This window comes from Mercurialis annua, linkage group LG1-X, assembly GCF_937616625.2.
Source record: "Mercurialis annua linkage group LG1-X, ddMerAnnu1.2, whole genome shotgun sequence".
NCBI classification, from domain to species: Eukaryota; Viridiplantae; Streptophyta; class Magnoliopsida; order Malpighiales; family Euphorbiaceae; genus Mercurialis; species Mercurialis annua.
The window spans coordinates 823,759-893,886 of NC_065570.1; the positions used below are offsets into that span (position 1 = coordinate 823,759).

Genomic DNA, 70,128 nt, shown 5'->3' on the forward strand with positions numbered 1-70,128 from the left:
CAAAAGCTATTGAACTAATTAAACCACAGAATTAAAAATATAGTTCAACCGTATTAAACTAAAAATGTTAAATATTAAATGTAGACTTATTATATATATATATATATATATATATATATATTTGATGTATAGATATAATTATTTGTATTTAATGGATTGAATCTGTTAAATTATGAACCAAAAATTTGATTTTGAAGAGACTTAATAGATGCAATTATAGAGGTGGGTAGGATGAGAGGTCATCTCATCTCAAATCAATAACAATAACAATAACAATAGAGTTTCTGCCTGCTGAATAAATGAATGACCTTTGATAGGTTTGTGGGTCAACGCTTTTTTATGTGATCATCATCATCTTATCCCAACTCATCATAATCTTTAACCTCTTCAAAATTAATGTACAAAACCTTTAATTAATTACTTGCAATGTAATTGGAGAAATAGAACCAGTTCCGTTACAGTAATTAATATGATAACAATTTACTTCAAACGATAATTTGATAGTTTATAATTTTACGTGATAAATTAAATCTATTAAATTTTTTTGCATAATTTTAAAGTGAATTGATCAATTTTAGTTTTAATCTATGAGATATTCCAAAGTAAGACCTCAGCCTAATTTAAAATTGTGATGATCTATGGCTTGGTTGTGTTGCAAACAGATGTCATTGGTTAAGACAATTCCACATGCTCTCTCTACTAGGTATTTGCACACACTTACACTTTCTAGACTTCTGTTTCCTCTCATCTCACAACTTCAATCCAATCTCAAGGAAATCACAGCTTACAATTTACTGCCACGTGTAAAACTATAATAGGCTTTAAAAGTAAAGTAAAATTTATATGTAACTTCAAAATTGCATAAAAAAAATCGGATCAGACCGTCCAAAATCAAACGTGGATTAGAAGTTAAATCTGAGCTGATTTCTTTTTGAGAAAATTACGCATAAATTACAAAAGCGCTGTTAATTTTCTTAAATATCCACGATGCTTCAACTTTTCACGAGTACCAACAATCTTTTACTGTAATTAGCTGAGTTGAGCACTTTATTTCTTTTTCTACCCACTCATCCTCCTGCTTCCACGTGTTAAACTAAAAACAGAAGCAAATTGCTTCATCTTCTTCAATTTTCAACTCCTTTTCCTTCTTTATGCACCATATTCTCTACAATCTTTTGGTCAGGTGAATATCTATTTATTTTACTAAATTTTGTTTCTTGGTTTATGGGTTTGGAAGGACTATCATAGTATTTAAGTGGGTCCGAGTCTGATATTTGATTTGGATTCAATTTTATAATGAATGAATTAGTTATTGGGTTTTCAATTTATTCTTTAGGGTTTTTACAGTTGATTTTTATGTTGTAATTTGGCCATTAAAACTATAGCCATTAGAATTCAATAAATTTAAAATGAACATGTGTAATTGGTGTTTTTGAATTTAGAAGTTAGAGCTGAGTGCTCTGTAATACTTTCTTGCAATTCGATTTTGTAGTTTCAGGTAGCACTTTACATGTATAATTGGTGCCTTTAATTTCAAGCGCTTTAGCATCGTTATCATACTCATTTGAAGAACCATCATTGCTCAACAGCAAGATAAAATGTATTGTAGATACATCGCCGATATATCATGGATACACCACCGATACAGATCAGATACATCTTTGATACACCATCGATACATCTTAAATACATATATATTATAAATATATTTCGAATACATACATGTACACTGTAAAGATAGTCTAAATATGTTTTGAAGATGTATGTAAAATGTATCTTCAAATATATATTTTATATATATATATATAAATGTATATATATATATATATATATATATATATATATATTTCAGATACATTTAAAATTGAAATGTTTCGTATACAGTGCAAATACGTCATAGATACATCGCTCATACATTGTGAATACATCGCCGATACATTGCAAATAGATCACTGATACATCTTTATCACACGACTACCATCTATTCGCTTCGATCATGTGACTCCATTCTCTTTGTCCAGACATGTCCCTTCTATTCTATAATGTTACATCTAGCTGCAGATACATTGATGATACATGTTTAAATTTTTTGGATTATTTTAACGAAATAAATTTTGAAATGACCAATACATTATCGATAAATCGTAATATATTACCGATACATCATAAATAAACCATCGATACATCATAGATATATGTATAATATATTTTAAATATAGAGGAGAATAATTAATAATAAAATTTTAATACATTACCGATGTATCATCTATATCTTGCAATACACTGTAAATACATGGATGATACATCGTAAATACATTATAAATATAAAAAAAATTGAGCTAAAAGCAAAACCTAGTGCAACATGGGAAAAAAAGGACGGAGCAAACTTTCAAATATTTAATTGGAAGACGCATTTTTTAAATACATGTATCGAATACATATTAGAAGCAATTTATATATATATATATATATATATATATATATATATATATATTTGTAATGTAATTTATGCGTTTTTATAGGTGAGATTAAATTGAAAAAACGTATAAAGTTGATGAATTTTTATGACATCAACTCTAAATTTAATGAAGACATTGAATAGTTATTGGTTCAATTTTGTATGAATATATATGTCGGATATATCAACGATACATCGTATATACACCACTAATACATTGTAGATAAAACACCGATGTATTATAAATACATCGTTGATACATAGATACATATTCTTATCATTTTTTATTATTTTAACGAAATACTTTTTTTGAATACACCATTGATTATAATTTTTAAAATCCATCTCCAACTCAGAATGGTTATTTTGAACAAAATAAATTTCAAAATGAATGATATATTATATATACATTGTAATACATTGCTGATATGTTTTTAAAAATAAATTGTTTATGAATATATTACATTGTTATTCTTTTAGTTTGTTCATGTATATATCACATATATACATATTGGACGCATCATAGATACGACATCGATATATCGTAGATACATATTCTTATCTTTTTTAATTATTTTAACGAAATAAATATATCATTGATTATAATAATTTCTGGAATTAGTCTCCAACTCACAATTTTCAATAAAATAAATTTCAAAATGACTGATACATTGTCAATACATCGTAATACATTACTGATATATCATAAATACACCACTGATACACCATAGATATAGAGAAGCAAAATCAATAATAAAATTTTACAAACATATATAGTTGTTTTTGTTTTTAGAAATATGAGAAAATGTAGCTGTGATACATTCCAGATACATAACAGATACATATATGATACATGTTGATATTAAATTGACATGCTGACACGTGCTGACATGTGACAGCCGCGCGTGTCAGACGCGTTTCTGACGCGCGTCAGACGCATTTCTGACGCGCGTCAGACGCGTTTTTGACCAAAAATCACACGTTTTTGACCCTTTCTTTTGGCTTTGAGTGTGACACATGTCTCCTATTTAGTGGTTTGGTTAGAATATGTAAACTTTTACCTTTTTTTGGTATCAATGTAAATTATTAGGTTGATGTGTATTTTTGTTATTTTTTATTTAAATATGAATATTTTTGTGGTTTTCTCTTTCTTTTTTGAATTATGCCACTATATGAAATGTGATATCAACGAAGACTAGTTCATTACGATATCAACACCTACTGGCGTATCTATCACATGAAATAATCTATTTTGTAACCCATTAATATAATATCATTTTAATATATGAAATGATATTATATTAGTTAATATTAGTTTTATTATTCGGATTTCGTATAGAATTTGAGATTTAAGATATAGAAAGACATATTAACAATATAAAAATTAACTTATTTTTAATCATTATACCTTAAAGAAAACTATAATGAAATATAACTTAAAGAATTGTCATCAAATTATTGACCAAATGTACTTTATGTATTATCACACTAGTTTAAATTGAGTCATTTCACTATAAATTATACTTATGTATAATTTTTAAATTTTTAATTTTATAGACATTAGTCATCCTGCCACTAGAAAATGTTAACATTGTCAAGTGCCATCGAAAAAATCGATTAAAGGATTTGCACAAAAATAAAAATGTCAGGGTCTAATTTAAAAAAATGTAAAAAAACAAATTAAAATTTATCGGCTTGTGGACTACACATATTTTATTTCCACAAGAGAATGATTTACTGTCTATAAAATTAAAAGTTTAGGAACTTAATCTTGATAATGTCAAGTGCCATCGAAAAAATCGATTAAAGGATTTGCACAAAAATAAAAATGTCAGGGTCTAATTTAAAAAAATGTAAAAAAACAAATTAAAATTTATCGGCTTGTGGACTACACATATTTTATTTCCACAAGAGAATGATTTACTGTCTATAAAATTAAAAGTTTAGGAACTTAATCTTGATAAATAACAATGGAAGGATCCGCTTCAAAGAAAAGTGTATTTCTTTAACAAATGTTTAAAAATTTCATATCCCATAAAAATATTTAAGCAAATGGGTCCAGTATACATGCAATATTAATATAAAATTAATGTAACCAATCAATAATCAAATTTAGAAAGTTCAATTAAATATTCATAACATTAGTTCCCATTTTGCATTGCTCCCAATACTCTTAAATAACAATCGAATTTCACTAATTATAATCTCTTCGAAAATTTCAAAAGAGAGTACGTGTGGTGCATAGAAACTAAAATGGAATCCTTGTAAGAAACTTTAATGGCTAAAACAGATCAATTTATCATTGTTAATCATTAGATGGAAGAAGCAATAATGAGGGATTAAGCCCCACTTGAGATTAACTTTCTGATAAGATAAGCACAATTTTAAAGTTAATTTTGAGTATATTAGTGGACTTGGCCCCTACTTATTATGATTATTATACTATCATTATCTCACTCAGTAGCCAACATAATTAAAACTGATGATCCAATTTTAATGGCTAAGAGGATGAGCTTGGCCAACTAGGGACCTTCTCAAGAATGATTCCATGCATACTCAACCACAACTGCATTTTAATGCATCATATGATGTTTTACAAGACATTTTAAGTGAAAATAAGGGTGAAAAGCATTGTTTTCAAAAACCTAACCGACGTGACAATCGGTTTGTGGTTCAACCACTAATTCATAGTTCAATTGGTCAAGTCAGTGGTTCAAAAATCAACAAATTCAACCACCGACTCGACCAGTTAAATAAAAAATAAATCGATTAAATAATATACATGATATGTCTATATGACTTTTTTAATAAGTCTGCATATATAAAATATAAACTAATAAATAGACTGAAATATTAATAAATGAATCACAATTGAATTAATATACAAAGAACTGGCGGTTTTTATGATTTAACTGGTTCAATGGTTCTTGATTTTTTCAATTTTTCCCGGTTTAAAGAAGTTGAACCGTACTTTTAATTTTCAAAGAAATACCCAAACTGAACTGACCTCTGGTTCACGGTCGAACCGATATGCCTTTTTTCTGAAGACTTGACAAACTAGCAAAAATGTTCTACTATGGTGCATACTTATTTACAACCGCACAGCCATCAAAACCAGATCTTCTTTTAATAGATTCAAAATTTTCTCTACTCTTTACATTTTCTACACTAAACGCAAAAATGGATGAGCAATTTCCAGCTCTAGAAGTTGATTTCACCTCCCTTTTATTTTGAATGAACAATCTATGTGCAAATAACAAAACTATTGAATGGAAGGAAAAAAAAAGGTTGATTTAGGCGCATAACCTGTACAAATTGTGGTGCAGGATTACGCAGTATGCAGAATTGATTACTTCTTTTCACTTGCGAGCCGCATGATAAAGCTCCATGTAATCAAGAGCAGGTTTGTTCCAGGACCAGTCTTGCTCCATTACAGTTTTGCATAATGAGTTAAACCACTCTCGACCGTCGTACCATGCAGAAATTGCCCTGTAATTTTTCATTACAGTTTGGACAGTGAAACAACAAACCATAATTTGAAAGCAGATATTGAATTGCATATGACCCAAATTAACCAATCTAGTCAAGCTCACCTATTTAGAGCATAATCAATGCCAGAAGCATCAGCTCCATCAAAACTGAATCCATTTGGTTCAATACCTTGAGCTTCTGCTCTTTCTTTATCATGGTCAACATCAAACACAGTGTCATAAAGTCCTACAGAACAAAACATCCAATTGAACAGTTAAATGTCTTTTTTTATCTCTTTTAAGGATGAACAGGTAAATATCTTGGAGCTGCTAGTTACTACCAAAGATTGCATTAAAATCCATCAATATGCTATAGGACTGCAGAAGTGCATGTTTTTGCATGCCGAATGCAGATTAAAACACTTGCCGACTTTAAAAGAAGATTGAGAGTGAACATCTACAGAGGAAACCAATGCAAACGGAAAACAACAAGCAATGAATACTGTAATTTGGATTTGAAGAAAAAAGCTACAAGGATGTTGTTTCACAAATCTCTAACTTCGTACCCATACTGCAGGCTATGCGAGTTTTTGAATGGTACATTTTTTAGAAAATAGGTTAAGGAGTGAATGAAAATAGCCAGGACTAAAAATTTGATTGTTAGATAAGTATCAGCACCAAAGGATGAACTATTAATTAACATACCTCCAGTTTTCCGAACAACAGGTATTGAACCATATCTCATAGCTGTAAGTTGAGTCAGTCCACATGGCTCAAAAATTGATGGAACTAGAATGAAATCTGCACCTGCATATATCTAACAAAAAGGAAGCGAGTCGGTAATAGAGAAAAGCCAGATGTCAGGGCGAAATTCTAAATGTGAGATTTAAATCTGATCAAGAGAGCATACCAAGTGTGAGAGTGGCTCATCATATGTCAAACAAAGACGAGCACGGTCAGAATGAGAGGAATGCAATTGATTGGCCAAATTCACAAAATCATTCTGAATCCGAGGATCTGGAGCTGAACCAAGCAGTACAACCTGAGAAAACAAATTTCACATTTAGCCACAAGAATGCTAAAGATGATATTCCCTTCATTTTATGCTCCCAATAGAACCTTGCAAGCGATTGGATCTAATGGACTTTATCATTCTCGCATACATATGCAACTCACGGTCTCACAAATGCATAGGTGCAGGAACATTGAGATAAGTTGCAGATAACATTGGCCGACCAATAGTACCACATCAGGTATTCAGCTGTTAGGACTTGTGATACATCATTTTAGTTCTATCAAAATCTAAATGACAACTAAAATATCTGAAATGAGGCATCATGGGTTCTTGGATATCTGAAACACGCAAACACAGCTAAGGGCCGAAATTCAGGTCTAACTATGAAAAGTCTGCACTCACAAACAGAAGATTATCCAACTCTCAATTAGGGCCCACTATGTAGGTTAAGATTTAAGCAGTTTTTGTGAAATTTGAAAAGCTTACGTTCATGCATTCTGGATTGAAATGTTATTTTGATTTAATGGTATCCATACCCAGAAAAAAATTAGAAGAAAAGGTCATTCCCTTGATACACCTAAATCTGTGTATTGGAACACTACCTAAGCAACTAGTGTTGCATTGAGATGATCTGAAGAGAAACATGGTTTCATTTTTTGGTATTTTACATGTCCATATAGAACAATTTAAAACAAGAAAAGACTAAACATAGAAGGAAAAACTGACCTGTCCATTTCTTTCCAAAGTGCGCCAAATTGCATGTTTAATAAGATGGATTCCTTTCTGATGTGTTAGACGGGTAATAATTCCTACTAAAGGCAGATCAGCTTTTTCCATGCCAAGCCTCTGCTGCAAGGCTTCCTTTGCAGCTCTCTTGCCCTCGAAAACATTCTCAGATGTGTACGCTACCTGTCATAGCACATGTATAATTAGATACAGTTAAAGTGGTATATTACTTTATCACCACATATATGCTTTTCCATTAAGCTACTTCGGGTTGGTCCCTAGTGTGCGCCTTACACTCTCTAAACACCCCAAATAAAAGAATTTAGAATTATCATTGCAATCAAAGAAAAGTGATCAAGAGAAATCTATAACATGCATGATCATGCAGTTAGCACTTAGCACACGATTACTTTATTTGCCTTTTTCTCACAGACGTATGCAACAAGAATCGAGTATGCTAATTCATTGTTCCACAACATGTAAGCAGAACATGTATGATAAAACAAAAGGCTCAAAGGTCAAGAAACACTAGCAGCAACCCACTTACAGGAATGAACTTATCATTATATGGATCCCATATATCCGGGTCAATTCCATTCAGTATACCATGGAATTTGTGAAGATGAGAAGCAATTAAGGGATTTCCAGCAATTTCTCTCGAATACGTCGGGGACACCTGCATAAAAATATTGAATATTTAGATGCTAGTGCTACAGCAGCATATGGTTAAAACTCTAATGATATGACAGAAAATAACATGCAAGCTTCCCCAATATCACCACAGATTTGTTATCCTATATCACAGAGGACATTGAGACTATGGAAGACATAAGTCTGTTTGATACAACTTTGAAGAGGTTGCTCCAATCTACTGGAAAAATAATCTCATTTATAATTTTCATCCACCTACTACTACAAACTTAATGCTAATTTTCAATGAAAAGCGGCAGAATTTTAGTCCTTTTAAGATATTGCTTCTAGAGAGAGTAATGCAATTACCTAAGTGTCTCAATGAAAAGATAAGAAAGTTTAAATTAAGTTTCATGCACGAAATCAAAAGGAAAGCATATAACTTAAGGCAACAATAATAAAGAATTTATACTTTAGTAACTGAACAAAAAAAATGTATGGTAGGATCAGGAGAAACTTAATGCAAAAAAGACATGTCAGTTTATTTGACCAAGACTATGCACCAGAAAAGGGAACTGTCAAAGCATGAACAAATGCAGGTGTAAAATCATGTAAACAAAGCATAGCTACTCACAGTTGTAGCCTTGTCAGAATATGTCATAGCTTTTCCGATGTTGTTTGCCCCAAATTCAAGGTTATGAATAGTAAAGACAACTCGAGCTTTGCTAAGACCATAATGCATGTAATGTTCCTTAAACAGCCATGCAACTGGAGCACTAGACCAATCATGACAATGGATAATATCCTGCAAGTAAGAGAACCCCGTTTAACATAGATGTCTTAGGAAGGAATAATTGGATTGATATTTTCAATTGCTGATAGGATTAAGTTCGGCTATGAATCAAGGAAACAGATTGCAAATTTGAATGTATTATTAGATTGCAGTAACACCACAAAAGCAGAAACAGCATAAATTGATTGAAATTTGGACGCATAGATCACTTGATAAAAAAAATTTACATGTAACAAATTGTTTTGCACCTATCAGTTTGCTTAAAGCTTGGAATGAGTCGACATCATACTGGGATAAAAACAAAGGCAATTATTTGTCAACTGTGTTAACAGTCATAGAGAAACAAGGTCATAATAAAGATGCAACAATTGTTTCAGTATTTGCTAATCCATAGAATGAGAAATCAAAGTGATACTTTCTGTTATACTCACAGTAAAACAAATTGTAACCGATACTTTGCACCATAACTTCATTACAAATGCCTGTTTGTCCATGTTTATTGTTGAAACACTGACAGAGTTTATGATAACATTAACCACGTTTTACTAATTACTCGAGCAATCTTGGCAATAGTTCAAAATCATTTTATCAAACTGAGATATAGAAAATGATGTGGATAAAGTCATACAACTTACAGGATGAAATCCACTTTGTTGTAAAAACTCAAGAGCTGCATGACAAAAAAAACCAAACCTATCTCCATCATTCCGGGCACCATATATACAACCAGTCCAGAACATCCTGCAATGAGAAAAGGGATCACGAAACATTGTTGTCAGTGATTCTAGGTACAAGATAACAGTGAAGAGATAAGATATATATAAACATATAATTTGAGATTTGTGCCCTCCACTGAAAGTTAAACTTTGGAACAGACAAATAAAAAGCAGCCATAGTGCTGACACTCAGCAAGATGTCAAACTGTCAACAAGTACTATAAGAGGCCTTTTGGACCCATTTAGCAAATGGACAATACAAATATTCAAGACTTTGAATCAGCAGTTGCAGCCACTTTAATCAGATGACCCCCGTCTTTTCAAAGAAAGTAAATTGTAAGCAAGCAGTTATTTGCACCACAAAATACTTGAGGAACTATGTAAAATTTATCTTCAATTTGCAGTGCAACTTTAGAGGAATTATAGTTTTGCCTACTTATTTGAAGGAATATCTAGCATTCAAACAAATTATAAGGCAGATTACAAGGAATTTTAGAAAATATGCCATTGTTCCTAATCCTACCATGAAATGAATCAATTTAATCACCAAGTGTTTTCACCATTACTTAAAGATTATCCATGCAATTTATATATAGGAATGCCCCATGCTGAAGAGGAAAGTGCACGAATTCAATAAAGTCTACGTAAAAAATACAACAAATAATCAAAAACAAGAGAAAAAAATATAAGGTGCAGCAAAGCATAGAATACCCATTTTGAGGCTCCAAAAAATAGACGGAAAGGCCTTCCACCTTCCCAAACCATACTTTTATTTCGGTACCACCCCAGGAATAGCTTTTCTGATAGTGAAAGTCTTTCACCTATTTCAGAACATACATCTTCCATAAATTAGAATACAGACACTCAGTTCCAGTAAGTATAATAAAATTTTAAGTGAAAGATTATATTAAACTACTTTTTTCCCAAATGATGCCCCAACCAATACTGCTCCTATAATTTCAAATTAATAAAAGTTAGCTATTACTACAGAAAATGCCAAATTACACAAAATAGACTTATACAGCTTAATCATGCTAAAAGAAGGTGAAATCATTAAAACTGGTGCCATAGAGGAAATGATAATTAAATGATCAAAATAGCTCTTACTATTTCTTCAAAAATGCAAAATGGTATTTAGGAACTGAAAAAAATATGTAGTTCAATTAAGACGGGAAAGACAAGAAACAGCTATGAAACTTACATGGCTAAGGTTCATACAATCATACTTTGGAAAGATGATGTCAACATTGTGATTTAAATCTTGAACAGCACGTGAGAGACTAGTCACAACATCACCAAGCCCTCCAACCTGCAACGTTACATGATGGAGGTAAGTAAAGACATCCTCTTACATAAACGATAAAAAAGGTGTATTTACAAATAGCCTCACCCTAGTTAAGTTTCACAGACAGGCAATACCATTAAATGATTAATTAAAGTTACCTTTGCAATAGGGGCCATTTCAACAGCAACATGTACAATATGCATTGGTGACTCCTTTGCAATTCCTCCAAACACAGGTACATGGTAATCCATGCCATCTCTATTATCAAAAATTCCACCATCTTCTCTCTCCGAGAATACAAAATCCATCACATATGCATCTAATGGAACATTGACTGAGAGAAAAAAATAAAATAAAACATTTTCAAATTTATTTCCTGAACAACTAGATAAAATTATGTATCAGTTTCGGCTCATCTGTTTTGACAATAAACAGGTAGAAGGAAAGCAAGGGAAGGCTGCATATAAAAAAGAATATCTTTCTGATGAATTTGGATGCAATCACATAAAAAACAGATGATGTGCGAAACATAGGGCGCTACTCCCAGTGTCCATTATAAGAAAGCATAACAATTGTAAGCCATCAACTATCAATGTTGAAGTTCACACAAATCAGATAAATAGTCTCATATAGAGTGACTATATATTTGATGGTGTGTGGGAAAGAGAGAGAAAAAACACCAGCTTTAACAGACACTACAAGCACCAGAATAAATATGGTCTGTACAGGGTAGAAATCTTTTACCAGTTGTTTTGACATGGGAACCATGATCTGCAGGTACCATTTTCTGGGGAGGCATTGAGCCTTTACGATGGGTCCAACGATTAAATGAACCTCTGAACCAAACTTCAGATTTACCATTGAGAACTGTGTTAGCAGGATTATAGAAAATTGTCACTGCAGTTCCTGCCTGAACATCAAGAGGATCAGTATAAACTATATGTTTTTGAGACAGCAGAAACCTTTTCAAAGTTATCTCCTTTCTTTCAGCTTTCATGCGTGCTGTCTTTTCAGCCTGTAGCAAAAGAAAAACAAGGATGAAAAACTTAGTGTACTTGGCAATGAAACACTACATTGCACAAGGAGATATAGTTTTCACAAAATAGAAAACAGTTCAGATATGAGTGATGTAAACTCAATGCGACCTTTCTTTTGTAAGCGTCTAACATGATCTCCACATTTTATAAAGACAGTTTCCTGTTGCCTGTTGGAACAAATTTTGGAGGCTAAACAGCATTGCAAGCAACCTTTGAACTTCTATACAATTGAAAGATCCAAAATGATGCTTCCAGAGGAAGGAATATCATGAGTATAGTTATGCTTAGTATTTTAGATTTTAATCGAACTATAACTGACCTTTGCACGCATAGCCTCCTCTCTTAATCTTCTTTCTTCCAGCAGTTTCCTAAATATCTGATGTTCTTCCTCAGCCCAAAATAATTCTTCAGGTAAGGCTTTTGGAACAATTGCATGGAAATCTTGGCGATGATTGTTGTCATACAAAGTGGCATTTTTAGGTGGACCATCAGCAAAGACCCAATCCAAGACAAGGGCTCGATCAGGTACAACAACTGCAACAAAAAACAAAATACAGTTACAGAAATAAATATTATACAGCTCTTAACGTAATGCCAGCACAAATCATTAAAGTTTTAATAGCAATGGTTAACTCACATATAACAATCATTAGGTGCTACCACCAAAGGTGCAAGGAAAGGACCAGATGAAAATAAAAAAATTGTTTGTGCTAAGAAGAGAAGAATATCTGAAAGGGCTAATTTCACTTATGCATTGCAAACTATACAAGAAGACACAAAATATTAAGAGTGTCAGTTTCAGGTGCCAAAGACTGGCACCTTTAAATGCAATTCACATATTAGTTTTACTTTTCAAACATACATTAATACCAGATTGAAAGAAGATATGTATTCTACATACCATTAGCATACCACCAGTCACCAACCATTCTCTCAGACCTGACTAACTTTTCGCTGATGGATAACCCATCATTCCAGTTATTATGCCCCCCGTGAATCCAAAGGTCATTAGCATTAGCAAGAGGACCTGAACTTTTGTTATAATACAGTCGGACCAGGTCCTCACCTTTAAACTCACTTGGCTCAATATACCATACATTATCAACAGACCTTGCAGCTTTTTTCATCGCTTGGTTCAATAGTTCTCGCCTCTTATCAGTTTCTATCTTAGCCTGTGCTTTGTCAGCTTCAATAGCAGCCGTCTCTGCTTCTCTTCGCCTCTGCTCTTCTGCTTGTCTCTCCCTCTCAGCTTGCTCCTTTGCAAGTTGCTCTAGCTCTCGTTGTTTCTCCTCAAGCAAGAAATCATCAAAAACAATTGCATCCATTCCACCTTCCACAGCTATGCAGAAATCCTTCTTGTCATTATTGTCATAGACATTTTTCCCATTAAAGAGCACAAAGTCCATCTTATATGCTTCTTTTGGTATATGAACATGGCAAGACCACCAGTCACCTTTTAGATTTGCCTTGTTCAATCTTATTGTAAAAGATTTCCATCTCCAGTCATTGAAGGCTCCCATAATAAAGATGTCTTGCTCATTATTCAGAGTGGAGAGACTCTTATTGAGATAAACTTCTATATCTTGATCAGGTTCTACCACCTGTGGATAAACAAACAGCCTATTACCCCTCGAGAAATTATCCTCAGCGAGCACCTCAATATCTTGTTTCCGCAAATTTTCTTCCATTTTCAACTTTACTTTTAGTGGAGTCTCTTCAGTTTCTTTTTTGTCAGTGCCAACATTTTCTTCTTCCTCTATAATGCTGCCACTCTTTGCACCGTCAAACTGTTTCCGGGAATAAAATTCTTCCCTTTCAAACTCTAATCTAAGATTTCTGTCTTCAGTTTCTTTTTCATTGGTCTCAACACTTTCCTCTTTCAGAATAGAATCACTCTTTAAACTGCCAGACTGTTTGTGCATGTTTTTTTCTTTCATTTCCAATAAAGAAGTGTCATCAGTTTTTTCTCCACTTTCCTCTTTTACAATAGTATCACTTTTTACATTGTCAGGCTGTCTTTCGTCAAGAGTACTTTCATCAGCCAACACAGTCATGTTCTGAAGACTACCAGTACTTCTATTTTTCATAGCTCGATTCTTTTTAATAAGAGTCTCCGGTACATCTTCTGCTATCTTTTCTTTAATAACCTTCTTATCCCCTGTAAGTTCAATTTCTTGATCTTCATCGTTGATTCCATGTGCTTTCTTGTTGGTATTTACAATCTCACTAGAAGCAACAGCTTTTGAATCCTCTTTATCCCCATTATTTTTTAAGTTGCTCTTCTGATTGCTTGTTCCTACAGGAGCTTTTGGGGTGAACCCTTTTGGATCAGAACCTCTAGACTTTGCAATTGACGTTTTTCTCTGTCTCCTCTTAGAAAAATCTGTACACGCCAAAATTAGAAGTCCTTTGAAATGACCAAAAAGAATTACAGTTCCGATTACAAGATTTTTTTCTTTTAAGAATTTCATAGCAAGAAATGTTGAAAAAAATAACCTGCTGCAGCAACAATGAGTGAAGTTCCACTTGTTGGGTACTTGTTGCCCCACGAAGTAAGATGAAACTAAACACATGAAGTCAGATATTCAGTCATTACAGAGCAAGTAAAACTAAAACAATTTAGTATTAGTAGTCAGCTTGGAAAAAAATCAAGTCACAGATTCAAAATCTAAATCCATAACAACAGAGAGCAATTTGAATTTCCATAAACACCAAAATGAGACTCGATCAGTTGAAACCTAGGTAGTAGCAGGGACACTTCATTCAATCAACGTGTCCCGCTTCGGAAACGTTTTCGGATACTTGGACGGTTCGGAAATGAAACTTCATTTTTTACATAAGAAACCTTAAAATAACACCATTCCGCTGTGTTCGTGTCCAAGTGTCCCGTTTCCCGTGCTACCGTAAAAATATCAGTTGTTAATCTAATCAACATTTTGAAACAGAATGGCATATATACAATTACAATTGAAAAACAAACAAAACCAATAATGATTCAATCAAAACAAGCTCATCAAAGCACAGAGACCACAAAATGAACCAAAATGAATGAAAATTAAACTCAGAAGACAACACAACTTACACATGAAGAGTTCAATCGATTAGAATACGCTCCAAGAAACGGTTTGATCCCGGCAAAGCTTCTTCGGTGAAAAACAGTTTTCCGACTGAGCAGTGGTCTATTTACCGGCAACCCCACTTCCATTATCAATCAACACAAAATAAAAACAATATTTAATCGATACCCAGTACAGAATTTCACTTCATTTATTGACCCATTAATCAAAAATTCGATCTTGTATCTAGAACTTCGCGCCTATATTAAGTAATAGTACAAAATGAAAACACTGCTAAATTAAAGCTTTTTTAAATCAAAATTACTGTAGGCTTATAACAGCCAAGAAAATCTAGTAAAATTATCGTGTAATGTTAACCGTTTGATGGAAATTTTTTATTCAAAATTAGTCAGTGAAAAATTTGGTGATGCATGATTGAAGCTACAATTAATAATTCAAAATTTGAAAAGAATGATAAAGAATATTTATATATATTATGGCATGTTGTTATGAATATTGTATGAACAAAGTGTCAACGCGCCCCCTGAACTTGTGACACAGGGTCATTTAATCCAGTTTTAACTTGTTTGAGCAACTAACCCCAAAACTCTTTATTTTTTGGTCAGATAACTCTATAATTTATTTTTTTATTGCAAAAAATAAATTTAGAATAATTTTATCGCAACAATTAGAAAACATTTTAATTTCTATTTCGCATTACTCATTTCCGATTTGTTTTTACGCGTTTTAAATATACAATTATGGGGTTATTTGACCCAAGAATGAAGAGTTTTGGGGTTAGTTGCTCAAATAAGTTAAAATTGGGTTAAATGATCCTCTGTCATAAGTTTAGGGGGTGCGTTGACCTTTTGTTCAATATTGTATTGTAGAGGCTGTTAGTTACTGATAGGCTTAGATGAGTTAGAAATTGACACATCAAATAGGGACTTGCCACGTCATGTGGAATGTTATAATATTCTGTGGTGACGTTTTATCATATCAGAGCCTATTAAAGCCCATGGTCCATTGAGGCTTGAGTTGGGCCAAATTCTCACTTGAGCCACAAGCCCAATTGCTGATTTGTTTTGGTAAATTCAAAACATTGTCAAGCCCAAGCCGGCTCAACTCTAAACTCGAACTCAGTTGAATTTTATTTTAAGAAGTCGAGCTTGAATTTGATAAAATAATTAAAACTTAAATTTGATTTGTTTCGGTTTGATTCGGTTATCTCTCTATATTGAAAACTAAATTTTAATACAAATATAAAGATATTATTATTATAATCATAAATGGTAAGAAATTAATAAACTAAAACTCAATTAGACTCGTGAGTCTATCGAAACGAGTATTTTGATGTTCGAATTCGACTCTGTAATTAACTCAAGTAGCTTGAATGCAGATTAATCGTATCGATTTTGAATATTTTTCAAGACAATTCTGATAAGCTTGACTAGATTATACCTCTAATTACATACTCCATTGATTTACTTTCAAAAGAAACTCTCTCTTTTTAATGTCCTATTTTAGATTTTTAATTTCAATTTTTAGTAATATTCTAATTAATTTATCTATTTTTTCACAAATAAATTATTACTAATCTGAACATACTTTATAGTACATAATTATTAACAATATCATTATGTCGTTTCCACATTCTATTTTCTTACATACTTAAACGAGGAACGCCGAAATGATATTTTTTTGTTAAAAATATGTCAAAATTATGAGTTTTTAGAGTTATAGAAATGCTAAAATATAAGAGAGTAACAAATTTTCATGCAACATGAAATTTAGTTGAAGAAATATATGCATATAGTTCAAGGATCCTTAACTGCAAATTTCAGAGCAATTTTATTAGTGTCAATACAATGATATAAAACAAAATGAGATACAATTATAAGCAGGTTGGTTTTTTGTTCAAGATACACTGCAATTCTTGACATACACAGAGTAGTATTATCAGCAATTCAAGAATTGCAATTGAAAGATAAAATTAAAAGAAAAATGTCCTATCTCATAACTATTATTAAAACAAACATATACTTTTGAATGAATCTACCCCCACATAGAAGCAGATTTTATTTAGACTAATGCATTAGCACCAGCAACAATCTCCAATATCTCTCCGGTGATCTTTGCCTGACGCCGCCTATTGTAAACCATCGAAAGATCCTTCTTCAATTCCGAGGCGTTATCGGATGCATTGCTCATAGCACTCATCCTAGCAGCAAGCTCACTGGCTAATGCTTCCTGCAATGCCTTCAAAATTTGACTGTTCAAATATAAAGGTAACAAGGCATCAAGAATCTGAACTGGATCCTGCTCGAACTGCAAGATCGGTGAGAAATCTACGGTTTGAGTCCTGACCATATCTCTTTCAACAGTCAACTTCCCTTCTTTTGTTGTCAGCCTGAAAAACTCATCTTCTGCAGCATCAACACAATTTCCATTAATGTCACAGATTTCTCCCTTGGGCGAAAGTGGAAGCAGCGTGTGTATCACGGGATCGGACTTAACCAGCGACACGAATTTTGTGTACAGAAGCTCGACTTTATCGACTTCTTCACTGACGAAAAGAGAAAAAACATCATCTGCGATTTCCTGAGCCTCTTTGGCTGTAGGAATATTAACACCTTCAATGAACCTATCAACCGGAATATAAGGCCGTCTTTTAAAATACGAGTTACCCTTTTTTCCAACACTAATCACAGTAAAATCAACTCCAAGATCTTTCAATTGTGCAATTCTAGCTTCAGCTTTCTTGATAAGTAAATTGTTATAACCTCCACAGAGACCTCTGTTACCAGTAATAACAACTAAACCAACTTTCTTGACAGGCCTATTTTTTGTAAGAGGAGCATCGATATCCTCAGTTTGCAACTGTTCATTAATGTTATACAAAACCTCAACTAGAGTTTCGGAGAAAGGCCTACCGTTCACGACAGCTTCTTGTGCTCTCCTCACTTTAGCAGCAGCAACAAGCTTCATGGCCTCAGTGATCTTCTGTGTGTTCTTCACCGAATCTATCCGAGTCCGAAGGTCACGGAGACTAGCGCACTGAATGGTGGGGACAGAAGAGGATCTTGAAGGGTTGCTGCTGGTTGAACCGTGAGAAGGAAGCTGGAAAGGGTTGAGAGAAGATCGAAAAGACAGCGAGGAGGTGTCAGACCACATTGTCAGATTTGAGCAAGACATTTCTTGGTAATGAAGTTTCAGCAGCTCTGGCCAGAGATCAAAAGGGTAGAATTAGAGAGAGTTCTGGCTATCTGGATTTTAGCCTATGCAACTATTTTTGTGAATGTCTTATCTTTTTTTCTGTGTATGGCCAATGGGGTATGGATGAAAATAGAGAGCAAATGAGTGGAGGGAAAAGGAGGGTGTGGATGAGGTTTTGAGATAAGGATTTTGACCGTTTGAGATTGCTTCAGACATAAATTTCATGCATTATTGTACATTATAATCTGACGTGGCAAGATTTCAGTGGGGGTATAGCATCTCTGATTACCTGATATTTTCCACAGAATTTAGAGGTATATGCGGCTATGCGGCTAAGATACTTTTCTTGGAAATAAAAGTAAACTAGTTAATGTGTCATATAGGGGTTTGGTAAAAATTGAGCTGGATTGTAATATCGAAACGAACCGAATTTGAAATTGTAATTACGCTTCCGTTATTTAATGAATATGGTTTGATTCAGTTTGTATTTGTATGAAAGTTCAGTGTCCGGTTTTATTTTCGGTTTGGGCGTTTTGAAGACCGAAATAGCCAAAAAAAACGGAGCATAAAAATAAAAAAATATTTATTTAGAAAATTATTATAAATACATATATTTATACTTTTTTTAGTCTAATTCATTAATTATAGTTGACACATAAATTAATAAAAATACAAAACATATATGAAAAATCATTAGACAATAATTTTTTGATGTTTAAATTAATTATAAAATCAAAAAAAAAAAGTTTTGGTTTTTAACCAAACCGGACCGATTTTTTCGGTTCAGTTTGATGTAAGCTGAACTTATAGTTTGGTTCAGTTCGGTTTGAAAATTTAATAAACTTCGATTTGTCGGTTTCAGCTGAATCCAAACCAAACCGACCGATGCACAATGCTAGTTTCATATCAGTGAAAGTTAAAAACCAAAACCAGTAGATCTTTCTTTCATAATCTGTATTTCTTTGAAAATTGTAAGCGCATATTCAATGAGGAAAATGAAAACACCTGATTTAGCCTTCCAACTTTAGAGGAGTATTGTTTACAGACAATCCGCAGTAGAAGCTCATTCCGCAGCATTAATCTAGGCTTCCATGCTCTTTTCTTGAAGAAGTGGACTAACTATGGCCTGGTATGTCTGTTTATCAGGTACCACTCCCTTGAGGATCATATAGTCATGCAATTCAATCACTTCTTCAGGACTGCACATCTTGCTGAAGCTGGTAATAAGAATTGTGTATGTTACATTATCAGGAATCAAATCATGAAGGATCATCATCTGCATTAGTTCCTTTGCTTGTTGAACTTGACCGAGCTTGCACAAAGCGTTAATCAATATGTTGTATGTAACATTACTTGCCAACATTCCTGCATTTTTCATTTCTAAAAACAACGAAAATGCTCGATCAATCTTGCCGCTGCTGCAATACCCGTTTATTATGGTATTATAGGTTATGACATCAAATAGGCCAATGCTCCTCAATTCATCCATCAGAAGTCTTGCTGGGTTCAGTGAGCCTTCTTTGCAAAAACCATTTATAACAGTATTGTAGATCAACAGATTGGGTTTCTCCCTTGCCTTCATCATTCCCTCATAGAGCTCGAGAGCATTTTCGACGTTGCCCTCCTGACAGTGCCTATTAATCAAAGTACCATATGTAACAATATCAGGAACCAAGCCACAAACATACATATTAGCCAGCAGTTGCTTAGCTCCTGCTAAATTATTGCTTCTACATAAGTAATTAATAAGAATATTGTGTGAAAATACATCTCTAACAATGTTCAAATCAAGAATTTTCTTGTGAAAGTTAAAAGCTTTATGTATATAACCATTTCTGCAGAGACCGTCTATGACAGAAGAATATGTGACTTGATCTGGACATATCTGCTTATCAATCATGTCCGATAACATGAACAAAGCTCCTTCCACATCTCCTTCCTTCAAAAGCCAATGAATAATTGAATTATATACAAAAGTATTCGGTAGCACTCCCTTCTTTACCATTTCAGCACATAACCTGAAGGCCTCCTCTAAGCTCCCCACTCGTGAATAACCGTCGATCAGAGTTCCATAGGTCCTCACATTCAGTTCAATTTCTTTCTCCAACATTTCATTTTTGAGCTCTTCAGCCAAAACAACATTACCAAGTTTGCAAAAACCATTGAGAAGACTATTATAGCTCACGGAGTCGGGTTTCACAGAGCACCCCGACATGACTTCCATCTTGCTAACAAGCTTCTGAGCAATATTCATGGCACCCATCTTGGAAGCACCGTCTACAATCATGTTAAACCCAACAACATTAGGCCAAATACCCTGCTTCAAGGATTTATAGATTATCGACACTGCTTCTAATAGTTTACATTCCTTACAAAGAGCATAAATGATCAAGTTGTAAGTATTAACATTCTCCATATATCCATAAGAAATCATTTCCTTATACATTTTCCAAAACCAATCAACACAATTCAACTTCAATAGATGACTCAAAAAGTTATTCCAAGCATGAACTGTAACCCAAAAACCATGCACCTGCAACCTCTTGATAACCTCATATGCACTCCCAGTATCCCCGATTCGAGTACAAGCTCGAACCAAAGCATCAAAAACAGCCGGACTCGAATCACACATTCCATAACTATCAATCAATGCATCTAAAACCTCCAAAGGAGAGCTACCATTTACAGTCATCAAATTCCCCATAACAACCATGGCATCATCGTATCGTTTCGAATTGACAAGCACATGAATTACAGTACAAGAAGACTCTAGCGAATGCAAAACACTCCTTTTTTCTAAGACCCAGTTGTGAAACTCTAAAGCTAACTGGGGTGAGTTTTGGAACTTGCAGATTACATGACTCACTAAAGAACAAGTCATATTGGGTAACATTTTCTCCAAGATGCTCCATTTTTTCTGTTTAAGATTAACACAAACTGACTTAAGAACAATATCTTCAGTGTTAGGGTTCAAGAAAATTGGACCCAAGTGAATACAACGGTTAAAGACAGTTCTTTTAAATACCCAGAGGGATAAAAACATAGATAATAAAAATTCAATTCAAGAACAGTTTAAAGTTCTTGCCTTTTTCTTGCTGAGAGTAGTGTATTTCTAGTGGGATTTTAGTAACGGCAACTGTTGTCTGTGGCATGTCTTAATTTTTGTTTCCACGAGGACATTAAAGCTGAGAAAGAGTTGTCTTTAACAAAACTGAAATGGAAAGGCTTAAGGCACATTTGGTCTCTGTACTATTGTATTTTTAACGATTGAGTCCCTCTAATGCATTGTCCTTACACTTCCTTTCCGTCCATTTTCGTTCATGCAAATACATTAAGTTCATCTCTAATGGAAATAAACGGAAACGGATTGAACAACTCAATATATTTGCAGCTAATAGAATAGGGATCCAATGTGGACGTTTTTAAGTAGGAAACTCAATCATTAGAAGTGTTATTGGACCAAATTTTGGCGTTAGCATTAGACTTTAATAGGTTTATGATCCGATAGCTCTTTTGTTTGGGAGCATTTTATGATTGCACGGGTTGGGAAAAGATTTCTATTTGATATAATTACTTGAGCCGAGAGTAAATGACTCATATATATGTTATGCCAATTGAAAATTGCTGGAAGCACCACTAATTCATTTACTAACTGTTTAGTACTGAAGTGACAATTTTATATTTATATATATTATGTTTACTTTATTATTTTATCAGTAATCATAAAATAAAGGCCTAATGTCTTAAAACCCCCCGACCTTTTAGCCCCTTTTCAATCATACCCTGACGTTGAAAATTTGTCAATTTTACCCTATTTTGCATTTTTGTGTTTCAATTGTACCCTGGAAAATTAAATTAACGTCTTTTGCGTTTGGAAATTTGTTTAAAACATTCTCCATGTCTCGCATATATTAATTGTATATTTTTAAAATTTATTTAAATTTAGTTAAATTAATTAAGAATTTAAATTAGTGTTAATTTGATTAAGGTTTTTAGTTAGTTTTTAAAAATAAAGGACTTATTTGTACTTTTTTGAATAAAAAAGAATTTAATTTCATGTTTTGACTTAATTAATTGAATGATTTCATCATTTAAGTAAAAATATTAACAAAAATTAAAATATTGGGGTATAAGTGAAAACGGAAAATTCAAAAGTGGGTAAAATTGACAAATTTTCAACGTCGGGGTGGAATTGAAAAAAAGTTTAAAGGTGAGGGGTTTTTGAGTGATTAGGCCTAAAATAAACTATAGTTTCGTGTATTTTATATATAAATGACAATTTTAACTTTAATAATTTAAACTATAGACTTAAGAATTTTTTACAATTTATAATGACGAATGATTTTTTGATAAAACAATATTGATATAAACGTTCCGTAATATTTACAGGATGCTTTAACAGCATAATACAAAGCAAATGAGAATCAAAAAAAAGTTGCAGACTCCTGTTTTCTTTTTTTTCATTGTATCAATCTGCACTGCATTTCTCATTATATACTTTTACAGTTATGACTGTCCTCCCAAATTGGGAATAACAAAATCTACAATCAAAAAAGTTATTTATACATAAATACATGCCACTAATAACCTATTCACACTAAATCAGGACAACAAGAACTAAGAAAACAAAAATTCTGTCTCCTGATATCTTCGAGGGGGCATGGATCATCATTCTGCGGCAGCAAATTTCTCCACCCCTACAATGTCATTTGTTAATTGGACCGATCACATCCCAGCAAAACAATATAACTTAATTCCAACTATTTCTGATTACTAAAGAAGCAGCAATCAACCAATCTTGTCTAGTTCACAGCTGAAATTTTCATTTTTCCTTGCTGTGATCAAGTCTGTATTTGCTCGACCAACACGCTTTCTAGGTTTTTTCAATGTCGAAACAGCAAGAAATCCAAGGCTAAGCTGTTGTGCCATGTCCGCAACATCTTTCTCCGTTGCAACTTTTATTTTGCTCGGTGTCGTCTTCTTGCAGGATCTGTTTGGACGACACGCAGTTAGTTTTTTGGCAGCAGGAGAAACAGTGAGTGTACATTCTTCATGCTTCGCCTTCATGCTTGGAGGATCAATAGATGCACATGAATCTAAAGTTAACCAAGAGCTATTTGTAGCATCCTTTCCAAGGCTTGTCAGATTCAACTTTGAGAAAGAACTATCCTCCATTTGGTGAACGGGACTTGTAACTCCTCCAGTTTCAAAACTCGGGAACTCCTGTCGCAAAATAAAAGGAAATTAGATACAATGTCAAAAAAAAAGGCATGCATATACTTTTGACAAACACTATCCTATCCACCAGAAAAACTCTAGAAATGTTTACCGGAACTTCAAACCCAAAACATCATCGCACAAACAACATTCAACCAAAAAGGAAATGTAATAATGCCTACCGCCATACTATACTAACAAAACAACAAAGCACGGCTGCAAGACAAATGACAGCTTAGTGACGAAAAAATAGGAAGGAAAGATAGGGATAAATGTCTTTTCGCATGATAGTTCTCAAGCTCAATATTTAAAATTTATATGTACATGAAGTGGGACATAGAAGAAGCAGATAGTGCAAAGATTGGTATGGCTGACTGCCGAGGTAACAATATTCACCTCTATTCAGTTGCATGAATGGGGAGAGAATCATATATAGAGAAAATCTGTGAGAAAGTGAATCCCCATGAAATACACAGAGTTAAGTTTCACTATGAACAGCATAATCATATATAAGTATAACATATACCATTAAGCATAAGAAGTGCCATCAGTAAGCTAAAAACCATGTGTCTTTCAGCACTCAAATGTAGCTAACAGCTAATGAAAGAGAGCAAAGTCACCTTATGTTGCTCTTCGGCTGGTGATGCACAGCTCAATGACTCCTCTGCATCAGAATCAGCCATCTCCTCACACTCAAACTCTACATGTTCTTCAGTTTCTTCATCTGAGTCGCTCAACTCTTCCTGCTCCATCACAATCTCTGGGAGAGACTGGTCTTCTAAGTTATCATTAATTCTAGGGGCAGCTGATACATCAACACCTAAATTCAGGTTGCTCTGCACCGTGGGGCAATTACTTTTGCGCTTTTCAATTGTCTTTCCAGAATTCACTGCACTATTTGATAAGTTCAATTGGTTATTTGCACCAACATCTCCACTTCCTCTAATTTTCTCCGTAGTGGACATAGAAAGATGAATTTCCAAGTCCAGTTCATTAATTTTCTCAATAGGACAAGAGGGTTTGGTACCAGTAGCAGATGGGCCAATATGGACTGGTGATTTAGTCTGAACTGCTACTAAAGGATTCTGAAATTGAGCAGATTTGCTTCCCAAACAAACATATTGGCGCTCATTGGAGCATGGAGAGGCCGATTCACTATTTTCTTCTTCTGTTCTTTGCAGAAGGGGATGAAAGTCAATGCCTCTTGATGCTGAGGCGGAGTCCTTTGTCTTAGAATATTTAATTAAACAATCAACACTTTGATTTGCTGGCTGTGGACTATGAAAGAGACCCAGATTCAATTGCGGCTGATTTGCTGAAAAGAAAGTAAACGAAGTAGATGCTCCAGTGCTACAGCTCAGCGGATAATATGACAAGCGCCCATCTTCAGAAGACTGGAACAGTAAGGGATGCATCTGAAGATCTGATTCATTGCCTCTCTCTTCAGCACCATGAGTCGCAGACTCTTCTGGATGTGAATTTGTGAGCTCTTCTGGACATGAGTTTGTGATCTTACCTCCCACCTGATTGCCTTTATCCCTTTCAGTTGTTGCCAAATTGGTGATTCTCAAATTTGCATTTAGTGGAGCCCTATGAACTATATTATCCTTTCCAGCATCTTTAGTAATACCTCCTAGCGCATGTTGCTTTATAGGCACTCCACACTCATTGCTTTTCAGAGCTGCCTGAGAAATTATACGGACCGTCGCTGGAAGATTTACAGGGGGCAGGTCTGGTGCTAACTTCACCAAGTGTGCGCCCTCAGTTCTACGTGTCCAGTATGGCCACATAAATAACTGAGATTTAACAGCACTCTGTGTTCTATCAAAAACTTGATGGTTCAGTTGCATTGAATTAGGAGGACAATGCCTAACATTTGTATAGTTCGGCATACTATGAGGATATTGATAGTAGTGGGCATGTGCAAAACCATGCATATCAACAAAGTGAGATTGATTTCTAATGTGACTACCCTCTCTTGAAAGTGCACCAGGTGGAAGATTTTTATCCCGAAGGTTTGAGCAGAGACGTTCAGAGGATGTGAGGTTTGGAGCATCTGGTCTCCAATCTGCTAAAAATGCCTGATGGACATAAGCTTCATTTGGATTATCAACATAATCATCTCCACTATTGTTCTCTCCTCCAGTAGGATGAATCCGATTGTCCTGCAGCCAGTTAAAGAGCTTGACATAGTTAAAATACACAAGTTATTAAAAATGGCTTCCAAGTTATCATAACATGCGGTTTGATGTTAAACAAGAGAAATATGTTGTATGGCAAAACATAATTATGGGCCATAACTCATCTTAGTCAATACTTGTGCCAGATTTTGTTAATTGATCATTTACACACAAAAAATCTTATGTTCCACACAACATTACCTACTTCAACATTCTTTTTGACTAATCTATCACACTTTGAACCAAAGAATTTTATAACCCAAAATAAAACCTATAACAAGCCAAGCATAGGCCAGCTAATCCACAACCCAATCCCGTATTTAATGTTTAAGGAGAGAGGCTTCAGACAGTTTTTGCATTTTGAAAAGCCATTAGGCAGTCACAACACAGTTTGATCCGCAAAACTATTATTTAAGAATCAAGATGCTAAGATGTGAAAATTATGGATGATAACAAACCTCCTTGCCAGACACTTGATGCCAGTTTGCCAAATTTGCTGTTTTGCACCTTCGCCTGTTTGATTCATATACACGTCGTTTTTCCTTTTTAGCAGCATCTGATTTGTATGACCTCTGAGTTCCAATGGCAACCCGCCACTGTCGAGGAAGTAAGGATGGATCCCTATGTGGGACAATGAATCTCCATACTGATGTCCAATCATGTTTGAAAGCCCTGAGTCCCTGGAGTAAATCATTAAAAACTGAGAGCTAATTCTGCTAATTGAGAGGTTGAGTGGTTAGGTGCAAGGGAGAGAAAAAGAGGGTCCTGCATAATATTACCTCCTGAATGCATTCTACCTCTTCTGAAGTCAGTGGAGAGGTTTTCATCTTCCGAACTGCCTACACAAATTAGCAAGAAACTGAGCCAATATGAAACCCATAGTTATCTCACACAGAAAGCTTCTAAATAGCCTAGTTGGTTGAATTGAGACGTTTTCATCCTTTAAACTGCCTACAGAAATTAACAAGAAACTGAACCAGCATGAATAAATCCCATAATTATCACAAAGAGAGCTTCAAATTGGCCTAATTGATTCTGTCAACTGATTAACTTGGTAGCAGCAATCAAAAACATCTTTGAAAACCTATAATCCAAAACTTACAAGAACACCGTACCTTTCAGTCACATAAGTATGATAAACTAGAGTTGTTTTTAAGGCAGTTACGTATATCAAATGTGAGTCCAACACATTGCTGCCATGTCATGTTCTGTTTAGATTATCTTCAGCATAATATAAAGAAAGCAAGAGAGAGAGAGAGAAAGCATAGCCTATAACATCAGAAACAGAAAGGAAGACAAAAGGCATACTTCCAACAGGAAAATATACAGTAAGGAATTAGGCCTTAGTTTCAATTTATACCTTGATGGGATTTTCAGGTGCTTTTGATGAGCACCGATTTTTCTGCCGAACAAATATCTGTAACGCAAAGCAAATGTCGCTTAAGTATGAGTTTCGCACTGAATTTTTTAACCACCAAAACACAGTAAAGAGATACAGCAGTCACAGACCAATTCTATGCATACGGGAAAACAAAAGACATAATTATTTATATACATTTTGACATTTAGAACCACGATGGTTGCAGAATCAAGACATCTAACGATCAAACTAAACATAGATACCTGGATTTTAAAGCCAAAAAAGTTCAAAGACAAAAGGCTTGTAATGAAGAACATTGTACTTATCTTACTATTACTGGTCAAACATATGGTACCTTTATTCATCGTAGAAAGTACATAACAGCAGGCATGTGTACACATTGGCAACCTTAAATTTTACTCCCTCCGTCCCAATAGAGTTGTCCACTTTGCCTTTATCACACAGTTTAAGAAAAGCAATTATTGTTTATGGATTTTGTAAAAAAATTCTTACTTTTCTTATTATACCCCTATTTAATATAGGGTCCACTTGCAATTTACTTTCAATTTACTCATTAGTGGATTTTAAATAAGGGTAATATAAAAAAGTTGAGTGTAAAAGTTAATTACTTTTTGAAAGTGGACAAGAGTTTTGGGACAAAATAATTTCTCAAAGTGGACAACTCTATTGGGACGGAGGGAGTAATACATAACAAGATCACCTGAAGCTAAGGTATTTGCAAAATAGAATCTTTGACATTTAGAACCACGATGGTTGCAGAATCAAGACATCTAATGATCAAACTAAACATAGATAACCTGGATTTTGAAGCCAAAAAAGTTTAAAGACAAAAGGCTTGTAATGAAGAACATTGTACTTAACTTACTATTACTGGTCAAACATATGGTACCTTTATTCATCGTAGAAAGTACATGACAACAGGCATGTGTATACATTGGCAACCTTATATTTTAATTCATAACAAGATCACCTAAAGCTAACGTATGTGCAATATAGAACCTCCAAAATTAACTACCTGATGCTTAGATTTGCATGGAAGAAAACGCTGTTGAATTGCCTTCCAATCTGTATTATACTCCATCATCCCCAAAGCTAATAATCTGCATTTGGACGTCGTATAACATTATTAATTATGACTAAAGAACACTATTGACTGACGATACATATAAAAACATGATATGAGGAAAATGATCAATTAAGCCCATTGCATAAAAGCCTATTGAAAACAATTACTTAACACCAATCAGACTGAATGCATTTATTGAGATTTTACTTCTCTTAGAATCCTATCCATCACTTAATGATGTTTACGCTATCAAATTCTTCACTCTTTGTGGAAAGTTGAAGCCGGTCAGCAATAGAATCTGAAAAGAATGATGCTGAATAGTTCATTTATCCAAAATCCATGTTGTTTCTTCTCAAAATGTGAAAAAATATGAAAGTTAACGGGCCTCAAGACAAAAATAATGGAGCAGCCAAAATAAGAGACAGGTAGTAACCAGTAACCACCAGTTCATGACTTAGGCAGATTGGTGTTCAACATGTCATTTACATTTTTTTTAATTCTTTAGTCAACAATCAAACAACTAATTAGAATTTCATAATTAAATTGTTAAAATAGTTAATGACATAGGAATGAAGAAAGCATGCTACTCACTCATCTTCAGAATCAGTAAAAAGGACTCTATTGGCAACAGCAGCAGGGGGTAGCTTATGAGGAAATAGTGCTGGATTAAATAGAGGACGAAACCTCTGTGCTAACTTGCTAATATCTTTAGGGACTAAAGCAATCGATTGCTTCTTCACCTTCTCAACAATAGAAGCAGCCAATGTCTTTTTAGGTGGTTGTCGACCAGATGTAGATGGTACTGCACAGACAGCAAGGGCCAAGTTTCCATTCGAAACTTCACCAGTTTCCTCAGCGACTGATGGAAAATGAGGAAGATGAAAAAGTGATTCCCTCTCATTCCATGCATCACAACTAGAATCCAGATGCCGTTGTCGATACTCCCGAACAGCTATCAAAATAAATATAGATCAACAACAAAGCATTTCAAGTCTAAAGACAAAAAGGTCTGATTGGTTTTGAGGGGCATACCATTGGAAACGTCATCCATAAATGGTCTAACCAAACTAAGTGGAGCTACATTGAGGATGCAAGTTACTGGATGAGCCACGAAGGGTGCCCAGAATGAGCCAGCATTTGGTGAGGTACCAATAGGCTTGTTGGAATTATGATCCTTTCTTCCAGTAGTTGGGGACACGTCCTGAAAAACTACCATCTGCATGTTTGAATCAGAAGTTGTTTCTCTGTGCTGCGGTGGGATTAAATTGGGGAGGTCCTCTATCACTGATGGGCACATGTAAGAAGGTTGAAAGCAAATACTTGGATATGGCACACTTCTGCAGGCTATTGTTTCATCATGTTTATGAAGCAGCTCAAAAAGCATTCCCTGAACCTGGTTGGCAATCGTCTGCCGACAGGGATCGAGAATGCAAAGGGAAAAAACTTGAACAAGGAGTTGCACATGTTCATGTATCAAACAATGCAACTGGCCTATTTGCTGCGGAGTGAATCCATTTATTAACCCATGTTCAGCTCCAGAAGTTATGTGGCTTGGTGCAGTCTCAAGCGCCGAAACTTTTCCATCAGCAGTTGGAAAAGAACCAACTGGCCTATTAGGCAATATTGGTAAAAGAGGACGCAACGGCCTCTTTGTCTGTTCCAAAAGCTTCCTTTTATACTGATCAGAGGCTTTTTGGCGTCTATTCTGCCTAGTCTCTCGCCGTTGACAGCCTCTCTTATACTCAACTTTTTGGTCTGCATCCCTTTTATTATCATCAACATCACTCTCAAGCAACTCTTCAAGCTCAATCTCAAAATCCGCATCATTATCTTCATCATCATCAACATTTTCAATATCTTTCCCAGACTGACCATCACAATCACCATCTCCGCCACCAAGTAAAACAGCAGCAAGAAATTTCCTATACTCTTGTTCATCATCAACATTCTGAAGATCATCCTCGTCATCTGTTTCCTGAAGAAAGGTCTCTAGTTCATCAAGTGTAAAACTCGTAAGCGAATATCGCGCCCTTGTACGCTTCCATATAGCATCCATGTCCTCGTCCTCATTCTCATCCTTATCATTCAAGCTCTCATTCTTATTGTCAACATTCTCTTGAACACTTTTATTCCCCAGTTTATCAACAAATTCAGATTTCCTCTTCTTATTCGTAAATTTCTTTTCACTCTCGGATGAAAAAACATCTGCATTTTGCATCACAACCTCTTCACCATGCTCACAATCCCCAACATCGTAACTAACTATTTTCTTCGAAGAATTGCTAGTCAATTCTTCGACTTCTGAGCTTAAACTAGACGAAGCTTCCGGGGACGGTGTTCCCTTCAAAAAGGGATTAAAATCAACATCATCTTCTTCTTCTTCCTCACCTTCGTTATCACCATCATCCTCGTCGATAAAATTCGAAGAATTCACATTTTGTAGTTGTTGATCAGTATTTACTTGCTCGCTCATATGAGATGACATTTTAAAACACAATAGAATTTAAATCAATTGAACCACAACATTATCGGCCAGTTTAATTGTAACTTACAGAACGGTACTCTCCAGCGGGCAATGGCAGCGAACTCGCCGCGCAATTCACCACCACCGTCGAATAAGCGCTTCAAAATCCTAACGCCCGATTCAAAAAAAATCTTAAATCCTAAAACCTTGACCCAAGACGAAATTGCATAACCACTAAAACTATATAACACGAAATATAAAGCTTGGAGAAAATTAAATGAGTACCTTAATATATTTAGGGTTCTCTTCTGTTGAAAACATATGTTCATTCGTTACGAGGTTGACGATGACGATCAATGAAGGATCTAAACGCTTAGTCGTTTCGAATTGAGTCATGAAACTAGGTGAGCTTAGTTTGGTTCGGTTCGATTTAGTTTAGTAAAATCTAACACCAAAACCACATTTTAAAGGAAAAAATAAAACTCAAATCACACCAAATATTTATATAAAATTTCGGTTTTTTCTTTATCAAAATATAATATATTAAGACAATAAACGGATTACAACATAAATTGTTAAAATATATTGTAGATTAAAATTACAAAAAATTAAAAATTAAAATTCAATTTTTTTTAATTTTTGAGCTCCTCCGACGAAGAGTAGACATGCTCATCGCCTAAGGAACTGTTGCTCCTCAAGAGTAGTCCATCCGGGTCTGCTTTTTATCATGGAGGATGGGTCTGCTCCTCTATCGTGGAGAATATGTCTGCTCCTCCATCGTGGATGAGGGGTCTGCTCTCCATCATGGAGCAGACCCATATGAGTCTGCTCTCCATCGTGGAGCAAATCCATCTGGGTCAGCTCCGACGAAGAGCAGACCTATTAGGTTATGTACTGACGATTTAATCGAAAAAAATGTTTCGTTTCAAAAAACAATCTGGTGGAAAACAAAATTCAACGGCAGTTTTCAATAATATGGTGGTCGGCGGTGGAATGGAGCAGTTTTTGATGGAAAATGAGGGGTGAATTGATCCGGCTTTACAAAGTTTAGGGGGGGTGATATCCCTACTATTTTTGGATGTTTTTGATATTAAAACACAAATTGTGAGTTAGTTTGATCCAAAATTCTTTAAAATAACTTATTTGATATTTTGTACCAAGTTGAGGGGGTGAATTGACCCTTTGTTCTAGACAACAACCTTAAACCCCCTTGTTCTTCTTCTTTCTCTGCAAACAATAGGGTTTTTGAAAATGGAGTTCGAGAAGAGAAAATCAGCAACGTTATCTTCATTAGCCTCATCGGAAACTGACAAATCACCAAAAGGCACAGTCGACACACCCATTATCCCACTTCTCAACTCTCTCAATTCCCACCCCAATTACTTCACCACCAGTTCCTGCTCCGGTCGAATCTCAATCCTCGCCCAACCCAAACCCAAACCCAAACCCAAACCTCAAACCGACTCACCCACCATCAAAAAGAAGGCACGCGGAGGCTCCTGGCTCTTCATATCCCACGAACCGGCAAACCCCGACTCAATTCTCCCCCTCCTCTTCCCTGCCACCTCACTTACTGAGTCATCCGATTTGGTATTCCGATTCGAGCCGTTGATTATTGCGGTTGAATGCAGAGACATTGAATCTGCTCAGTTTTTAGTTTCATTAGCTATTTCTTGTGGGTTTAGAGAGTCGGGGATTACTAGTGCTAGTATTAAACGAGTTATTGTTGGTATTAGGTGTTCTATAAGAATGGAAGTACCTCTTGGTGATACTGAGAATGTTCTTGTATCCCCTGAGTATGTGAGGTTTCTTGTGGAGCTGGCTAATCAGAAAATGGAAGCTAATAGAATGAGAACTGAAGGGTTTTTTAGTGGTTTGATTGAACACGGGTTCGTGAGACCCGCACCGGCGGTTTCGGGGAATGGTGAGATTGATTGTGATAATTGCGGTGGCGATGAGGATGTTCAAGACGAGGATTTGGCGCTGGCCGGAGCAAATAAGGATGCTCGAAATGGTAATTATACTAGTAAATTAATGGTTGTTAAAATGTTGCATTGCTTTCATTAAGAGTTAGGTTGGCTAAAATATTAAACTAGCACAATTTTGTCTGATAAACATTTGCATATCATTCATTGATATATTTAGCTTTAGTATTTTTCTTGTAAATATACGAGCTAATACAAGTTCTTTTGAGAGTTTAGATACTAGAATTTGTAGGCATGGGAGTATAAGGTGCATTTGAGATCACTTTTGTGAGGTTCTTTGGTTTACTTAGTAATTAGGAGTTCTTGTTAATTGGTATGATACGGTTGCTTGCGGATGTTTTGAATGTTTGCTTTAGCACATTGTTTTCTTTAAGTGATGGCTAGTGTGAAAATGCCTATTTACAAACTAATATATGTTTGATTGCAGGAGACCTTTCCTTTTGATGTGACACACATTTTAGTATTTGAATCATTGGCAGGATGTGTAGGGGTTTCTGATTGCAGTTTATCTAATGTTCAAATGGTAATTGTTGGCGAACCTTTAGAGAAACTTTTTCTTTGGGGACATTCTAGTTGCGTATTGAATACTGAGAAAAGCAAGAAAATTATTGTATTTGGTGGTTTTGGAGGCATGGGAAGACATGCACGGAGAAATGACACTATGATGCTTGATCCATGTAATGGCACATTAAAGACGATTGATGCTGCTGGTGCACCATCTCCACGAGTGGGTCACACGGCTTCTTTAGTTGGTGACTTATTGTTTGTTATCGGTGGCAGATCTGATCCCTTAGACATTTTGGATGATGTTTGGATTCTTAATATTGCCAGTAAGGAGTGGAAGCTGTCAGAATGTACTGGCAGTTATATGCCTCCTAGGTAATGTGTTAAGAATAGTCATATCTAGCATGATCAACTTTTAATCTCTTTGTTTTGTGTATTTATAACACATATCTGAATTTTTAATTTTATGAAATTGTTTTAAATTATACGCCAAACATGGAACATCATATGGAAACTTTTTTTTTTTGCGCACTGAAAATTGTTTCAATGCCATTCCTCATCGCGCAATATCACTATTAAATCCCATTATAATGTTTGTTTTTCTTATTTCTTGAATACTAGTTAGCCTTATTTTAATTTTCTTTCTATTGTGCTACATAGGCATAGGCATGCAGCTGCCGTTGTTGACTCAAACATATATGTATATGGTGGACTTCACAAGGATACTATTTATTCATCCTTGTATATCCTGAACACTGAAAATCTGCAGTGGAAAGAGGTAATAGACGGTGGTGAGAAGCCATGTGCTCGCCATTCTCACTCAATGGTGGCATACGAGTCTAAGATATTCATGTTTGGAGGGTATAGTGGAGAGAAGGCTCTTGGAGATTTATACATTCTTGACGTTCAGACATGTATATGGAAGAAAGAAAAGACATCCGGTGGAAGTCCACATGCAAGATTCTCTCACTCAATGTTTGTTTACAATAATTTCATTGGAGTTATTGGGGGTTGTCCCTTCAGACAAAATTCTCAAGAGTTGGCATTATTTGATCTACAAAATCATAAGTGGAAGCACGTGACCGTTGATTATATTGGCAAGGAATTGCTTGTACGTTGTACAGCCAATATGGTGGGTGATGAACTTGTTATGATTGGTGGTGGGGCAGCTTGCTATGCTTTTGGAACAAAGTTCAGCGAGCCACTGAAAATCAGCTTGCTTCCTTTAATGTCTCCAGAAAACAAAATTTTTCCGTTAGAAATTGGAGAAAAACATGACTCTGAAGGAGGAAGAAGTAATGCAAGTCCTTTAGGTGTAAATGCAGAAACTGCAACTTATAACTGTAGCTCCAATTTGGAGGCTGAGCAGAGTCAGTTGGCTGCTTGGCATTGGGTTCTAAAACTTGAAAAGAAGTATGCAAAATTGGGGAAGGACATGTTGAAGAAATTTGGTTGGTTAGATCTCGCAAGGAAGGTTTACTCTCAGAAGGATGGATTACATATTTGTTTCCCTATCACTGAGAAATTCTATAATGTGTTTTCCAAAATGGAGCATCAGCATGGAGATATAGCTGAAGGGGTGATTAGAAATACAGGTGAGAAGGTTTTAGTAAACGAGGTCTCATGTTTAACAGCCTTGGATCTCGTAAAGAACTATGGTGCCACTTTGCTGGTTGATGAGGTTGTTGAAGCCAGAAGAACTTCCCAATCTCCGTTTATGGCTATGAAAGAAGCTGTAGCCTTGTTACTCAAGCATAAAGGCCTATCGACTGAATTGTTAGAACAGCTTCCCACTAGGTTGTTTCCTTGGAACTTACTTTCTTTGACGTTCAGTGAGCTCAAATTATGTCTTGAGGATAAAAATACTCTTTGCGTATGCAATGCCGCACAATGTGATATCTGATTGAAGCTTTTCTATGCTGTCAGATGGGAGCGGCTTGGGGATATTGTTGTACTTCCAGTAACATCCTTCAAGGATCCTTCTTGGGACTTCATTGGAGAGGAGCTCTGGCTTGCTATTGCTAGAGCACTTAATGCTCATCGTCTAGCTCGCAAAGTAAGCTATAGACCTGAACAATATCTAACTATAGCTTCTAATTTGCTTGCTTATTGTTTATTTAATGCTCATCGTCGAGCTTGCAAAGTAATAAACATGAACAATATCTAAACTATAGCTTCTCATTTGCTTGTTTATTGTTTATTCACTTTGTTTTTAATACTTTATTTATTATTTGCAAAATTTGTGTGCTAGATTTAATTGCAGAAGGAAATATATGACAAATTAGCAGCCTATCATTTTTTCGTAAAATTTGCACCTAGAGCTGAAACCGTTCATCCATGTTTGCGATCCATAGCCATTAGACAGATTGTTTCACTGTTTATCTTCCATGTCTTATTTCTTTCTTCCATTAGTTCTCACATCCTATCTGTAAAAGATGTGCATAGTGATGAATATTTCTCAACTGTTAATTTTCTTTGTGTGCATGCCAAAATGTTGTACTGTGTCAGAAATAGTTGCTGTGTCAATTTAAGGAGGTCCCAATGTTTCATACAATCTTCTTTTCGTCTATCTTATATCTACTTTGGCATGTCACTGATATATTGTATAGTAAATATTTAAGAAAGACAATTACAGTGTATGCCAATTGCATGGTAAATATCTTCAATTAAAGCTATGAAAAACATTACTCTGCTGATTGAAGATTGATTATATGCTTATTTATACATTCTGTTAAACTGTATTTCAGGGCCGTGTTGCACCAACTGGAACAAGGGACAGTACTTTAGAAATGCTGGTGGGAGATAATGGCTGGGTAGATCATCGAGAAAATGGGATTCTTTATTCTTTTGATGCTACCAAGTGCATGTTTTCCTGGGGTAATCTTTCAGAGAAGCTTCGAATGGCCCAATTGAAATGTGAAAACGAGGTCATTGTGGATTTATTTGCTGGAATTGGATATTTTGTGTTGCCATTTCTTGTTAGGTATGTTCTAGTAGTTATTGTGTTGATTTTTTCCCAATCATCTCCAACTCTTTAACTGTTTCTCTTTTAAGAATTATACTCATTTCGAATGTAATCATATGCTTTATTTTCTATAAATTTGTAAGTTTGGGGTGTGCTTATCATCTTAGGAACACCTTTTAAGCTAACCTAATGAACAGACCTGTGATGATGCCCTGGTGTACAAGTGATTATTTTCCTTAATTATTGTCATTATTGTTTACATTCCATTTACCTGTTTTAGCATGTCATTGTATTATCTCTATTTTGGATTAGGGCCAAAGCAAAACTGGTTTATGCTTGTGAATGGAATCCCCATGCAATTGAGGCGCTGAGACGCAATCTTGACGCAAATTTTGTATCTGATCGGTGCCTTGTACTTGAAGGCGATAATAGGATGAAAGCCCCTAGAGTATGTTTTCGTTCATTTATTTTTCCCTTGTTTTGCCCTTCTGGTTGTTTATTATTTGAATGTTTTAGTTGCTTGTTGCTTCTTTATCCATTCCCTCTACTATGCCAAAATCCTTTGTGAACAATGTGACAATAATTAATATATTCTCGTGTTTGTGAGTTGATTTAATTGCTTACATATTTGGAGGGATTTCTGGCTTCATGATGTTGATGAGAGTATGAGACTGCTTTTTTTTTTGGAGGGGCGGGAGGTATAATTGTGTGACCAGTCATTTCATGAATATTTTATTTTGAAATTCTAATTTGTCTGCTTCTTTCATGGTGCTGACTTGACTGTTTGGCTGGTCACGTACAGCTCTTTTGATTCATGTGTAGATTCATGTTCTTTATTTCCAAGCTATTCGTCTTTAATTGTTACACATGTTGACTGATTAGCTTCAAAAGGCATGTACAACAAGGATCACGTTTACGGTAATCACAATAATATTGGGTCTAACTGATGTGGCTGGTTTGCTTTATTTCAGGGAGTAGCTGATCGGGTTTGTCTTGGTCTTCTTCCATCAAGTGAGGGCAGTTGGGTAACTGCTATTAAAGCATTAAGGTAATTTTGGCTGAACATTTTGCTTTGAAAGTTGAGACTTATGTCTAACTGATTTTGAAGATTCTTGGATAGCTGTAGCTCATCAAATTGTCAAATTATCTCTTGGAAGTGGAAATTAAACATGAGGGATAAAATCATCCTCGAGATGTCAAACTTCTCTTTGAGGAGATTTTTTTTCGTCCTGAAGGAAAAATTTCTCTTGTGAGGAAAAGTGTAAACTTCCTTCTACTAGAGAGAGATATTCAGCCAAGACCGAAAATCTTTTAAATGAAAATCTTATTGTTTGGGAGAAAACTTATCTTTCCAGGGATGACTTCTCTTCCTATAAAGTTAGATTCTAGAAACATGGAATTCACTTTATTGCCTGTAATTTTTTGGTCCTCGCTATCCATGTCTCTTCCGCTTTGTTTTGTTTTCATGGTGTTATGTCTACAGGAGTGAGGGCGGGATGTTGCATGTGCATGGGAATGTGAAAGACTCAGATGAGGAGTCATGGTCTGAACATGTTTTGAGATCAATGAATGAAATTGCTAGATCAGAAGGTAATGTATTTGGCTTGTGAGTAATACATATGTAGATTGCTTCAAATTCGCATAATACAAAGCTTACATTTGTGAGTTTTCATTTCATTTGCAGGTCATTGTTGGGAGGTCTCGATAGAACATGTAGAGAGGGTAAAATGGTACGGTCCTCACATACGCCACTTAGTTGCAGATGTTAGGTGCAGACAGATTCTAACACAACTGCCGAGACTGTCGATTTCTTAAAGCTAGCATATCATGCATTATAACCTCGCAAAATGTGAAGGCCAAGGGGAAACTTGAACTGAGTGTCTCTCATGTTAAGCTTCAAATGATGCACCTGTTGATGGTAAGTGATCACAAATAGCTGCTTGGAAAGCCCACCGCCATATCACCGGAAAATCTGGTGATTAATTGGTTTTAAGGAGACACTATGAGTTGCAGAACATTGATAAGCCAATCTGAATTTGTTGCTTGTATTTTGATCTTGAAGCTATGCTACACAGAAATTCGCGGAATTCTGTAGTTTGGTGTTTCACATTTATTTTTGAAAACGCTTAGTATTTTTTCTTTAAATTTTTTTGGTGCTCTATTTTTATCCTTCCTCGTGACAAACGGCTTCAATTGTCGATGGATGCAACTCCTACAGAACTCAATGTCATCCATGTCTTGTCCTATTTTGTGGATCTCAAGACTAATGTTCATTAATTAAGTCTAAATTTATTGCAACTCAAGAGTGAAATGATGAACCAAGGGAGAGAGAAAAAGTTAAAGAAATCACTGTCAAGGAATCGTGATGGTTATTATGAGTCACCACCCTTTATTTGTTGCTAGTTAAAATAAAATTGGAGTGTCGGTGGCTATTTGTTTAGCCTTTTAGCTCGGCTTCTTCTCTCTGTGTTTCCCTATTTGTTTACAAGAGCCATCATGCTTCCTTAAACTTGGTACCTAATGTTAAGAGTATCAACGGGTTTCCTATTGGCAAGTCATTCGAGATCGATTCAAAAATATTTGAGATTAGCTCAAAAAATATGAAATCGAGCTCGATCTATTCAAGTTTAATCTCTAGCTGAACTCAAATATCAATTTAAAAAGCTCATAATGTTTGCAAGCTTAAACAAGCTTTTTCCACACTTAAAATATCAATTTATTTTTACTATATTGACTATCTATGCCTTTAAATTTAAATCTAATTGTATATAAAATTAATTGGCTGAATATCATATTTTATATTTTAAAAAATTATATATATAAATATATGATCATTTAGTCATTATTTTTATTTTTTATTAACTCAAGCTCGGGAGTGGGTTGCTCGGACATTGCTCAAGTTCGAACTTGACAATATAGGTTTATTTTAAAGTTCGAATTTGTATAGCACACTTAAGATCAAATTTGAACTAGGCATAATTTAAACTCGGCTAGGTCTGCATTACACTTCCACTTATTATTAGTTTTTAAATTGATAAGCAATTTAAAGCTCAAGCCTCAGCTCAAACCCCACCACCCAAGCCAACAAAATTAGATAATTCATCTATATTGCTTCTTAGCTTAGCTAAACTTCAATTTCAAACCAATAATTCAATTATTTTCAATAGACAATACTTTGTTTTTTGTGCTTTGGGGACCAGAGGGAGCTGCCTTGATAATAAAAAATTTATTATGAAATAACCCTCTAATTACTTTTTCTTATTTCATTTGTGTTGACAAATTAGATTTGTCACAGTCCAAACATTGTAATATAATGCACTTAGAGCAACTTGTGTCCTTGTATAATTGGTGAAAGTGTGGTGTCTCAGTGCATCATCAAGTTAACCTAAATATTTCCCATCTTGGATATAATATTAATGCATCAATCAATGACACTCAATGACTCCATTTATATAATGGAGCTTAATAAAGCTCTACCCTACTTGACACTGAAAGGTATGTGACACTTTTTACTTTTTTTTTTAATTTTAAACTAAATTATAATTTATTTTTTGAGTGGTTTGATACTTTTCGATTTTTGTCGATTTCTCAGTTCAAACTGATTGAGTTGTATTATTAGTTTTTATGGAGCATAACTGAATCGACCAATTGGATTTTCCAGTCTGATTTAAATAATGCTAATACATAATTACAGACGGTCTGATCGTGAAAAAAATGAACAAGCTCAAATGAAAATGTGAATAATAATAGTCTTCTTTTGAAAGGGTTTTGAGCAGGAGTTTACATGGTTTGATTTGATCGGTTTATCATTGATATTTTAATTTCAAACTAATTATATTGGTTTGACGAATTTTCAAACCAAAATCAAACTAGACAGATTATAAAAATAAATATATATTTATAAAATAAATTATTATAATGTCTAACAAATAAATTTTTTTATTAAATTTTTATATTTTATTAATATGATATCTTAATATTAAAGAAATATAATATTTATTGATCGATAATAAATATACAAATAATAAATAACAATAGTTATTTCATCAGATTTAAATATGTTATTTTGTCAAGTACAATTTTAAAGAATAGTCTAGAAATTTTATTTTTAAATTACTATATTTATAATTTCAATAAGAATATGTATATATTGGTTTTCTTTGCTTTATGTTTATTTATAATTTTTAAAACCGTAAACCAAATTAATAATTAATTTTTTTTTATTTTCAAACCAAAATCAAACCAACAGTCATTTACACCATAATACTTAACTTGGTTTGGTTGAATTGGTTTGATTTTGTTTATTTGAATATTTTCTGTACAATCCTAATTTTGAGATAATGACCAAGACTTTCTTGTTCCAGCCTATCTTATTTCAAGCCGGTTATGAGCTAGTTTTTATTCGGATTTTGATTTCATCTTGTTTCATGCAAGTCTTTGCTTGAGTTTTGATCTAATTTTATTGTTCAACCTTCTCAGACCATTGATCAGGTTCTAGTTTTTTAAATTAAATTGACGAGTTTAATTAATTTGTTGAATTTAATGAATTTTTAAAAAAAGAACACACTATTGAAGCGTGAAAACGGGAAGTCAAACTGAATAAGTCTTTCATTTCATTATCGATTATTCATCTAATTAAACATTCATATTTCATTGCGTTAGTGGATGTTAAAAATATAATTATTGTAGATTGCGTACAAGTTAGTGAATTTATTATATGCATCAACCTCGAGATCTCAATTTCGTTAAAAACTTTGGCAAATTACAAATTAAATTACTGATTACCGTATTTTAAAATTCAACACCATAGATAACCACAGTGCGAAATTTGACGAAAAATAGTGCAACTGTTCATACCTACTTTTGGAATTGTCCACTTAGTAAGACAAACAATGAAACAAGCATTTAAAAGAATCTTGAAATTTGTTTAGCAGTAAATGATCCCCATGTGCCATCAAGGAAAAATATGTAAAGGGCTGCTTCAACTTAGCTTATATTCATAATATAATTTAAAGATTCTCAATATAAATCCAATTGCATTCGCTTTTATATTTTTAGAGCGTGTAAAAAGTAATCGTGAATTTTAAATATAAATATAAATATATTAGTAGTAAATAAAACTCTCTGATTACTTTTCAACGTTTTAAAAATATATGAACGGATGCAATTAATTTTATTTTGAAGAATTATGACTAAATTGTCAATATGACAAGTTATGAGACCGGCACCTAAAGTTCAAGTATTGATAACCCACAAAATCATGGAATAACAATTCTTTAGAATATCTATTCCATAAACCAAACATGACATAAGGGTTTATATGACTTTTAAATTTGTGCAATAGATTCAATTAACTCTCACTTAAAAACATTATTATATATTTTTAGATTATCACGACCCACAAATTTAGGGACCAAAATGATCCTTTGCTCAATAACCATTTAGTAAAAGAAAGCAACAAAATTCACTGCTTTCTTTCCATTTTAACCATTAAATTTTTATCCATTTCACTACTTGCTTTTATTTTATTGGACAACTTTATCCTTATTTTCAATATATAAAGAACCAGTGTAGAGTCTCTAAAACCAGGCCACTGACCTTTTTACTTGAGTGTAAAAGAAATGGCTGCTAAAGCTCTCATCGTCTTTGCTTTGTTCTTCTTCTCAGCTGTGTCGTTTAATCCAGCTTTTGCAGACGAAAATGAAGAAAATCCAGGTCTTGCAATGAACTCTTACAGGGACACGTGTCCCCAAGCTGAAGACATCATTAAAGAACAAGTTCGTCTTCTTTACAAAAGACACAAGAACACTGCTTTTTCATGGCTCAGAAACATCTTCCATGACTGTGCTGTTGAGGTCAGTCCATTTTTTTTTCTTTTATATCCGTGTTTGTAAAACATATAAGTGGAACGGACTACCTAACTCATTGCCTTACGGTTTTGGATTTGATGTGATGTCCGGTCCACAGTTATATATTCTCTCATACATTACGCTGCTTCTGGACCGACATTTGAGATTCTAACATCTATATATATATTTAGTCATGTGATGCTTCACTGCTGTTGGATTCGACGAGGAGGGTGTTGTCGGAGAAGGAGACAGACCGGAGCTTTGGTTTAAGGAACTTCAGATACATTGAGACCATCAAAGAAGCTGTAGAAAGGGAGTGTCCTGGAGTTGTTTCTTGTTCGGATATTCTTGTTCTCTCTGCTAGAGACGGCATCGTTTCGGTATTTGCTTTGTTCTGATAAACTTTGTTTTGTTTAATTGTGTTGTTTGGTCATTTGGTGTTGTTTTTGGTAGATCTGGAACATTTTCACTCTAACTGTAATTAGTTTGTTGCTTCCACTTTCAGAAAGGTTACTCTGACTGTCTGACACAGATATTAATTTACTAGGTTTAAAACGCTCCATTTTTTAAAAATTATTGACTCTTTTTTTTTGTTTCTTGCAAACGAAGAATATCTAGAATGGATCCCTATGAAAAATCTTATACACTTGTTATTAGGATTTTAAGTTTTAACCCTTGTTGTAAAAACTGAACCTAACCTAACTGGCCGGTTCGGCTAGTTTGACCGAGAATCAAAAGCCAGCCGGCCGGGTTATTATATATTTTTAATATTTTTTTAAATATATAAATTTGTTATAGAAATATATACAAGAAAATGATGAACCCAATCTTTCAATTTGTAATTCAAGGTCAAATAATACAGTTTTTGCTATTTTTATCAATTAAGAACAATATTGTCTATTTTTAGATCAAGTAAGGTCAAAACTGTAGAATATGGAATAACCCATTTTGTCCTTAATTGACATAAAAATAGAGAGTGTTGTCTTTAATTGATCCTAAAATCAAGACTATTGATCCTTAATTGATCAAAATAGTTGAAAGTGAGTTATTTGACACGAGTCACAAATTCTGATGTAGAAATAAATTTATCTTTTACTTAACTGATCAAGTTTGCAACCGGTTTAGTTTTTAAAACAGGGCTAACTCCAAAAACTTGTGTTTTTTGATGTTTTTCAGCTAGGAGGTCCTTACATCCCACTAAAAACAGGAAGAAGAGATGGAAGAAGGAGCCGTTCAGATATGGTTGAGCGGTTCCTTCCAGACCACAACGAAAGCATCTCTGTAGTTCTCGAAAGGTTCGGTTCAATGGGTATCGACACAGCCGGTGTTGTTGCCTTGCTAGGTACTCCACCTAAAACCTTGTCTGTTTCATCACATGAAAATTAACAGATTATTATTACCAAGTGGCTCATGTTTTTTTCTCGGACTTGTCTCAACACAGGAGCTCACAGTGTTGGCAGAACCCACTGTGTGAAGCTGGTGCACCGTCTCTACCCAGAGGTTGACCCAGAGCTGAACCCTAACCATGTCGAGCACATGCTGTACAAGTGTCCTGATGCAATCCCAGACCCTAAGGCAGTTCAGTATGTGAGAAATGACCGTGGTACCCCCATGGTTCTTGATAACAATTACTACAGAAATATTTTGGACAACAAGGGTTTGTTGATTGTTGATCATCAGCTAGCTACAGACAAGAGGACTAAGCCTTTTGTGAAGAAAATGGCTAAGAGTCAGGACTATTTCTTTAAAGAGTTTTCCAGGGCTATTACTATTCTGTCTGAAAACAATCCACTCACTGGTAATAAAGGTGAGATCAGAAAGCAGTGTAACGTGGCTAACAAGCTTCACTAGAACCCCTTAATTATGTGTAAGAATAAGGTGCAGTTTCTAGTTTGGTTTTGAGCACTTGCTGTTTATGAGTGGGGGTGATTACTTTGGTTATCTAGGGTTTGCTTCTCGAGCTGTTGATGATGGGAGTGGGCTGTGTGTATGTATGGATGGATGGTGTGTATGGATGTATGATGCATGTATTTCAATTATGATAAGTTATTGATAATTCATGCTTCTTTTTCAAGATATGTCTCCATGATCCCATGTGATAGGCCATTGATACTTCAGTCGTTTGAATTCTTGTATTTCACCAGCGAAATTCAGACGAATTATCACTTGTGTGATCGACGTTAAGTCATATGCATGGTACTTAATTCTTCATAATCACATAAGTAATCATTGCCGAAACTGCGATGACCGTAGTGTAAAACGCATATAATTCAAAAACCGTAAGACATTTTAAACGGAAAGAAGCTTAAGGACAACTTAAACAACATGAAGAAATAAAAGATCCAGATAAATACAAGAACAAGGACAATGATTCAATAATGCTTAGGCACAAAGTTGAAACTGTTGGATCAATGCTATCTTTGCAAGATCAGATGGCTGATATGCCCACTGAATTCAAGATTCAGGATAAATAAATTAATAGCTCATAACTATATATATATAATATCTTGTCAAATATTATAATATGTTGAAGGTTAGAATGATACTGATGTAGCTATGACACAGACAAAGAATGTACAGTGTAATGAAGTGTGGGGTCTGATGAAGTATAGTGGTAGAGATCATTGTTGTCCGTGAGTGGCAACTTTTACATCAATAGTGGTCCTTTTTTGGTTCTATATCTTGTCTTGTTTGCTCAAGATACCATGAATCTGATAGTTTTTCAAGTAATTACTGAATTTGCATAACTATAAGTTTGGCACATTTGTTTTTAACTGCAAAGTTTATTGAGCTACAGCATACATATAAATTAATTATAGAATCTCCACAAGATGCAAATTTATTTTGTCTGACATGCCTCAAGAACCATATATGAATTGTATCAATCAAGTAGCTGAAAGTTGCACAGAACATAACTAGCTATGTAGCACGTAAATGGAAAATGCCTAAACAGAAAACCATAAGATGATATTTATAATAATAGAAGATTATAAATATATATAATTCCGGAGTTTCAAAAGCATTTTTGGAAATTTAAATAAATTGTTGAAATGTAAGCGTTTCCGTGCAACGCACAGGATACCGGCATTATAGGACTGAGGCCTAAAATGGCATTACAATGCACCCCTCTGCTATGATCATTCATTTTCCAGGGAAGAAAATCTACACTAACAATAGGGGTGTGACTACAGCTCTAATATGTAGTACATAGATATGTAAAACAGGACACTTGGACACGGACACAGTAAAATAGTGTTATTTTAAGTTCACTATGTTAAAAATGAAGTTTCTTGTCCGAAAAACAAGTTTCCTACACTAAAATGAAAAAGTGATTAAATATAGTGTCCACGCTACTTAATATTTGCAACATGCTGATGCCTATTTTGGGTCAGTGCTGCTGCTAGAACTACTATCGGAGACACAATCAGAATCTGCCAGCACAGCGTCATTCTTTAAATTCCTTTCTGCCATTTTGGGAATTAAAGAACTACAAGAAGGATGGCTGTAGTAAGGGTGGGGCTGTATAGAAAGATAGTTGGCTGCAGATGGAAAAGCTTGGTAACCATATGTAGAGGCATAAGGAAATGCATTAGGTGCAGACCAATATACCATAGGCATGAAACTATTTGCTGGTTGTGGTGCGAACATATGATATGGAGTTTGAGATGGTATAGACTGGAACGGTACCATTGGCTGAGTTTGAATCGAGGTATAGCCCATAAGTCCGAACCGGGTAGGAGGTGACGGTATACTCTGATGAACTGCGGATTCTGGCAAATTAGTAGCCTTGCTTATGGATTTTGCTTGTTTTCTGGCCTTGGATTTTGTCGAAACTGTCTTCCCAGCTAACTTCTCAGAACCTGGACCGGCCTGCCCGAAAATAAGCAACAACTTAGTAAAACCAACAACATATAGATGGTATGCATCAAAATGTAGATTTTTGAAGTTGTGATCTTACATTATCACAAGTTGTTGGATGCGACGCAAATAATTGTTCCCTTTCAGCATCTTCATCTGTCCTGCAGTACGAAACTTGTGAGTGAAGACCACGAGAAAACACAAGAAACAGAAGTATCATTATGCAGACATTCTGACAGAGAAAGCTATTTCACAATTTTTTCAATTGGTCTACCTGTAATATTTTTGCAGCAAGTCCAAGTTCCGGTATTTGGTTTCCCTTTGAACCAAGTCATCAGGAAAGCCAGCCATGAACAGAAGCGTGATACCCAATGACTTAAAGAAGAAGCTTCCACTGCGGATATGAACCAGACTTGCTATTCGACACATAACCGGTCCAAAAGATTTTAGCTTGTTTCTTCCCATTCGCTGCCTTACATATCTGCAGAAATTTAACCCATTTTCTGTGCATGTGGTTTCATGTCATAATCTAATAAACAAAATCAAAGTAGCTACACTTACTCATTTTGGGGAAGATTTCTCGTTCTTCCACCGTACTTGATGCACAGAAACAAACAAGATGGACAGTTAGGATCAGATGGACGCATAGCTTTCTCTTCTTCAAGTACCCGAAGAGGACATAATGTTGGGTTCTGCCTATTTGGAAATAATATTTTACTCCTGACACCTGGATTCTCATAGACTACATGCTCCTGTTGATTAAGTATTTAGGACATTATGGGCATTCTTTTATATGTATGAAAAAGAAAGTAAATAAAAATATAGAAGTCAATTTCTTACCCCTGGATCATTTACAGATACGTAAGGTTCCCCTTTCCTCTGAATGGTGAAATGATTGAAGTCGAGTTCATACATATCATCACAGCCATGTCTTATACCAAGAGATGCAAAAACTATGATTTTCCTCATGGTGTGAGACTGAGCATTTTTCTCTAAAAGAACTTCCGATTCTAATATCCTTTTTACTTCCTTTGGACAGAATGCCACCTTTCGGTTTGATAACAATATGTTTCCTCCAGGTCTTGTCCGACAAGCCTCTTTATCAGAAACAGGATCATCAGCTGATGTATTCTCATCTCTAATGATATTTTTGTGGTTAATCTGATTGTCAAATTCATCAAAATCTTCTTCTTCATAACTATCATCTGAATCATCATCATAATCTTCTACAGCTAAGTCGTCATTTTTCAACTGGTCAAGATTTGAAAAATGAGTCTCGTCCAAGTTCATCCAAGTAACTACATTTGCATCTTTCTGTGGAATACCCTGAATGTCAATCTTTACCTGCGATGCTAAATCACCACTGTCAACTTTTTTCTCTTCAATTTCATCTTGACATGTTTCTATTTTTTGTCTTTTGAAAATCTTGAGGTTTCTTTCTGCTGAACTGATACAACTGCACTGGAATCAATCAAACAAGGAATCAAGATAAGTAGAGAAAAAAGCACCATAAATCAAGAAACTGAGGGAAAACAGAAATGAAATGAAGAGCATACTTGGCCATTAGGCGTAGATGAATTCTTATCTATTCCTTGTGTTTGAGCTTCGAGTGCAGATATTCTCTGCATAAGCTCTGAATTCTTTTCTCTTTCTTTCTGCAACTCTGCTGATATACTTGCAATAGCATTAATCACAGTGCTGTCTCCTTTCATTTCTTGCTCTATAGCACATAATGCAGAATCATTGACCATACAAGCACAAGACTGGAGTTCCACCATTGATATTAAACACTGAAGTCTTAACTCTTATATTTCAAATACACTTGGACAACAATACTGATCAGTAGTAGAAAATACTAATCAGAAGCATTTTGCTTTCTTTATCTCGTTAATCGCATCTTTAACAGTTATTTTATTGAAAACAGTTGAGTAATGATGGTATTAAAAACAAAGACAGGTGTCCCTCCATTTTAAAGCAAGCGTAAGGAGCATCCGAGGCATAGCTAATAGAATTACATAGTTAAAAATAACTACAACTAGCTATATCTTATGTTAAAAATAACTATAATCCAACCTCTCTTCCACTTATAAAATACAATCACATAACATACTTGCTATCTGACATTGTCTAAATTAGTGTCTTTTAGTATAATCTTGTGTCTCTTTCCATTTGGATTGACTCAATTTTTTTATCATTGGTATAGCTTCCTTTCCCAGCTATGAAATTGTCAATTCATATATCAAATTCTATCTTAAAGGGCACACACAAACCTATTGTTGAATGACCAGCATCCCATACAAGAGAAAAAAATGCAAAAAACGCGAAATTATCAAAATGCGAAAAATGCAATTTTATCAGAATGCAAAACAATGTTCATGGGTTATCATGATTAAGATTACTAGAAAAAAGAAGAGAGACATTTAGTTGTCTGTCTGTCTTGAGTCTTGACAAGCGAGTTCATGAACCCTTTTCCAAGGTATAAGAAAAATGTGTGCACACGTGCATTATTATAATATAATCTAGCTAGTGGACTACTACAGTTTACAAAACCAACCTCACGTGCAGAGAAAACCCAAATAGTTGTTGTCTCTAATGCAATTTGTGTCAGCAGAATATGAAGCTAAAACCTTGGATGCCTTCTTTCTAAAGTTAAAATATTCATGGACCCCTATTTTATAGTTTTAATATCCCAAAAGGCCAATATTGACTTGTTAATCCTCATTAGCATTATAAACCTATTAAGATTGAAGGGTCAAATTAGACTTTTAATGATACATTTAAGTTAATGATCTTTAGGGGAAAGGAATCTGTAATGAGTAAACCTCTTTTAAATACAATGCCTTTTTATTTTAAAGATATATTCCTGACAAACCTGCAAATGGGGTTGCTTTGGATTACATTTTTCTTAACAAAGTTACATGTCTATTTTCCAAAACAGAAATTGATTTAAGTTTTTTATGTTGACAATGTTATGTGTATTTTCTAAAATGGGGGAAAGAAATTGGAGAAATAACCTGTCTAAAACCTCAAAACACTTGATATTCAACATAATACTCATCGTACATAGAATATATAATGAAAACAAATTCTGAATGAAATCCATAGCAAGATAACATGAGAAACTGAAAATAAACAATCTAGAAAACATATCTGCACACATTAAAACGCTTGTCCAAGAAATCTGAATTTTACTCCGACCCTCTTGTTCATCTAACTTGTTGTACTCCACTTCTCATCATCGTGCAGAACTCTTCGTAGTTGATTTTTCCATCCTGTTCATCCAAATACTATTATCAGTACAGAAAGTAACACTGTAAAAAGAGTTTTTAGATTTCAACTAGCTTATCACTTACATGATCAGCATCAACTTCTGATATTATTTCTTTAATTGTAGCTTCATCTCCCATTCCATACTCCTTCATAGCAGACTCTAATTCATCTCTAGTTATATACCTGAAATGAACGTTACGATGATAAATTTTCTTGAATTGGTTCAACTCCAAAGCAACGGATACAAAATTCAGTAAATGCATTCTACACAAGCTTCTATGGCATTTAAGCTAACCTAGTTTGTTTGATTCATTGACTCCAACATCACGGTCAAATTTAAGCACATATTTGGCATCAGAATTCAGAACCATGCATATTTGGCATGACATGAGATTTCAGAACTGTGCATTTTATTTGTTTGTAAAACTTCATTAAACATTAAAAGTCAAGTTCTAATTCCATAAATTCCAGCACCAGGTGGCTATTATAAACATAGAAAAGCGGAAAGCTTACCCACTACTATCTTTATCAAAGTGCTGAAATGCTTTGTATAGGTGCTCATCTTTTTCCAGTCTATATCTATGCATTGTGGCAGAAATAAATTCAATGTAATCGATTGTGCCATTTCCATCCACATCAGCCTGAAATATATTATATGTGAATACAAAAGGCTTCAGTCAAGTACGACATGCAAAATCCAGCAATAAAACATTTTAAAGGTCACTCATACTTACGGCTTCCATGAGTTGTTTAACTTCAACTTCAGAAAGCCTTGACCCAAGTCGAGCCAACCCTGTTTTCAGTTCTTCATAGGTGATAGTACCACTCTTGTCAGTATCCATGTTTGTAAACATTGATTTGAGACCTTTAATTTCTTCTTCAGAGAGATTTTCAGCAATGACCTTGGAATAGAAAAGGAAATGGATTTAATCAAATGAGTTTCATCTATCTGATGATTAACTTAAGAATGACTCAGGAATACCCAAAGCGTTATGGAGCTGAAATTTTCAATTCATCACAATGTTGCCCAAATCAGAAAAATAAAGGACTTCTGAAATAGTTTAGAGCTTCTACCTTCAAAGCAAGCTTCTTAAGCTTATTCATTGCTCTGAATTGCTTCATTCTGGATAGAACTGCACTGTCAATTGGCTTGTCCGATGCTGCACCTCCATCTTTAATCCATGGATGATCTGAACATACAGATTATGATATGATAAATATGTCAGCCAGAAGTACATAAACGCAACAGAAAAGCGCGATGTACTACCAGAAAATTTAACCAATAATGTAAATATCGTGGAGATTATCCGATAAGTCAATTTAACAAGATCTTATAACTGCATAAAAATTTGTTTAAAAAACATTATCCAAGTAGTAGGTGCATGATCCGACAAGTCCAAAAGGAAATTATGGGGAATATTATACCAAGAGCTTGTGCAGGAGTAATTCGCTTTTTTGTGTCCTGAGTAAGCATTCTCCTGATCAAATCCTTGGCACTGTCAGATATAGATGGCCAAGGTTGACTTTCAAAATCAATATGTCCTTGAAGAATGGCATTAAATATTCCACTTTCAGTTTCTGCAATTCAAATTGAACAGCTCATTCATCTATATACGCAATTAGAAGGAAATGTAAAAAAGAAAATTATGTCTTTACCAGCCCAAAATGGAGGTGCTCCACTGAGTAGAATATATAAAATAACTCCTGCACTCCAGATATCCATTTCCTTTCCATAACTTCGTTTTAACACTTCAGGAGCAACGTAATAAGCACTACCTACTATGTCGCGGTATATTTTCCCTGTAAAATATTTTGGAGAAGCTCAGTCGATATCAAACTTATAAATTATAATCAGCTTACCGAAACAATGCAATATTTCTAGAAACAAATTCAAAAAAAAAAATAACTTGAAATTAAGAGAAAAAGGATATATCACACAAGTTCCTCTCAATTATTCACATTTCTCTAATTCCTTTGATCTTGGACTAAATCCACAGGAGACAACTTTCTTACCTTCCCATTTCATATCTGTGTTTTAATCAAATCACAGCTAAATAACACTGAAAAATCTTTCACCTACCTCATCATTAGCTTATTCTTATTTCCTAGCCTACATAACATTTAACTCCAAACTCAACGATAAAGCTGTCATTCTAAACGAACAGAAAACAATTAGCTGTAAATGCAAACGGTATATAGAAGCAGGAATTAGTAGAGAATCGTTTCTGATTGCATCCATTACAAAATTGAATTGTTTCATCTGAGGAAGCTTTGGTGTCTATCACCTTCACCAGCTGCCTGTGTAGGGGGTTTTGGAATGACATCACCAGTACACATAATGCAAAGGGCTTTTACCTACCTAAAGGGATATAAGGATCATTTTCTGAATTCAAGTACTTGACACAACAAGCAGACTTATTCATCAAGCATACATGAGCCCAACTATGTGAGAAGTAGAACCACTTCCTATTTAGCAATAAACAGAATAAGGAACTCCAATTCTTCATGAACATATAGCAGTAAGCAACCATATGTAGCAGAACTAAATTGACTTGCATATCTGACCAGTAAATTACGTAAACCGTACTAACAGGAGAAACAAGTTTTTGCAAAAGACTAGCAAAGAAATTAACTAACTCGCAATTCCTGCTATGTTCAGACCGACTTTTATCTGCTTAGCTTAATATCTCTGTCTAATAGCAGATGCTCAATTTATCAACTCTACAAGTTAAACTGTTTCTTATACTTCTAATTCGATTCAAAATAAAGCTAAATTGTTCCATAATGTTATAAAACATAATGCTCATGCACTGCCACACCTCCCGGGCGCTAAACAGCTCTCAAACATTTCAGCAGCATAAAAAACGATATATCATATTGAGTACTACATGATAAGAAAGCAGAAAGAGCAGAAAGAGCATTAAGAAATCTACCTTCCTCAATGAACACAGACAGTCCGAAATCAGTGGCCTTAAGCATAGCTCGCTCATCCTTACTAGCTAACAAGAAATTCTCGGGCTTAAGATCGCGGTGCATAACTCCCATAAAATGGCAAGCATGAACCACATTCAATATATCACGACAAATCGTAGCAGCATCTCTCTCAGAATAATGCCCCTTAGCAATAATCCGATCAAAAAGCTCCCCACCAGCACAAAGCTCCATCACAAGATGAACAGATTGCCTATCTTCAAAAGCACCCCTAAACTCCACAATACTAGGCTGACCAGACAAATGTTGCATAATCTGAACTTCCCTCTTAACATCTTCCCTATCATCTTTACTAGTCAGTTTCCTCTTCAAAATGGATTTACAAGCATATGACTTGCCAGTTGAATTCTCAGTGCATAAATAAGTTATACCAAACTGGCCTCTGCCCAATTCTTTACCTAATGTGTAGAACTGTCTGATGTCATCCAAGGGTTTGCCAAGCACAGTAGCTGCCTTCTGAACAGGCCTTTTTGCTGGTGGTGGTCTCACCGGAGGAGGAGCTGATGGCGGTGGCTGTTGAGGCTGAGCAGTGGTGGGTTTGGGCTGTGTTTCTTGATATTGTGGTGGTTGTTGTTGTTGTCTTGAATATCCAGTGGCTGGTTTTGGAGACTCTTCTTTACTTCCAACGCAACCCATTTTCTGACCAAGCTCAAAGAATCGAATTGAAACTTGTTGAGGAATGTGGGTTTGAATTTTCAGATTAAAATCAGATCAAAGTTTTAAACTTTTTGAGGTGAATTAAGGTACAACAGAAGAAGCCTATAAATTGAGACTAAAGAGATGATATTTTATTTTATTTTATTATGTTGGAGTAGAAGAAAGGAGCTGACTTTATTTACTACTCCCTCCGTCCCAATAGAGTTGTCCACTTTGCCTTTATCACACAGTTTAAGAAAAGCAATTATTGTTTGTGGGTTTTGTAAATTTTTACTTACTTTTCTTGTCATACCCCTATTTAATATAGGGCCCACTTGCAATTTACTTTCAATTTACTCAATAGTGGATTTTAAATAGGGGTAATATAGAAAAATTAAGTGTAAAAATTAGTTACTTTTTCAAAGTGGACAAGTATTTTGGGACAAAAAAAATTTTTAAAGTGGACAACTCTATTGGGACGGAGGGAGTATTTATTTTGGTAGAAAAATAAAGGTTTTATTGTAATTTGAACTTGACACAAAAATTAATTAAGTTTAAATTGATGAATTTAAGAAATAAAATCATAAATTCGTGGCAAACATTATGAATTTTAGATTAGAGTTTATGTGGCAAATAATTGATGCTATGTGATAGATAGTTACTGGATAATTTGAAAATGAGTGAAATTGACAATATTTTTATAAATTATGATTTTGTTTTATTTTTTGTACTGAATTTACAAATCAAAATAAGTTTTTGTTGAATTTATATCCTATAATAAAAAAAATATCGTGCTCGCTAAATTTATAAAATAAAGTCAATCAACTTATATTTAGTTATTTTAATAATCAATTAATAATAACATTATTATTTTTAAATCAGTCAAATGTAATATTTTTTAGGTCAAATAAATCCTAAATTGGATCGTCGTTTATAAATTCGTTCATTTTATACAATTTAACAGTTTATTTATCTGAAAATAAAAAAAATTATCTTTAATGGATTAAAATAATGATTAAGCATAAATTAATTAATATGACGTATAAATTTATGAATTCCGAAATGAGCTTTTTCTCTATAATCTACTCCCTCCGTTCTTTTTTAGTTGTCCATTTAGTCAAATGAATTTATCTACATTTAGTTGTCCATTTTTCAATTTCAAGATAACATTAGCTATTATCTTCCAAATTTAACCCTCCTTGATAAATGACTCTATAACTCAATTTATAAAGCATTTATTATATAGTAGGGTTATATTAGTATTTACTCCTACTATTTATCTCACTATTTTAATATGTGCAATTTTGGCTAAATGGACAATTAAAAAAGAACGGAGGGAGTATAGTGTATGAAGAGGAAGAATTTGTAAGCCAAAAAACCAAAGACCTTTCAAGCACATTACTATAAATTAATTAGAGTGTACATCATAGCCTAGACAACTAATTATCATTAAATATTTATGTTCTTCACACGTATTCCTTTAATTAACACTGTGTTTTCTTGACTCGTTAAGCAAAATTAGCAAGGGATTAGCTGTCTGTGTGGCAATTTAACAAATGTTTTGTCTAATATCTTGCATAATTGAGAAATTTATGGCTTACTTTTTGCATCAGAAAATATTTATTATATTTGTACATAATTAAAGAAAATGGTAAAATATATTTTAAGCTTTTATAATTAAGGTATACTTGTATTTTCTTTTACCCAAAGATAATATTGTTGTTGTTGTTTGTATTCTATTTTCTATCACAAAAGTTATAATGTATAATTGAATTTTGTAATCTTGCATCATATAATTGTTAGTATTAATTAACTTTATTACTATATGAATCGATATTGAGAATTCATTATGTTTTTCTCGATTAAAATGTAAGCATACATCTAATCTGAATTTTGTCCAAAAACAAACTTTTATAATGTACTCCCTCCGTTTTTTTTAGTTGTCCATTTAGCCAATTTTATTTGTCTACAAATAGTTGTCTATTTAGAAATCTCGTGTGATATTAGTTACTTATCTTCCAAGTTTACCCATCCCTAATAAATGACTCTATGTTTTAATTTAAAAGACATTTATTAACTAATAGGGCTATATTAGTATTTTTTGTTATAAATTAAGACAAAAGAAGCACTATTTTGGTATATGCAATATTGGCTAAATGGACAACTAAAAAAAACGGAGGGAGTAATTTGATTTGAACACGAGGAACAGATGATGAAATGCAAATCAAAGATAATTGATTGCCATTCACAATCACGTGCCTCTCAATTCATTGCCAATTTTATTCTTCCCATTTTCGAGACAAAAATTTAAGGTAAGTGTGATGTAAAATCCCTATAGATTTTTGAGACACATGATGACATAACTTTTACTCCAATCTAATTTGATTTCTGTAAATTTCAATCACTCCAATAGTAGGTAATTTGAAATGGAGAATAAAAATAAATCCAAGTTCATGGCTAACATTGAAAAAATTCACATAGCTCCGAAAAAGAAAGTTTTTTATGATCCAAAAATTTTAAAAGATGTTCAGAAAAGGTGAAAAAAGATATAGAAATGACATGAAAAAAAAGCATACACTCTCATATCTGAAACTAAAAAAAACTGTAAGAAGCTAATTGTTTTGAATGCAATAGCGTAGTCATTTTAATGCTAATCGCCCCAAGCTGAAAAAAGATATCGAAAGGAAAGATTGTTAGGGCTACGACGGATTTATCTATGGGCCGAGAGGGTCACTGGACCCTGAAGTTTTTCTTGTTTTAAATACTAATAGATACGGTAATTAGTAATTAACCAGAAGAAATGGACCAAGCAAGAAGAAAGGATTGTCATGGACAATTAAACTACCACGTAAATTCTTCTTATATTATTTAAAATCAACAAATACAAAAAGTTTATTTCAATTGAAAATATTTCATACTTTTACCATATACATGATAAGTTTACATAGTAAAAGATAATATTGTAACTAAAAAAACACTGATTCAAAATACAAATAAATATAAATTTTATTATTTATAATATTTTTTTTATAAAAAAATTAAACTCAAATTTCATTAATTATTAAACTCAAATTTTATATGCGGAAAATCAAATTATGTTCATATATCAAAATATCAAATGAAAAAATATCTAAAAAAATTATAATTGTAATAATATTTATTCTAAAAGTTGATAAATATTTGTATGAGTTTTTTTTGGTATGTGGAGTTTTTTAAAACGATATTAAACTCAACATGTTAGAATTACCAAAATTTTGAGTTCTTTGTAGAATGTCGAAATAGTTCTGCAAAGCTTGAATATTTAACGATTTCAAGGTTTGTATTTTACAATAATAGCTAGTGTTATGGACTGAAATTAAATGGTTTAAATAATGTCATTGTCGACTTTATATTTGTTTAATTGTTTCTTCTTTGAACAAGAGGAAAAGATGATGAAATGCAGTTGACATATATATTTTACTACTAGTTCAATCCCTAGAAATGACAATCACTCCAAATAGGTCCATTTTAACACTTCAATCTACAACAGAGGATCAAATTTGTTGCAGTTCACCACTTAAAGAAGCAAACTCCTCAACTAGTCAATTGTATTCACTTTAACCATCGAATTGGTGTCAGATTGATTTTAAACTAGGATCTAACTGGAACTAAAAGAGCTATTTTATAAAACTGCAAATTTAGGTTATTTTAATCTTTTTATCTCATTGAACCCACCAATGGGTTTATTGGGCTATTAGTGTTCTTTTTTTGGGCTAGTTGGTAATATGAGCTGGATAATGAGCTTGTGAACTATTATTTGATTGGACAATGGCATCATTTTATTTGTAGACTATTTGAATGAGAAGAAATGGATCTTCTAGATTGAATATTCAAGGTCTCAATTAGTCAACATTGACAAGATAATAGTCATCCAAACTAGAAATAAATTCCAAGTTTTATCAAGAAAAATAATTGAAATTCTTAATTATGTTTCTTAAAGAAATTTAAATAAAAACAAAATGAAATTCCTCTTCCACAATTTAACTACTTTTAAATGATGTGAATTTTATGTAATCTAGCTTGAAGTCATGTCAAATGTTTGAATCACCAAAAAGAAAAACAATGGAATCTTATTTTTATTGTGATTATTATCATCATCATCTTATGTGGGTCCTTTAAATATTCCAATATCTTATAGTACTACACTAAATTTTAGTATTGCAAATAAAATTTTAAAAAATATGACAAAAAAACCAATGGCTCAAAAACACCAGTGAACCCAACAAATAGTAGAGTCCTTTTCCTGAAAAAGGTGAGTCACAATTTGTAGACAAAGACAACTTTTCCCATTGTTTGCATTCTTCTTCACCTTCTCAACTTGTGAACTATGTCTCCATCTATCACCTTCCTTTTAGCTCCTTATTCCTTCTTCTTCTTTTTTTCATTCAAATAATTAATTTGAATAAATATTTGTCAAATATTTTATTTATTTATTTAATAAAATAAATGTTGGCAATGATTTAATATTAAATTTTCGATTATACATGTGCTAATAACAATAACAATAAATAATTTACTCAAATTTTTAAAATTTTAAGTGAGGCTGAACTATGATATTATTAAAATAAAGATTCATTTCACCCCTTCAATTTGATATAAAAATAGAGATATGTAAATTGGTTGTTTTGAATAAATAAATTTATAGTTTGGTAAAATTTGATAATTCTATCTCTGTTTTTGTTAATAATGGATATTCTGATTGTTAGGTTATTTTTTTTAAAAACTTAGAGTAAATTAAATAACTCAATTTTATCAAACTATATGAGTTTATTATTCATAACTATCAATTTGTACAATTTTGATATTTCTGTCAAGTTGGAGGAGTTAGATCAACGTTTGTTATTATTTCTAACATGCTCTAAATTTCCGGTTATGAATCCCACCCTCTTCCAAAATGTTTATTTTGCAGCCTAATTTCATTTTTAACCCCAATCATTAACAAAAATTCCACATTCCATCCCTTTGTTGCTAAATTGTTACATATTTGTTATTCTTTTGGGACTTATGCTGTTGGAATTTCCATGTTAAGCCATCTTTTGCACATGCAAATTCACCATCTTACGCATGGAGCTGATTCTCTTAACTTGGAAACAACTGTCCCAACGTCTATAATTTAATCAGTACTAATATGGTGCTTATTCTTAACAAAAAGTTACAATTTGATACTTTGTCCTTCCATAGTTTATCAAATTTATTGATTTGAAGATCACTAAGTTCAGGGACGGAACCTCTAGCCCCGGCTGAAATCAATAGAAAATATAGATATTTTTTAAAAATTAGAGATATACTTAAAGATAATTTAGAATTAGATAGAGATTAAGTCCGGACTGTTGGAAAATTACTGGAAGTTAAATAAGGGTAAAAAAAATTCTAGTTCCGCAACTGACTAAGTTTATAGATAATCAATCACGAACATGAGAGCTGGTTTGTTAAATAAATTGGAAAATGTTAATTTTGGAGGCTAAATTACCAGCGGGTCTAAGCAAGAATTCATGCTTGAGCTCACTCGTTACCGAATTGCCTCATTCGCTAAGAACCGAGTCAACTCGGCCGAATCATTGCCCAAGTAAAAAAAATTACAAATAGGCTATAAGATTTTACGCAGTTTATCCATCGAACCCGGTTTGGCTCCACACAGCGTCCCTCACGCGCCTCAGATCACGGCCTTTAAGCGTCCTGCCTACGCCCTCAAACACTGAGGCGCCGCCCATTTTCTTACTCCTAGCGTATTCACGCGCCAGGTACTCGTGTGGGGGAACCATCTCCGAGTCACGGTCATCGAACCCATCATCAAAGCCATGCAAAGACTCAACTGAGTCAACTCGCAAAATCTTGCTCCAATCAGGAACGTTCACAGGTGCTGATGTGGCCATGTGTCGGGGAGAAGCTGCTGCCACGCTGTCATGCCCACGGAACTGCTGCACAATTCTCGACGACGCCGTTTTACCTGAAGAAGACTCTTCAAAAGCCAACGACAGTCCTCCCACGTGGTGCTCTTCCCGCGGGATTCTGCGGCGGCTCCTGATAGATATATTCCCATATTCACTCTCATTGTCGGCGCGTGAATTCCAGTCTCCATTTGAATTACTCATAATTTGCCCGTCATCATTTCTGTCGACATCATCCACCATGGACCAAACATCTTCCTCTCCAAGCTCCGATGAATCGGTGGAAATGGAAGTGTCATGGCCGTTACTGTAAGCGTAGCTGCCGAGTAACCGCTCGCTATGACTCGCCGTTAGCCGCCTCCCCTTGGCCATAACAGCCGGAAGAAAAAATAATCAATCGGAAAAAAGATGATTGAAAAATCAAATTGAATACATAATTTGATAAAAAAAAATAAATAATTAGAAAGAAGAGTGGATTATGTTAGGAGTCCATAGCTTTGGATCTTTTTCATAGGTTGAGTTTCGAAGGAGAAGACATGTATATATAAATAGCAGTTGGGGAAGAAGACTGGAAAGTAAAGGTTTTCAATTAATTAATTATAATATTTGGCAAAAAGAAATTAATTAATAATATTATTATTTTGTTCGCACGGATTTGATCTAATGGTGTAAGATCCCGTCATCTGGATATTACATTTCCGGTTCAAATCCCCACTACATCGAAATTGGGCTACTAGTTTTTATAGTTCGGATGTAGTCTATATTCCGAAATTTGAAATTAATTCTAGACTTCGGTTTGAAAAGTGCTTGTAAATAAAAAAATAATATATTAAAATTTTTTTGTAAACGCTTTCTCATTTTCAATTATAAAAAAAAAGTCGAAAAATAATATTATAGTTGCATTTCATGTGAATTTGGGGTTCATTTTGTCTGCATTTACTCACTCGCATAATAATTGTTTTTTTTTAATGTAAGGTGACGCCAGTATAGTCACCAAACTGTTGAAAATAAAAAAACTATATAGTAAAGTGGTCCGTGTATTTTATGCACCTGCTCTAAGTGGTCCGTGATTTTCACTTACCATTTGGCATTGTGCTTATTTGTCATAGTTTAGTGAGCTATAAAAAGATGAAGAAAGTGACTTGCTAATTTGGATATTATTTTGTCTTTTATTTTTAATTACGACAAAAACATCAATTTAAATCTCATATTTTCTTAATATTTTTAATATTGTTTCTCTAATATTTATGAGATACATATGATTTTAACTTGCTTTTTGTAGATTAAGATTTTTAATTTTAATCTTTCAAACATCCTATGTCAAAACACTTGCATAATTAATTCTGAAAGATCCAAATTATCGTTCTTTTAGCACTTAAATGACCAAACTGTGAATGGTCTCATTATTTCTAGCTTAATTGTTAAATTTAATTTTATTTCAAATAAATTTTTTTAATAAAAAAAAGCATAAGTTGAGCCATAATTTACTTACTTTTGCATGAAACGTTTTCATGTATTTGTGGTTCATCCTAAGTTTTTTTATTTAAATGAAATCATATATATATTTTATAAGTTTTTCTAAAAAATACAAATAAATAATGATTTTTATGTGGCACAATTTGGATGTCATGTACATATAAAAAATTTGTCGAAATAAAATAAAAATTTAATAATTAAAATAAAATCAGTCATCAACATACAAAAGAGCGATAGTTTAAAGATTTTAAGATCAATTATCATGATCTCTTTTATGATTGATGACTTTTTTTATGCCATAAAGTTTTTTAAATTGTTTTTAAAAATTCACGAAGTTTTATTTTTATAAAAAACTAATTTTAGTTATTGACACAAATCATTTGACTGCTAGATTAAAATAAATTAATTATAATATTTTCCTTAGTTCGATTTCATGTTGTTGGTATAAGCTAATTTTTTGGAGGTACAATTGAGAAGGAAAAAACGCTCGTAAAAAAAATTTAAATTCATAATTTAACAAATAAATATCCAGTGTTTATATTATTTAAACTATAACTCATGGGTTGATATGTCTAATTTGTTTCTCATAAATATTATGTGGGCAAAGACATGTAATGAAGCTGTAAAAACTGTACAATTTAATAATTACAGCTTTCATCATTTTCTCTAAAATAATTTATTCAATATATTGAAAAATCGTTCATATAATTTTTATTATTATTAATAAAAAAATTAGTCTTAAAAAAAACCTGAGTCAAGAAAATTGCAGTTTGGCCTCGTCATAGTTCTCTTCCTCTAAATGGACCCACCATATAAAAAATTAATTAAATAAACTTTTTTCTTGTTTGACAATGGTAAATTGGCATTACACGCGTCCACCTTCCACGTGGGTATCCAAAAACACCTCTTCCTTTATGAATCACTTGATAGCCTAACACGTGTCTGTTATTAATTTGAAGCGAGTCCAATCTAGCCCATGTCACATCAGCCACGTCATCAGCTAGTGACTTCGGTGAATACTATATTTAAAAATATAAACGAAAAAACATAAATAATATAATATTAAAAAAAATATCACACTTATTTTAAATTAATATAATTATAGTTTTTGTATTTTTTTCTTTTATTGTTTATTTTTTATAAGAATTTATGATAATTAGTCAATTAATGATAAATAAATGTCATTAATAAAAACAATAAATAGAAAATAAAACCTATCAATTTAATTAGAGTATGTCCAAATAAATAGTTATAATTTTATTATTTTATCATTAAATATTTTAAATTTAAAAAGTGAATAATAATAATAAAAATTATGTTATTGTTGAAAGACTGAACGATGGTAACGATCATAATTTATTTTAAAGGGGACAGTGACCATAAAATAAACTACTGTAATTGTATGCTTAATAATTACTATGGATAAATTCTTAAACAAATTATGTTCAGTGGATAACATTTTGTAAATTATAAAATTATTGACATTATTTAAGTTTTATGTTAAGATCACTAGAGTTAAAAATAAAGTAATCCTTTAATGAAAATGGAGGAATTCTTATGTAGACTCGGTCTAGCACGTCATCCGTAGACTAACCTATCACATTATGACACGTCACTAAAATGATGGCAATCTTGTAAATTTGTTTTTTACTTATTTACACCTTTAAATAGTAATATTACAAGATTGCTATCATTTTAATGATGTGTCATAATGTGATAGATTTGATATACGGATGACGTGGTAGACCGAGTCTACCTAAAAATTTCTCATGAAAATGATCAGAAATTGATAATAGATAGGAGATGATTGGCACATTGGACGGCTGAGAATGTATAAGATGATGTGGTATATGGGCCCACACAAATATACATTTTGCGTGGGTCCTATAGAGTACTTGTTTTCAATGAAATAAACAGAGAAAACCTTATCTCCATTCACCATCATACATTTTTTGGTTTAGGTAAAAGGCTCACTTTGATTTTTGAAATTACACCGAAAGAATAAATAAGATTTTAAAATCGAAGCTGACTCATTTTAGTCTCAAAGTTATCTAAAATGGTTCATATCACCAGATACTAACTCTGTTAATTTTAAAATCGAAACTGACTCCGTTAATCGTCCAAAATGGTTCTAGAACAAATCCACTGGGTATGTTGGGTCCGTTCTATGATGAGGAATAGACCCACTGGGTTTGTTCTTCACCGGAGAAGACGAACGGGTTCGTCTTGTTCATCTTCTCCAATAAAAAAAATAAAAAAATTAAAATTATGAATCGATATGAGAAAAAACCGGCGGTGTTGTAGGAATATTTTAATTTTAGTTGATTTAATTAGTCTTAATTTTTTATTGATTTAATTGAATTTTGATTTGTTTAATTGGATTCCGAAATGTTTAATTAGATTTCGAAGTGTTTAATTGAGTTTCAATTATTTTAATGAATATTTTAATTTTAAATATTATTTAATTATATATATTTAAATGAAAAAGAGGGTATAAATAGTTGAAAAAATTAAAAAAAATATATAAAATATATAAGTATTTTAAATAGTAAGAATGTTTTTAAACCTTTTTTCTATATGCTACGTCATCATTAGATAGGAAAAAACTAACGGAGTCAGCATTCGGTGTAATTTGAGTCATTTTAGACAATATTAGAGGTTAAAGTGAACCAACTTCAATTTTAGGGGTTTATTTATTCTTTTGATCTAATTTTAGCGTTTAAAGTGAGTCTTTTGCCTTTAGTTTAATTTTATCAAGATGGAATTAAGGTAGAGCCAAGGATTGGAAACGGGGACCTTGGCTATTATGTTTTTGCTCAATTTGGAGTCAATCGCCTATAAAATAAATGATTTTAAGCTAGTAAAAAAATAGTAAATTCATAACTCTTTTCTAAAAGCATTAAGAGGTTTGATTCTTTGCCAAGAAATACTGTTGTGTAGTCTATTCAAATTTATTTTCTTATAACAATAAATAATTTTAAATATTTAATTTACATAATGTGTCTTTTTTGATAATGTTTATACATATTATTTATTAAAACCTTATATTGATTAAAATCTTAGAGTAAATATATGTAATTAGAGCACAAGTTATTTTAATTGTTTACGTTTTAAGTATGATCTAAAACTTTTTTAATACTCACTCACATTTTCATACTAAATTCATAATATGATTCATCAATTTATTGTAGAGAACAATTAGAATTAATTCGAGCCAAATTTAACCATTATGTAAACTATATAAATAAATTTAATTTATTATACATAATAATAGACTAGGTTCATAAATAAAATATAAATGAGTTAAAAGTAAAAAAAGAATGTCTAATCAGAATTAATAGACTATGGCCTCCAATTTGGACTCAGTATGTTAGTGTACCTATTTTGCAGCGAATTATTTGGAGAAGTGTAGGTGTAGGGTAGAGTGCCCTTTGTTGGGTACTATAATTGAAGGGTCCCACTTTATTATATTTTTGTGAGATGGGACCCATATTTTTGGGTTTTTGCAGTGACTGGACTTCTTCTGGGCCCAGCTCCACTTGTCAGTTGTGGAGCCTGACCCAATTCTAGTCCGAGAACCCTTGGATCTGCATTTGCAAATGCATTCAGTATCCTATGCTGACGTTATTGGATAGCCTTTTTTTTTTTTTAATCAACCCACTGCAATTTCTTACCTCAGTAAAAATGTATAAACATGCATATTCATCCATTATGCAAACGGTTAAATTGTAAATTTACAGAAAAATAAAAATTCGTCCCCAATGTTTCAAAAGCGACAAATTATCAACATAAAAAGACTTCATTATTTACTAATCACCGTCATTTTTTTCCGACTGATTAGGCCGACAAATGAAGCACTAATGTAGCGCCAAAATTTTGGATTGCAACAACTTTGTCGCTTGCGTCTTATGCACCAAAAAATGGAAAGTTGTTTTTGTTGACGGATGAACATTTTTTTATTTCGAATTTTTTTATCTGATTTTGTTTTTGTTTTTAGTGTTTTAAAAGTTTACAGATGAAAATCAATCAAATAAACTTTGTGCTTATATAGTATGAGAAAATATGATTTGGAGTTGTAGGGCATTTCCACTAACATAAAAATGGCAAAAAACACCATGTGACGTCCAATTAAGCTCAAATCATACAAATGGTTCAATTGGCGGCTCTAAAATATTCCATACATACATAAACCGTCCAATATCATAGGAACGTATCCCATAAATATATATATTTAATTTAATAATAACATATATAATTGATATATATTCATCTATAAAAAAACATCTTAAACATTGCATGATCCACCACAAATAACAATTATCACAATCATATGATTATTTTATGTGGAGGGGTTGCATGTAAAATAATCATCAAGAAGAATCGAGATTTGGTTTCAGACCGAACTTAATTTTTAGTTTATTTCTGATTTCTTGCAGTTTGAGTTTAACCTATCCTAATCTAAATTAAGAAAAAAATAACAACAATTCGAACTAGAATATATCTTGCCTCTTATAAATTTGCCATAGTTTGATTTCATGTCATCAAATTGTTAAATTTTTATTTATGAGTTATATACTCTAACGATATAATACAAAATCAAATTACACATTTTTTTATTTTTTTTATATATATAAAAGTATTATTAAAAAATTCAATTTTTTTTCTTAATCTAGATTCACTTACAAACGTATTGATATTCACTAACTGCTTAATGAGTTCTACGCACTACGTAGGCCATTTACAACACCGGAAATTTTTGAGTAGTCTCAATTCATACATTATCTATAAACTGAGACAATTATTTCAAAATACACGGTTAATTTTTATTTCTTGCAACACAAATATCCCAATTTTATATGTCATACATTAAAAAAGGTATACATATACATCAAATTCACTACACTATAATACCGTTTTTCATCTTCCTTTTTACTTTTTCAATAACAAAACTAAAAAAAATTGGTACCGTTTCGGACACTTCATTTAATCAAATGTTTTTTATTTCGAAAAAATGTCAAAAAGTTGACATTTTAAACACACAATTTTATTTTTAACATTAAAAAACTTAAAATAATAGAAATTTTTCGTATTTATTTTTAAATGTCCCGTATGGATTCTAAATTTAAATCTAAAATCTCTGAGAAATTCTTAGGTAGACTCGGTCTACCACGTCATCCGTAGACCAAACCTATCACATTATGACACATCATTAAAATAATGGCAATCTTGTAATATTATTATTCAAAGGTGTAAATAAGTAAAAAAACGAATTTACAAGATTGTCATTATTTTAATGACGTGTCATAATGTGATAGGTTAGTTTACGGATGACGTGTTAGACCGAGTTTACATAAGAATTTTTCAAAATCCCTATAGGAGAAAATATTAACTCGTTTTTATTAGAGATGCCCTAATAGAGTGTTGCAAAGTGACAAACCGGACAATAATTCTTTCAAATTATCCCATAAAAAGCTCTTAAATCTCAATTTTTTTTGCCAGATTCAGCATCTAACCTAGGCATAGATTAAGGTAGCTACAATGGCCAAACACCATGAAAACACAGGCTCATGATCAACTAGCTAGCTAGTGCTTTTCATGTGAAATCATGGTTTCCAGATGGATACTACCTACACCACTGGTTGGCTAATCTTTATTGTTATGCTTATAATTAATTAATTAGATCCACTAAATCAAAATATTATTTAATCATCATATCATTGTACTTTGGTGGATCATAATATATATAATTCAAATCTTCCTATTTGATGTGCGATTGTTATTAGTCTAATTTAACAAGTTTATAAAAAATGGAGTGATGAGTTTCCTTTTTTGTTTTTTGTAGTAAGATAAAAATGGAAAGCATCGTTTAAATAATAGTAGTAAAAATATTTAAAATGTTGGTTGTCGGGTAGTAAATGTATAATAAGGTTGTTGGGATTAGCCTGTGAAATTGGGATTGTAGCACTTGCACGAGCTATCAAATTGCACAGACTAATTTAAATCAAGGGGTCCACTTCTTATTGGGTGTCGTTGATGATCATCGCAAGTTAAAAAAATTTAGGCCAAATGTCGTAAAAAGGTCAAACCTTTCATAAAAATTTCACAAAAGTCCTGACCTTTCAATTTTATCGATTTTGGCCAAAAACAAATTATTTGGTTTCAGTTGTGGCCAATTCTCAATTTGATTTCAATTTGCCTATGTGGCGCCTATGTGACGCCTATGTGGCATGCCAAATATTGAAAGGTCAGGACTTTTGTGAAACCAAATAATCCATTTTTGGCCAAAATTGACAAAATTGAAAAGTCGGGACTTTTGTGAAACCAGATAATCAGTTTTTGGCCAAAATCGACAAAATTGAAAGATCAGGACTTTTGTGAAACTTTTGTAAAAGGTTTGGTCTTTTTATAACTTTTGGCCAAAAATTTATGAATAGGATTTTAATTTTTAATTTTACATATTCAATTTATTCTTTCTCTCCCATGTAAAAATATATACTAATTTTAAAAGTATAAATTTGCATTTTTCTTATTATTTTATTCCTTATTATTTGCTTTGGAACTCTAGTTAATTATTATTTTTGGTTCCATAATTATAAAAAATATATCTAGTTTGCATCATTTCATAATAGAGAGATTCTTTTATTCTTAACTACAATTTTGAAGCTCTTATTTAGGATTTCGATAAAATATTCTTATTTTTTTTGGAAAGTTTAGGTATTTACTCCAAAAATGAAAATATTTGCACATTTTACCTCAACATGAAAAAGTTGCAAAAAATACCTCACGTTTTTTTCAGATTTATGTTTTTACTCTGGGTTTAAAAATATTTATGATTTTACTCCGTTATTAGCTGGTTATCATAAATTCTTCTGTAATTATATTTTTGCGCACGTTATCATCCAATTATCATAATCTTATCATATTTCATTATCATCTAGTTATCTTACTGCAGTGTTATGATAACAACATGATAATATACTGATACTGAGATGATAATCAGATACTGTTTTATCATAACATAATCATAGATATTATCATAACATTATCATATTTCATTATCATCTAGTTATCTTACTGCAGTGTTATGATAACAACATGATAATATACTGATACTGACATGATAATCAAATATTGTTTTATCATAACATAATCATAAATATTATCATAACATTATCATATAGGTACCATAAATATTATCATCTCGGTATCATATGATAATGCTATGATAACGACATGATAATGTTATGATAACAATATGATAATCAAATATTATTTTCTATAAACAATCTTTTTTTCCTGCAATATTATGATAACTACATGATAATACAGTGATACTCATATGATAATCAGAAACTGTTTTTTTTAGAAAAACATTTTTCTCTGCAGTGTTATGATAATGATATGATAACATCATAGTGATAACGATATGATAACCAGGAGCTGTTTTCTGCAGAAAATCGTTTTTTCTGCAGAAAATCGTTTTTTCTGCAGAAAATCGTTTTTTCTGCAGAAAATTGTTTTCTTTCATCATAAAATCGTTTTTAATGCAGATTTTCAGATCTTAAACTGAAAAAATTCAAGAACAATTTTTTAGATCTGAGAGTTAATATAAATCGTAATAATCACCACGAGTTAAGAAAAAAAATCGCTAAAATGTAGAAGAACGGCAAATCAACGGCGACGTGAAAACAAAGTGAAGGCGGGACGAAGGCGGAGTAACGGCGGATCGTTGAAGGAACGACGGCGGCGTGATAAAGAATAAAAAAATAAACGAAAAAAAAGAAAAAATGGAGAAGAAGACAAATGGAGAAGAAGAAGAAGAAAAAGAAGAAGAAAGAGAAAAAAGAGAGAGAGAGAGAGAGAGAGAGAGAGAGAGAGAGAGAGAGAGAGAGAGAGTAGAAAATCTGAGAAAAAAAGGGAGATACTCATGTTAGAGTAAAAATAAAATGGTTAGAGTAAAAAATAATAAAAAATAAGTATTATTATAATAAAAAAGATGTTAGAGTAAAAAAATAAAAGTGCTAAAAAGATGAGGTATTTTCTCTATCTTTTCCTTGTTGAGGTATAATTTACTATTATTTTAGAAAATAGAGTATTTTCCTTAATTTTCTCTTTTTTTTATGGATATTAACAATTATGGACTATTATTAGAGTTTCAATAAATTCTTTAATTCTAACTAAATAAAGCATACTAAATAGAATAACTTTAAGAGTTATATTTGGAATATATTAAAAAAATACATGGCATTAATAATATTACTTAATGTGCAAGTCAAAAAGAGATAAAAAAATTCTATAATTATGGGTTGGAAAAATTATTTTACAAACTATGCTAAAAATTAAGATAAGAAATTTAGATTAAAAAATATTAAAAGTTCAAATAAAATTTCTTGAATGGGTGCTATAAAAGTAATAATGAGAATTTTTAAAATTAGCTGAGAGAGTATATTTTTATAATTTATTATATAAAGAATAAGGTCATTTACCCCAAAATATATATTTTTTTGTACATATATAAAAGACAAATACAAAGAAATATTAATTGAATATTTTATGTTAATTATTTTTTAATTAATCTTATATGTTAATTTTAATATGTATATTTATTATATTTACGATTGCTTTCACACGCTTTAACAAAAATACATAATTGGTCATATTTTAAAAATTATCGACTAAATTACTAAATAAATTAAGTTTGATTATTTATATGAACTTGTTATATAAATTTAAGGACCATATAAATTACTATAAGCTCAAACTTTTGTCTTATGTATATTGGGCGTGTACGTACAGCACACTCTTTTACTCATTTTAGTGTATTCGTAATCCTGATAAAAAAAGGCTTATATTTTGATTTTGCAGATAAAAGGTTTATATATTGATTTTGCATCTCATAAAAGGGTTTCATGAGTAATTAATTAGGGTAAGCTAGTTTGGACTAAAATGTATATTTAATTTTTTAATGGGTGGCAAATACGGTTTTTTTTTTTTACTTTCTTAGAGGAGAAATTCTTAGGTAGACTCGGTCTACCACGTCATCCATAGACCAAACCTATCACATTATGACACATCATTAAAATGATGGCAATCTTGTAATATTACTATTCAAAGGTGTAAATAAGTAAAAAACGAATTTACAAGATTGCCATCATTTTAATGACGTGTCATAATGTGATAGGTTAGTTTACGGATGACGTGGTAAACCGAGTCTATATAAGAATTTCTCTTCTTAGAGATGGTCATCAATGATAATATATATAAACTAGATCAAATTAAGAAGAAGAGGAGTCCATTGATGCTGACATTATACAATACAAATATTTTAGTGGTGGCCATATTTGACAGGTTAAACAGTTACTAATTCAATTGATTCCAATTTGGAATTATTATTTTGAGATTGGGCCATTCATCTGTCTTTTCTATCTGAATCTCTTTGAAAATTGATGTCGCCACCCCACAATTAAATGTTTGTATACTTTGATTTGATAACACTTTCTGTAATATATTATTTACCATTACCATGAAACTAATCAATAGTATCCATTTTTTTAGGTTTAATGGCTTTAAAATTTACGTAACTTTAATATTTTTTTATAATAATTATGAAACTTCATCATAACTCACAATTATACAATTGCATTGAATCAGAAAATAGTCCCAAATTTTGGCATTTAGCAGATAGCCAAGTGCTAAACGCACCAGTCCCTTCCTGTCATTCATGAAGACTTAGCTAAAATCTATTTAATTAACCCTAAAATTATTGCTGTGTTATTTGTTAAGTACTTAAAAGATTCCTGTAATAAGAATTGAATATTCTACAATAATGATGTTGATCATATATAATCTCTTTGTAATGATTAAAGGCAATATAAAAGGAATCTTGCCCTTCCAAAACTGAAAGGAGAATTCAGAATTGCCGCGTCACTGTCTAATTTCTTCCACAGCTGAAAATTC

The 70,128-nt window shown here is 33.1% G+C and overlaps 9 protein-coding genes across 14 annotated transcripts; 2 read left to right on the forward strand and 7 right to left on the reverse strand.

The window, feature by feature from the left end:
• Window positions 1-5,562: 5,562 nt before the first annotated feature.
• LOC126655926 (starch synthase 3, chloroplastic/amyloplastic) lies at window positions 5,563-15,624 on the reverse strand. The gene is made up of 16 exons (XM_050350310.2): window positions 15,213-15,624; window positions 14,627-14,693; window positions 13,032-14,513; window positions 12,450-12,664; window positions 11,838-12,108; window positions 11,252-11,427; window positions 11,010-11,117; window positions 10,520-10,629; window positions 9,728-9,833; window positions 8,934-9,104; window positions 8,217-8,345; window positions 7,670-7,852; window positions 6,839-6,970; window positions 6,634-6,745; window positions 6,052-6,175; window positions 5,563-5,947 (listed from the first exon to the last, which is right to left on the reverse strand). Exons 1-16 carry the CDS (start codon window positions 15,333-15,335, stop codon window positions 5,818-5,820), a joined length of 3,639 nt encoding a protein of 1,212 aa, XP_050206267.1. The 5' UTR covers window positions 15,336-15,624; the 3' UTR covers window positions 5,563-5,817.
• A 1,389-nt stretch (window positions 15,625-17,013) lies between these two features.
• LOC126683416 (ATP synthase gamma chain, chloroplastic) lies at window positions 17,014-18,493 on the reverse strand. The gene has a single exon (XM_050379299.2). It carries the CDS (start codon window positions 18,379-18,381, stop codon window positions 17,269-17,271), a length of 1,113 nt encoding a protein of 370 aa, XP_050235256.1. The 5' UTR covers window positions 18,382-18,493; the 3' UTR covers window positions 17,014-17,268.
• An 825-nt stretch (window positions 18,494-19,318) lies between these two features.
• LOC126683403 (pentatricopeptide repeat-containing protein At1g11710, mitochondrial) lies at window positions 19,319-21,731 on the reverse strand. 2 transcript variants are annotated; one of them, XM_050379290.2, is made up of 2 exons: window positions 21,488-21,731; window positions 19,319-21,319 (listed from the first exon to the last, which is right to left on the reverse strand). In XM_050379290.2, exon 2 carries the CDS (start codon window positions 21,293-21,295, stop codon window positions 19,484-19,486), a length of 1,812 nt encoding a protein of 603 aa, XP_050235247.1. In that variant the 5' UTR covers window positions 21,296-21,319; window positions 21,488-21,731; the 3' UTR covers window positions 19,319-19,483. The 2 variants fall into 2 exon arrangements, with proteins under 2 accessions (XP_050235247.1, XP_050235241.1); XM_050379284.2 differs by having other exon boundaries at window positions 19,319-21,731.
• A 1,089-nt stretch (window positions 21,732-22,820) lies between these two features.
• On the reverse strand, window positions 22,821-31,150 carry LOC126683732 (uncharacterized). 2 transcript variants are annotated; one of them, XM_050379435.2, is made up of 9 exons: window positions 30,996-31,150; window positions 29,279-30,878; window positions 28,838-29,198; window positions 28,196-28,280; window positions 27,160-27,216; window positions 26,579-26,638; window positions 26,258-26,479; window positions 24,240-25,784; window positions 22,821-23,625 (listed from the first exon to the last, which is right to left on the reverse strand). In XM_050379435.2, exons 2-9 carry the CDS (start codon window positions 30,729-30,731, stop codon window positions 23,191-23,193), a joined length of 4,218 nt encoding a protein of 1,405 aa, XP_050235392.1. In that variant the 5' UTR covers window positions 30,732-30,878; window positions 30,996-31,150; the 3' UTR covers window positions 22,821-23,190. The 2 variants fall into 2 exon arrangements, with proteins under 2 accessions (XP_050235392.1, XP_050235391.1); XM_050379434.2 differs by having other exon boundaries at window positions 29,279-31,150.
• A 756-nt stretch (window positions 31,151-31,906) lies between these two features.
• On the forward strand, window positions 31,907-38,309 carry LOC126661400 (tRNA wybutosine-synthesizing protein 2/3/4). Of its 2 annotated transcripts, none has more exons than XM_050355248.2 (9): window positions 31,907-32,724; window positions 33,175-33,574; window positions 33,860-34,996; window positions 35,126-35,255; window positions 35,947-36,182; window positions 36,477-36,612; window positions 37,136-37,212; window positions 37,648-37,754; window positions 37,849-38,309. In XM_050355248.2, exons 1-9 carry the CDS (start codon window positions 31,962-31,964, stop codon window positions 37,977-37,979), a joined length of 3,117 nt encoding a protein of 1,038 aa, XP_050211205.1. In that variant the 5' UTR covers window positions 31,907-31,961; the 3' UTR covers window positions 37,980-38,309. The 2 variants fall into 2 exon arrangements, with proteins under 2 accessions (XP_050211205.1, XP_050211218.1); XM_050355261.2 differs by having other exon boundaries at window positions 32,537-32,724; window positions 33,123-33,574.
• A 3,437-nt stretch (window positions 38,310-41,746) lies between these two features.
• On the forward strand, window positions 41,747-44,087 carry LOC126664724 (peroxidase 42). Its single transcript, XM_050357247.2, has 4 exons — window positions 41,747-42,019; window positions 42,205-42,393; window positions 43,190-43,355; window positions 43,455-44,087. Exons 1-4 carry the CDS (start codon window positions 41,786-41,788, stop codon window positions 43,862-43,864), a joined length of 999 nt encoding a protein of 332 aa, XP_050213204.1. The 5' UTR covers window positions 41,747-41,785; the 3' UTR covers window positions 43,865-44,087.
• A 937-nt stretch (window positions 44,088-45,024) lies between these two features.
• Window positions 45,025-48,790, reverse strand: LOC126664722 (uncharacterized). Of its 3 annotated transcripts, XM_050357244.2 has the most exons (7): window positions 47,428-48,790; window positions 47,216-47,332; window positions 46,712-47,122; window positions 46,433-46,623; window positions 46,146-46,352; window positions 45,972-46,032; window positions 45,025-45,883 (listed from the first exon to the last, which is right to left on the reverse strand). In XM_050357244.2, the coding sequence occupies exons 1-7, from the start codon at window positions 47,647-47,649 to the stop codon at window positions 45,392-45,394; spliced, it is 1,701 nt and encodes a 566-aa protein (XP_050213201.1). In that variant the 5' UTR covers window positions 47,650-48,790; the 3' UTR covers window positions 45,025-45,391. The 3 variants fall into 3 exon arrangements, with proteins under 3 accessions (XP_050213201.1, XP_050213198.1, XP_050213202.1); XM_050357241.2 differs by having other exon boundaries at window positions 46,712-47,332; XM_050357245.2 differs by having other exon boundaries at window positions 46,712-47,327; window positions 47,428-47,515.
• Window positions 48,791-48,886: 96 nt separating this feature from the next.
• Window positions 48,887-52,927, reverse strand: LOC126664723 (calcium-dependent protein kinase 19-like). Its single transcript, XM_050357246.2, has 8 exons — window positions 52,075-52,927; window positions 50,798-50,941; window positions 50,567-50,719; window positions 50,216-50,331; window positions 49,876-50,043; window positions 49,655-49,782; window positions 49,225-49,324; window positions 48,887-49,143 (listed from the first exon to the last, which is right to left on the reverse strand). The coding sequence occupies exons 1-8, from the start codon at window positions 52,766-52,768 to the stop codon at window positions 49,078-49,080; spliced, it is 1,569 nt and encodes a 522-aa protein (XP_050213203.1). The 5' UTR covers window positions 52,769-52,927; the 3' UTR covers window positions 48,887-49,077.
• A 5,254-nt stretch (window positions 52,928-58,181) lies between these two features.
• LOC126665886 (protein S40-6-like) lies at window positions 58,182-59,222 on the reverse strand. Its single transcript, XM_050358819.2, has one exon. It carries the CDS (start codon window positions 59,065-59,067, stop codon window positions 58,414-58,416), a length of 654 nt encoding a protein of 217 aa, XP_050214776.1. The 5' UTR covers window positions 59,068-59,222; the 3' UTR covers window positions 58,182-58,413.
• Window positions 59,223-70,128: the final 10,906 nt, after the last annotated feature.

Excerpts from the sequence above, each read along its gene's own strand:
- LOC126655926 (XM_050350310.2), bottom strand. The coding sequence starts at position 15,335 with ATGGAAGTGGGGTTGCCGGTAAATAGACCACTGCTCAGTCGGAAAACT. Across the intron at positions 12,109-12,449 it reads AGGAGGCTATGCGTGCAAAG|GCTGAAAAGACAGCACGCAT; the intron begins GTCAGTTATAGT and ends CTTTTGCTACAG. Across the intron at positions 9,834-10,519 it reads TTTTTGGAGCCTCAAAATGG|GATGTTCTGGACTGGTTGTA; the intron begins GTATTCTATGCT and ends TTCTCATTGCAG.
- LOC126683416 (XM_050379299.2), bottom strand. The coding sequence starts at position 18,381 with ATGTCTTGCTCAAATCTGACAATGTGGTCTGACACCTCCTCGCTGTCT.
- LOC126683403 (XM_050379284.2), bottom strand. The coding sequence starts at position 21,445 with ATGTTTTTATCCCTCTGGGTATTTAAAAGAACTGTCTTTAACCGTTGT.
- LOC126683732 (XM_050379435.2), bottom strand. The coding sequence starts at position 30,731 with ATGTCATCTCATATGAGCGAGCAAGTAAATACTGATCAACAACTACAA. Across the intron at positions 26,639-27,159 it reads CACCTGAAAATCCCATCAAG|GCAGTTCGGAAGATGAAAAC; the intron begins GTATAAATTGAA and ends TAATTTGTGTAG. Across the intron at positions 25,785-26,257 it reads ATCAAGTGTCTGGCAAGGAG|GACAATCGGATTCATCCTAC; the intron begins GTTTGTTATCAT and ends AACTGGCTGCAG.
- LOC126661400 (XM_050355248.2), top strand. The coding sequence starts at position 31,962 with ATGGAGTTCGAGAAGAGAAAATCAGCAACGTTATCTTCATTAGCCTCA. Across the intron at positions 32,725-33,174 it reads AAATAAGGATGCTCGAAATG|GATGTGTAGGGGTTTCTGAT; the intron begins GTAATTATACTA and ends AATCATTGGCAG. Across the intron at positions 36,183-36,476 it reads GTGTTGCCATTTCTTGTTAG|GGCCAAAGCAAAACTGGTTT; the intron begins GTATGTTCTAGT and ends ATTTTGGATTAG.
- LOC126664724 (XM_050357247.2), top strand. The coding sequence starts at position 41,786 with ATGGCTGCTAAAGCTCTCATCGTCTTTGCTTTGTTCTTCTTCTCAGCT. Across the intron at positions 42,020-42,204 it reads TCCATGACTGTGCTGTTGAG|TCATGTGATGCTTCACTGCT; the intron begins GTCAGTCCATTT and ends ATATATATTTAG. Across the intron at positions 43,356-43,454 it reads CGGTGTTGTTGCCTTGCTAG|GAGCTCACAGTGTTGGCAGA; the intron begins GTACTCCACCTA and ends GTCTCAACACAG.
- LOC126664722 (XM_050357241.2), bottom strand. The coding sequence starts at position 47,649 with ATGGTGGAACTCCAGTCTTGTGCTTGTATGGTCAATGATTCTGCATTA. Across the intron at positions 47,333-47,427 it reads CATCTACGCCTAATGGCCAA|TGCAGTTGTATCAGTTCAGC; the intron begins GTATGCTCTTCA and ends GATTGATTCCAG. Across the intron at positions 46,033-46,145 it reads TTGCTGCAAAAATATTACAG|GACAGATGAAGATGCTGAAA; the intron begins GTAGACCAATTG and ends TTCGTACTGCAG.
- LOC126664723 (XM_050357246.2), bottom strand. The coding sequence starts at position 52,768 with ATGGGTTGCGTTGGAAGTAAAGAAGAGTCTCCAAAACCAGCCACTGGA. Across the intron at positions 49,783-49,875 it reads TTAAACAACTCATGGAAGCC|GCTGATGTGGATGGAAATGG; the intron begins GTAAGTATGAGT and ends AATATATTTCAG. Across the intron at positions 49,144-49,224 it reads CAGAAGTTGATGCTGATCAT|GATGGAAAAATCAACTACGA; the intron begins GTAAGTGATAAG and ends TTGGATGAACAG.
- LOC126665886 (XM_050358819.2), bottom strand. The coding sequence starts at position 59,067 with ATGGCCAAGGGGAGGCGGCTAACGGCGAGTCATAGCGAGCGGTTACTC.